This window comes from Salmo trutta, chromosome 3, assembly GCF_901001165.1.
Source record: "Salmo trutta chromosome 3, fSalTru1.1, whole genome shotgun sequence".
In the NCBI taxonomy this organism is placed as follows: Eukaryota; Metazoa; Chordata; class Actinopteri; order Salmoniformes; family Salmonidae; genus Salmo; species Salmo trutta.
This window is the reverse complement of record NC_042959.1, coordinates 47494795-47566883: the sequence shown is the minus strand read 5'-3', so window position 1 is coordinate 47566883 and position 72089 is coordinate 47494795. Positions and strand designations below refer to the sequence as shown.

Here is a 72089-nt window from a genome sequence, read left to right as displayed (position 1 = left end):
TTGGACTCCATGATTTGTTTCTTAAACTGCTAGAGAATATTGTGCTATAAAAAAGGGTTCAATGATTCATTTCATATATGGCCCTCAAAATGGTTCTATATAGAACTGCAAAGTACCCTTATTTTTAGCAGTGAAGGCAAGGTAATCGAATAACGCACTGAGATTTTGTATTCCACAATTTGTTTCCAAAAGACTGAACATTTTAGAGAGAATAAGATAACACAACAGCAGAGTCCCCGAAACGAAGGTAAGATGGAGAAGCATGCACCTCTATGTTTATCAAAGCAACACTTAAATCACATGACTGTGCTGAACCAAAATCTGGAGCATCCAAATTTAGCAATGCGACGTTTGGGGTTAATCAAGCACGGTGCAATACAGACAGTCAAACGTCTGTTCGAGAAGAGAGAGAGAGAGAGCAGAGTGGCTTCCTTGGAAAATATATTTTCTCTTCAAATAAAAGGAGGGGGGGCGGTGAAATTACTTTGCGATCTCTGTCTGGAGAAGAAACAATAATTCAGTTTTAGTCGGAGCTAACAATAATGATAAATAAAACCAATAAAGAAGTTACTTTGCAACGGGCTTACTGTGACACAACATCTCACACAGGATGCGATACATTAGAAGCCATTATTTCTTGTATCCCTCATATCCACTTTGCAGAGTATTCAGAGGACATACAGATAAATCTGAACATAATTGCATTTTGTGGAAATGCTCTGCTATGCAGACAGGCAATATTTGTTAGAGTTGTCTGTTTGCGAGACAGCGTGCCACAACGACAGTGCCACTCTTCATTATCATGCAGTCAAGTACACAGTGGCTGAGTAATGAAAGGGCCTATGGCGGCTTGTTTCAGAAGTGTCTAGTCAAGATATGAAAGATGTTTGTCTGCTGCCTGAAAGATGTTTGTCTGCTGCCTGGAAAGGAACTCAAGTATTACGGCTCACCTCAAATCTGTCGGTCACATCAAATAATAACTCAAAGTGAGTCACAGTTTTGAATGTTATTACCGACATTGATATATTGATACACCATGCCCCCATCTCTGTTTTACATTTTAGTCATCTAGCAGACACTTTTATCCAGAGCGATTTACAGGTGCAATTAGGATTAAGTGCCTTGCTCAAGGGCATACGTGTAACATCGCACCTACAAGGTACTTTTCAAGATGTGTTTCCAAGAACACTTTGTGGATGTTTGGTTACCCCTTGAACCATTTTGTGCCCTTTTACAACAAGAATAAAGAAACATTAAGAAAAGTAAACAGAGAAAGATTTCACTCTTAAACGCAACAGGATCGTCTGGGATAATCCAATCGTATTCATCACTGATGTGTCTTAACTTTTACTCTGGCTTGCAGGACTGAAACAATAGGTATGGACAGAAAGATCACATCAAATCAAACTTTGTCACGTGCGCCGAATACAACAGGTGTAGACCTTACAGTGAAATGCTTACTTACAGGCTCTAACCAATAGTGCAAAAAAGGTATTAGGTGAACAATAGGCAGGTAAAGAAGTAAAACAACAGTAAAAAGACAGGCTATATACAGTAGTGAGGCTTTAAAAGTAGCGAGGCTACATACAGACATCGGTTAGTCAGGCTGATTGAGGTAGTATGTACATGTAGATATGGTTAAAGTGACTATGCATATATGATGAACAGAGAGTAGCAGTAGCATAAAAGAAGGAGAGAAAGAAAGAGGGAATTTGGACTAGGAGAAGAGAAAGGACTAGGTGGCAGCTACCTCGGGGAACAGGGGCATTGTGAATGATTGATGAGAGAGACAGGGCTGTTGGTGAGTTTAGCAGTGTAGAAAAACACTGCTAAATAGAATCCCCCGTAGGATCACATTTCTGTCCTTTCAATGTCCAGTTGGTTTGTATGACTTTTTTGTACTATACATCCAACGGTTTATAATGAGCAATGCTACTGGAGAATCAATCAATCAAGAGATGCACACACATACTACCTGCAAATGTTTTAAAATGTACAGTGCCTTCAGAAAGTATTCAGACCCCTTTACTTTTAAACATTTTGTTACATTACAGCCTTATTTTAAAATGTATTAAATTGTTTTTTATTCCCTTCATCAATCTACACACATTAACCCATAATGACAAAGCAAAAACTGTTTTTTTATTGTTGCTCATTTATAAAAAATATAAAAAATTGATACCACATTTACATAAGTGTTCAGACCCTTTACTCAGTAATTTGTTGAAGCATCTTTGGCAGTGATTACAGCATCGAGTCTTCTTGGGTATGACGCTACAAGCTTGGCACACCTATATTTAGGGAGTTTCTCCCATTCTTCTCTGCTGCACAGCTATTTACAGGTCTCTCTAGAGATGTTAGATCGGGTTCAAGACCGGGCTCTGGATGGGCCACTCAAGGACATTCAGAGACTTGTCCAGAAGCCACTCCAGCGCTGTCTTGGCTGTGTGCTTAGGGTCGTGAGGTGAACCTTCGCCTCAGTCTGAGGTCCTGAGCATTCTGGAGCAGGTTTTCATCAAGGATCTCTCTGTACTTTGCTCCGTTCATCTTTCCGTCGATTAGACTCCCAGTCCCTGCCGCTGAAAAACACTCCAAGTTGGCTGTCATGTGCCTTTTACTGAGGAGTGGCTTCTGTCTGGCCACTCTACCATAAAGGCCTGATTGGTGGAGTGCTGCAGAGATGGTTGTCCTTCTGGAAGTTTATCCCATCTCCACAGAGGAACTCTAGAGCTAAGTCAGAGTGACCATCGGGTCCTTGGTCAGCTCTTTGACCAAGGCCCTTCTCCCTTGATTGCTCAGTTTGGCTGGACGGCCAGCTCTAGGAAGAGTCTTGGTGGAGCCAAACTTCTTCCATTTAAGAATGATGGACGCCACTGTGTTCTTGGGGACCTTCAACGCTGCAGACATTTTTTGGTACCCTTCCCTAGATCTGTGCCTCGACACAATCCTGTCTCAGAGCTCTACAGACAATTCATTCGACCTCATGGCTTGGTTTTTGCTCTGACATGCAGTCAACTGTGGGACCTTACTTATATAGACAGGTGTGTGCCTTTCCAAATCATGTCCAATCAATTGAATTTACCACAGGTGGACTCCAATCAAGTTGTAGAAACAGGGTTTGATTACTTATGTAAATAGGGTATTTCTGTTTTTTATTTTTTATACATTTGGTAAAACATCAAAATAACTTTTATCACTTTGTCATTATGGGGTAGTGTGTAGATTGCTGAGGATTTATCCTTTTTTATCCATTTTAGAATAAGTCAAGCGGTCTGAATACTATCCGAAGGCACTTCATGACAATTGTAAAGTCTTTTGTCTGTAATGTTTTTTTCGTTGTGTGTTGGACCCCAGTAAGACTACTTGTCACCATTGGCGTCGGCTAATGGGGATCATAATAAATCGAATCGAATCAAATCAATCATCTTTATTGTCCCAATTAGGACATTTGTAATCTTTGAGTCAAAGGGTTTTCTGTCATCCCTCCCGCATTCTGTCCCAAATATTTTGTATCTGTTTATCTCACAATGTCCTACTGCCATTTCTCAACCACCAACTACTCTCCTTCCGACCCTCATTGTTTTGCTCTCCAACTCTCTTCCTTGCTCATACTCTGTTTACCACTCTCTCTCTCTCTCTCTCTCTCTCGGTGGATAGTGGCAGCCTGTTTCCCCTGGACACAGAGTGACCCCTGCTGGTGGAGGGATAGACTAGCAGAGAGAGAGAGAGAGAGAGAGGGAGAGAGATGGGGAGTAGAATAAAACAAGAAATACACAACTAAGAGAGAGAGAGTAAGAAAGAAAAAGAGAGAGAGTGAGTACATCTTCTGTTGTGTGTGTAATCAACTAATAAATCAGGCTGGCATCAGCTCCACTGTGCCAGACACACTGTCCTCCTCTTTCTCAGTGGACAATTTGAGGACCACATTTGGGAGTCAGTGCTGGTCAGCCAACCAGGGTGGTCCGTACACTCCACACAGCTTTGGTCTCTATGTCATGAGAGGCCCTGCTGAATGAGGTAATAATAAAATAGCACTTCATTCTATTTAAAACTGGTCTCAGAGCATTTCGTATTATTCTGTATGTAAATCCGAGACACTCTATTTGGTATGATATGTTACGTTTCGTCTGGTATGTGATAATTTGTGGATGTCCATCATTCATTTTGCATGATGTTACGAATTACAATTCGTATGATATGTTACGACTTGCAATTCGTACAAAATGTTACAAACTGCAATTCGTAAATATGTAACAAATTTGCTAAACTTATGTGTTAGGATTTCCAATTTGTTGTTGCTAACGTTAGCTAGACAGGCTAATGTTAGCTGGTCTAGGGGTCAGGGTTAAGGTTAGGAGTTAGGTTAAAGGGTAACGGGTTAGCTAAAAGGGTTAAAAGGTTAGGGTTAGCTAACATGCTAAGTAGTTGCAAAGTAGCTAAAAAGTAGTATGTCATTGAAAAGTTGCTAATTTGTCCGTGATTAGATTCAAACACGCAACCTTTGGGTTGCTAGACGTTCGCATTATACGCGCACCCTGACCAAACAACCACCCTCCTTTTGTTTTTGCCTTAAGTAACATTCTGTCTTATGTAACCATACCAAACATACCATACTAATTTGACATTTACTATTTACATTTACTATGTTATGTATAGTATATAAGACCAGGCTGTGTATTTAGCTTAGTATGCAAGATGTGAGAGCCCTTCAGTTGCAGACCATCACAGAGGTGCACAAAGCAGCCAGGAATTAGCAGCCAGGAGTAAACTTCAGTCTGACATGGCTTTCAGACAAAATGTTTGGTCTAGTAGAGCACAAAGAGAGTCTTGATGATCCATACGAACTTGCACACAGGTACACTATGGACACTGTGAATTAAATGCTCACTCCATTTAGTGCTTGCTTGCCATTGCATCATCAGCATACTACTTTCTGTACTTTTCCACCCTTCGAATGTTAGGGTACATCTAGCTTCAGAAGATCCACAGGAGCCAAAATGATTGGTATAATTTATAACTCAATGGAAAAAGTGAGTAACATACGCAAAGTATGAGAGTGGCATGTTTTTGATTTTTTTTGCTTTTAATTGGAATAATTCTAAAATGATTTCCTCAATTTTGTTAGGACCCAAAATGAACTAACACATATATGTTTTATGTGTGAAATTGCTATGAACAGTGATATAGGCAGGTGGCAATGAATCACCTGGAGTTTAGTGTGATGAAGGACATTCAGGGTTATTCTGCATTCAATCTCTCTCGTTTTCTCTCTAGATCTCTCTCTTTCCCTCTCTCCTTCCGCCCTCCTCTCTTTTTCTCCTTCCTTCCTTCCTCCCTCTCTCTCTCCATTCGCTCTCTTACTCTCTCTCCCTCCATCTCCCTGACCCTCTGTCAGTTTGAGGAAATACACTTAAAAGCACTTATTTATTCAGAGAAACATGATTTCCAACGACTGAAAGGGAAACTCAATCTTGCAATCAAATAACATGTCTATGCACAGTCAAGCCATAGCCTTTTTTCCATAAATAACAGATGTGTTCTATAAACATATTTTGCTATCAAAGAACGGTAGTTTCCACACACACTCAATTACCTCATGTGATTTACTCAAAATCTAATTTTGATGAGACTGACCCCGTGTCCCCAGATCCGGAGAAGAGAGAATTATGAAAGTCGGCCATACAATTTTGGTTTAGGAAGATCCAGTGAATAAGAGACGATGTCCGCACACTGTGGAAATGTAACTAGCAAAATAAAAAAAATCCCCATCAAAATCTGTCAGTTTAAGGTAGAGATATTTTTTTGCATGGGTTGCGTCTCAATCCACCAGCACATCCGCATCTGCGGTGGAAGGTGGCCGAGCTACAATGTTGTTTGTCAGACCATGACACATCCCCAAATCAGTCTTCTCACAAAAACGTCTGTAGCACCTGAACGGTTTGGCCTACAAGCCTCACATAACTCTCACGAACGCGTACATGTCGGTTGTCACAAGACTCGTCTGAAGGTAGCCCAGCACCAGCTAAAAATAGGTACGGAAGTAGATTTGTAAGTAGTTCAGTGGACAATTTTTTGTTATTTTATATGGGTAAAAAAATAACTCCTGATCTTTCTTATATCTCTCAGATATAGGACAGACAATTTAAAACCAATTTCTTGTTGATTTATATTTTGACTATCTGTTTTTCCATGTATGAATCTGTTATTCAATGCATTTCTATGGGCTAATTCAATGTTTCATCAAATATGACCATCTTCAAAGAATTCCATATGTTAGCTTAGTAGACCCCCCCCCCCCCCCAACCATGCAGGACTCGTCTGTATGAAAGAAAATGGAAGTTGACCAGCTTTGTTTACTTTGTGGAGGTCACACACAAATGACCCCTGGGAGAGACAATTAAACTGGAACCCGCCATTTTAGGCTCAATGTGATGAGGCTCTCAGCACAATTATCCAATTCAGACAAAAAACACTAAAGAGCTCAAAGCAGGGGGAGATGCTGCTGTAATACTATTGTTAAACCCGTAGCCTAATGAAAATTGCGATATATAGCAAAGCAAGCAGACAATGTATGGATATTCAAATGCAGCTCCCCCTTGGCTGTTGTTCATGGCAGGCTTATTAGGAGCAAAGTAGTACCTATAGGAGTGCACGGCTCAAATTCACTCAGCTGGCATTTCATTTCTACCTTATTGTTAATAAGTACTTGAGATATTTCCAGTGCTGTCACTGGGGAGTTAAAAGGGAAAAGCGTTCGTTGCCCATTTTTCAAAACATATTTGTTGAGCACATATTCATTGCCATCAAGTCCTCCATTGGTATTAATATATTCCATCATTTCCAGTGGATACAAGGGGATGCTGGCTCCTGCCTATGTGGTGGGTGCTCTGCTCTGTTTGGCTCCCGGCTCCTGCAAGGTTTGAACTGGGTCAGGGTAAAGACCCTCCGGGCCATTTTTTTTTTTTAAGATACGACAGAACTTTGATACACTAGGAAAGTACATTTGTACTACCTACAACTTACTAACCATGCTGTACCTGTTCACCATGTGATGACTTTCAAAAACTTGTTGAATACGAAAACGAATGCACTTGTCCTGAAAAGGTTGTGGCAGAACCTTTCGAAAACGGACCAAATAGACACTAGAGGAATCTTGTCTATAACCCTCAAGACACAGCATAGGAACCAGAAATTGGTGATTGGGATTATTGTATCGACGTTTAGATTACAGTTGGCATCTTCTACTTCGAGGTTATCACACCGTTCTCCAGGGGAAGGCATCCCACTGGGCAAAAATTGGTTGAATCAACGTTGTTTCCTGGTCATTTCTAAAAAATGTGATGACATTGAATCAATGTGGAAAACTGATTGGATTTGAAAAAAAGGAATGAGTCGCTAGGTTTCCATCCAATTGGCAACAGATTTTAATGCAAATATTTTAAAAAATTGCACAAAGAAAATATGCTCATTTTCCCACCAGTGGTGTTTCCACCAAACGGACTTGTTGCAGAAGAAAATTAGTGCGTGATGACATAGTGCACACAAAATGTTGCTTAAGTTTTCATGTACCGAATAAAAATCTAAAGTTCAATGTGTTTCCATCACATTTTCAATTCTACCAATGGTTTTGTCACAAAACTGTTGCGTTAAATATCAAATGTGCCTATGGCACCTGCGCAACAGCCAACAGCTTGCAGATAGAGCGTGTAGGCTAGTCTACATGATCATATTATTATGGATAAGTAAGTATATTTGTATTTGTCAAATTATCTGTCTGCATTTATAAAGTTGTACCGAAACTTCCTGTTTCCATCACAGCTGTCATTTAATTCACGTTAGTTGACAACTCAACCAAATGTAAATCAAAAACTAGACTTTAAGTGAGGTCTGTGTCCTGTGGGATGGCTTCAAAAAAGACCTGGGCCAATATTCTCAAAGCATCTCAGAGTACGAGTTCTAATCTAGGATCAGTATTTGCTTTAAAATCTTAATTAATAATATTATGAACAGGGGAACCTGATCCTAGATCAGCACTTCTACACCAATATGCTTTATGAATACAGGCCCTGGCCCCTCAATAGGATCCACCACAACAATCACAAGATCGTAATGTTTCCTCACCTCACCTTTTGCTCAGGGAAAAAAAACACACGCACAATGTAATTGCAAAACAAAATTATGCGGGCCATGGGGAAATATGAATGATGATATGTGCGCTGTAGTCATTTCACGCCTCACAGAGCCCCACCTTTAACAACAGAGGTGCATGTCTTGACTGCCATTACGGGCGTGGGTATTCAAATAAAGGAATAATGGAAGCATTCTCTCTTTTTAATTGGACATTGTTAGACTGACATATCAATCCGGGTGCCGAAATGCCCTTTTCCGTGTATATTGTAATTGAAATGTATTTTTATTTCCCTCACGGTCTTCTCCTGTACAGGAGATTAAGAATGCTTATGCCTTGCAAATCTGGCTGGTTCAAGTCTTATTGTTGAGGCTGTGGTGCTTGATTCTGTATCAAGTTGTTGTATATGTTGATGATGAAGTTGATGGGAAGTTGATAGGACACAACCATTGGAAAGTTTGGGATCATTCACAGCCTCTGTCAAATTACACAAGCTTTAAAATGGGCAGTATTTCATGATGGCATGTACCATGTGTAATCTCTTTGATTTGATTACATTTGATTCAACGTCTTTGTGTTCAGACTTTAACTAGCATTATTTAACAGGAATCCAGTGATTATAACCAAATGTGAATATATCCAAATAAGGGCCACTTACAGTTATTGTACAATAAGGGGGGGGGGGCTGTATCCTGTACACAGATTAATATTAGTCCTGGACTGAAAAATGATTTCAATCTATTTTGATGGAGATTTTAGGCTTAAGCTGTGTCTGGGAAACCATCACACCTCAAACAAAGTCAAAATACCCCTGGGAGCTTAATACTCTACAATGTTTTACTCGTTCAGTACAGTAGGGCCGGTTTTCCATACACAGATTAACTCCGTGAGACCCAACGTTGTAAAAATGCGTCTCCTAAATTGCATCCTACACAGAACCTATACTCAAAAATCATGTCAAACACAACATAATGCATCACCTTAGACCCAGATGTATCTCTTGGTATTAGTATTTGTTCTGTGTTGTCTGATGGTATGATTATTGTGGCATCAGTAGCCTCTGAAACATTAGAAACCTGTCCACACATGTAAGACCACACTGATCCACTACAAAAGCACATGTCGTAGGCTATCCATTCAAGTAAATTATTCCAAATATTTTTTTCTGTCTTCTCTAAGATGTAGTGATTATGTAGACAAATACATTGAGAAACAAACATTCAAAACACAGGTTTTGTAATTGTTGCAAAAACGCAACTTTGGGCTTGAAGGGAGGCCAAACTGAGACATTGAGACATATAAATATTGTTTTATGTGTGGTTTATGAGGTCAGAATACTGCCATTGAAAACCATTCATGTTATGTTAAAGAAGTAAGATAGGAAGTTATCTCTCTAAATTAAACCAGAAAGGACAACCAAATATTACAAAGAGTAAGTTAGACATTCTCCATACATAGAATACACAGAAAATTGTTGATCCTTTCAAAGATACACTACCGTTCAAAAGTTTGGGGTCACTTAGAAATGTCCTTGTTTTTAAAAGAAAAGCACCTTTCTTGTCCATTAAAATAACATCAGATTGATCAGAAATACAGTGTAGACATTGCTAATGTTGTAAATGACTATTGTTGCTGGAAACGGCAGATTTTTTTATAGAATATCTACATAGGCGTACAGAGGCCCATTATCAGCAACCATCACTCCTGTGTTCCAATGGCACGTTGTGTTAGCTAATCCAAGTTTATAATTTGAAAAGGCTAATTGATCATTAGAAAACCCTTTTGCAATTGTTAGCACAGTTGAAAACTGTTGTTCTGATTAAAGAAGCAATACAACTATCCTTCTTTAGACTAGTTTAGCATCTGGAGCATCAGCATTTGTGGGTTCAATTACAGGCTCAAAATGGCCAGAAACAAATAACTTTCTTCTGAAACTCATCAGTCAATTCTTGTTCTGAGAAATGAAGGCTATTCCATGCGAGAAATTGCCAAGAAACTGAAGATCTCGTACAACGCTGTGTTCTACTGCCTTCATAGAACAGCACAAACTGTCTCTAACAAGAATAGAAAGAGGAGTGGGAGGCCCCGGTGCACAACTGAGCAAGAGGACAAGTACATTAGTGTCTAGTTTGAGAAACCGACTCCTCACAAGTCCTCAACTGGCAGCTTCATTAAATAGTACCCGCAAAACGCCAGTCTCAATGTCAACAGTGAAGAGGCGACTCCGGGATGCTGGCCTTTAAGGAAGTGTTCCTCTGTCCAGTGTCTGTGTTCTTTTGCCCATCTTAATCTTTTATTTTTATTGGCCAATCTGAGATATGTTTTTTTCTTTGCAACTCTTCCTAGAAGGCCAGCATCCCGGAGTCGCCTATTCACCGTCGCCTTGTGAATGTTGACCTGTTTAAAGGTCTTACTCACATCGGCTACGAAGAGCCTGATCACACAGTCGTCCGGAAAAAGCTGGTGCTCTTCTGCATGTTTCAGTGTTACTTGCCTCGAAGCGAGCATAGAAGTAATTTAGCTCATCTGGTAGGCTTGTGTCACTGGGCAGCTTGCGGCTGTGCTTCCCTTTGTAGTCTGTAATAGTTTGCAAGCCCTGCCACATCTAACGAGCATCGGAGGCAGTGTAGTATGATTCAATCTTAGTCCTGTATTGATGCTTTTCCTATTTGATGGTTTGTCAGGAGGGCATAGCGGGATTTCTTATAAGTCCTGCTCCTTGAAAGCAGCAGCTCTAGCCTTTAGCTCAGTGCGGATGTTGCCTGTAATTCATGGCTTCTGGTTGGGATATGTACGTACAGTCACTGTCGCGACGACGTCATTGATGCACTTACTGATGAAGCCAGTGACTGATGTGGTGTACTCCTCAATGCCATAGGAAGAATCCCGGAACATATTCCATGTGTTAGCAAAACAGTCCTGTAGCTAAGCATCTGCTTCATCTGACCACTTTTTTATTGACCGAGTTGCTGGTGCTTCCTGTTTTAGTTTTTGCTTGTAAGCAGGAAGGAGGAGGATAGAATTATTGTGAGATTTGCCAAATGGAGGGCGAGAGGAGATTTTTGTATGCGTCTCTGTGTATGGAGTAAAGGTGGTATCGAGTTTTTCCCCTCTGGTTGCACATTTAACATGCTGGTAGAAATGAGGTAAAATGGATTTAAGTTTCCCTGCATTAAAGTCCCCGGCCACTAGGAGCGCCGCCTCTGGATGAGATTCTTCCTGTTTGCTTATGGCCGTGTACAGCTCATTGAGTGTGGTCTTAGTTCCAGCATCAGTTTGTGGTGGTAAATAGACAGCTACGAAGAACATAGATGAAAGCTCTCTTGGTAAATCGTGTGGTCTACAGCTTATCATGCGATACTCTACCTCAGGTGAGCAAAACCTTGAGACATCCTTAGATTTTGTGCACCAGCTGTTGTTTACAAATATACAAGATGCGGCTGTTCTATCTTGATGAAGTTATTCATGTTGTCGTTCAGCCACGACTCGTGAAACATAAGATATTAGAGTCTATTTTATTATCCAGTGATTGTACATTGGCTAATAGGATTGATGGTAAAGGCAGATTACCCACTCGCCGTCGGATCCTGACAAGGCACCCAGACCTATGTCCCCGATATCTCTGTCTCGTTCTCCTGCAAATGACGGGGATGAGGGCCTTGTTGGGTGTCGGGAGTTATTCCTTTGCATCCGACTCGTTAAAGAAAAAATACTTCTTCTAGTACGGGGTGAGTAATCGATGTCCTGATATCTAGATGCTCTTTTCTGTCATAAGAGACGGTGGCAGAAACGTTATGTACAAAATAATTTACAAATAATTCATGGCTGGTTCCACCCCTCCCATGCAGATCGGGGGGCACCATAAGCCACTTTGGGTTCATCTCCTGTTTATCTGCCTCTGGTGTTGTTTCCCAGATGGAAGAATGATTAGACACAATAAGGGTGTCACACCCTGATCTGTTTCACCTGTCTTTGTGCTTGTCTCCATCCCCCATCAGGTGTCTCCCATCTCCCCTCAATATCCTGGGATCTCTGTTTGTCTGTTGCCAGTTCGTTTTGTTCGTCAAGCCTACCAGCGTTTTCCCGATGCTCCTGTCTTTTCTATTGTTCCTGATTTCTAATTTTCCCGGTTTTGACCATTCTGCCTGCCCTAACCCTGAGCTTGCTTGCTGTCCTGTATCTCGCCCCACCACACTGGATTATTGACCTCTGCCTGCCCTGACCCTGAGACTGCCTGCCGTTCAGTACCTTTTGGACTCTGATCTGGATTACTGACATCTGCCTGCCCTTGACCTGTCGTTTTGCCTGCCCCCTGTTCTAGTAATAAACGTGTGTTACTTCGACACTGTCTGCATCTGGGTCTTCCCTAAAATGTGATAAAGGGTTTTGTTCTATTCCTCCAGGCTCTCTCTATCTCGATTACACCCACCACATCTTATCTATGGAATGCCAGCTGTTGGTTTTTAGGCTCCTCTCAGTTCACACAGACATAGATGAGAAAGTATTCATCAAAGCTATTCAATGCATTAACAGTATTATAACATAATCTTGTAATTTTGCTCTCACACATGTAAATTCTTGCAACATTTCCAGAAAATTATTCTACAAATGCATTCTTTTAAGTCTAGTCCTGGGCTAAAAAGCCCTATACATTTCAATTGTGAATTATTTTTGTCCAGGACTAGGCTGATTCTGTATCAGGCAAACCGGACAAATAGCTTTTATAGGGTGAACACCATGGACTACTCCAAGTATTTATCATTCAAAATGTTACCAAAATATATTCATGGCCAACAACTGACAAGTGAAGTGGAGCTGTGCAAATAAAACCTGGCAGATGCTGATTGAATGGCTGCTTGTTTGGGTCTTATTTTGAGTAAGTGCATGTAGCACCTCTGTCGTCACGGTTTGTTGTTTGTTTCTTTTGGTTGTTTGTAAAGTTTTCAGTAAATAAATATGTGGAACTCAGAGCACGCTGCGCCTTTGTCCGTGACAGGTTGTTGTGATAAGAACGAATTACAATTTTGCACATCACCCATTGGGAAAACTAAAACCCGAAATAGGGTTTAAAGCTCATTGTGGAAAGATTACCAACCACAAAAGAGAAATATCACTCCTTTAGTGGATTCTTAATGGAGTATCTCCTACTATCAATAAATGATTAAGTGCCCATCAAAACAGTACAATATGACCTCAAAGCACACACAATAAAATGGTGATAGCATTGTATGGAATGGATCAGCTATCAATCTTTTTTTGGGGCGGTCTTAATAGTGCTATGAGCGAAGTGAGTTGTCAATGCCAAAGATGTTCATTAATCATACGAAGGTCCCAAAATGGCCCCTGTTTCAAACTAGGGCCTTCCTTGCTTTTCCCGCTAACGTCTGCCATTAATTTCGCCTTGCCGGATGATATAAGAGCTATTTTATGATCCCCTCCCCTGGTTTCGTATCGTATCCTAGGCTTTAAGTTCATCACTCATTTCTATTATCATTCCGCCCCCTGGTTCTTCTTCCTTGACCTGCTAAATGTCACACTGTCTTCACCGGGAAACCAAGGTGGACAACTCAGACTGAACTCCCTATGTTGGCATTTCAATCAAATATCCCTGAAATGTCCCAGAAATCAAGCTCCTTGGTTGCTGCCCTATGTGCCAATCGGCACAATGGGGAGGAATAAGTGAGTGATCCCTGATCTATCTCAAGACCATTAGACTGTTAAACAGCCATCACTAACATAGACTGGCTGCTGCCAACATACTTACTCAAATCTCTAGCCACATTAAAAATTGGATGTAATAAATGTATCACTAGTCACTTTAAACAACACTACTTTATATAATGTTTACATTTCCTACATTACTCATCTCATATGTATGTACTGTACTCTATACCATCTACTGCATCTTGCCTATGCCGTTCGGAGTATTTATATGTACATATTCTTATTCATTCCTTTACACTTGTGTGTATAGGGTAGCTCTTGTGAAATTGGTAGATTACTTGTTAGATATTACTGCATGGTCGGAACTAGAAGCACAAGCATTTCGGTACACTCGCATTAACATCTGCTAACCATGTGTATGTGACCAATAGAATTTGATTTGATTTGGGTAGAGTTAAAAGCCGCTCTCATCAAGCTCATATAAAAATATAACCCAAAAACAACCTGGCTGTAGGCTACTATTGGTATCTGCCCTGGCTCTAGATGACCCTGGTTATCAGCCCAGCCAGTGAAGGAAGGAGAGACAGACAGACAGACAGACAGACAGACAGACAGACAGACAGACAGACAGACAGACAGACAGACAGACAGACAGACAGACAGACAGACAGACAGACAGACAGACAGACAGACAGACAGACAGACAGACAGACAGACAGACAGACAGGCAGGCAGACAGGCAGACAGGGGTGATAGAGTCAAGGGTGACAGGTAGAGGTGTGATGCTTCCGAGACGGACTAGGCTTTGCCAGTGGAGGGCAGGACAAAGCAAGGCTCAGGCATAGACTGGCCCTGCCAGTTGGCAGCTGCGCTCCTGAGAAATCCCTCCTGCTGGGTGCGAATCAGAATTCTAACAGCTAATGGCAACAGTCACCCCATGGTGGCAACCTTGACAGCAAACCGATGCCCACACCATACAGAGTGGCGCATACAAGGTTGTCAATATCCCACCATGACCCTGTGGGTATAATCCTCCAAAATACATTGGGTGAATAATAAATGTGGTTGCCTCCAACAAGAACAATATTTTGTGACAATGTGTTGTCACAAGATATTCTGACTGTAATAAACTATTGTATTGCATCCCATGGCATGACAGTAATACGATGCATAATCAACTTTCATATCATATTTTGTAAATAATGTTTAGATGCATGTTTGGCATGCATGTTCGAGTTTGAATTACACTAGTGCACAAATCAGTGTACTCACTGTGCTGTATTTTGATCCATGTTTCTGCATACAAATATAGTACACGAGTATAGTACAAGAGTGTAGTACGAGACCTACTGTACACATCCATTATTGAGAAACAATTTGGTTTTCTCCCCAGGATCCCAGCAGAGTGAATTAATCATCACAGTCTACCCAGTGTGGAGAGAGAGAACAACAGCTTGGCAGAAGGAAAAAAAACTCAACTTTAAACAGTACAGACTGGAGGAGGGGCAGTGATCACTACAAGTTCTGGATTCTGACATCAATAGTAATGAATACCTTGGAGTGTTGCCTCCTGACTACCTGAGTTGGTATCACACAGGGCGGTATACGTGTGTGTTATGTAGAATAACAGGAAATATTAAATTAACTCTGCATCAGGCAGACAGGAGCCATTAATCAGGGTGCTGGTGTTGTTGCTCATGAGTGAGGCTACACACTGAGGCTGCACCTGCTGTGGCTGGAATAGCATTTGAATCTGACACACCTTGAACAAAACGTATATAAGTAATGATATATTGCTGGCTGATACAAATCCCTTTAAGTTATGTGTTAGAATGAGCAAGGTTGTTTGTATGTTCTTTCAAAGAAAGTAGTATTGTACGTACGGTAATGTGAAGGCTTGATGTCTTACCTTGTCTATAGACTGCTTACAGGGTAAGGAAATCAATGCGTAATTTTGAAATTTGGGTTAAGTATTCCTTTAAGTTCATGTGTCAAAGCAACACCAATCCAGAACTCAATGCTTGAGAAATGTCAATGCTCTGTAGTACAATTTGCTTTTCATTACTATGTGCAGTGTCAACCCATTATAAAACCTCCGTCCGTATCCAAACTCACACAATGTGAGAGAGTACTAGGTTTTGTGATTTACGTAGGGAAAGCACTAGGGTGTTGAGAGCATGAAATTAACAAGATTCATGTAAGGGATATGTTCATTTGAAGGCTCAGTCAGAGAGTGTTTGAGTCATCCGGTGGCACAAAGGGCGGAGTCGCCATGGCTGATTTACTTTACATTCAAACCCTGGCTTAATTGGAAACAGTGAATCACCCTGAGACATGTGGCACAAGATGGATGACTCGAGGTAAAGGACTCCCTTTTCTTCTCTTTGGGTCTTTTTAAGAAATCATATGAAACTAATTTTTTTGGTGACAGACGACTGGCTCTGGCCATCATTGAAATTAGAAGAGACAGCCAGTAGCGGAAAACTACAAAGACCGTTTTATCAGCCCGGATACCCAAGACCAGATCCAACGTTTCTCACTGAACAATGAGGCTTGGCAAATACTTGATCAACTGTCTCAGGTTCAACCAACCTTGCCAAACTAAGCCTGCTGTGTTAAAAAGATACGACTTAAGGAGGACAAATGTCTCTCCTTCAAAGCTATTTGGGAAGGAGGCATTTGATGTTGAAACTATGCAATCTGCTGTATAACCATTTTTACACTACTGATCTGAGCCAAGTCAAGCTGAGTTGTACTGGGCTGGCCTGGATACACATCCACCATAGTTGCTAGAACCGTGCTGGAAAGGACAACGTGAAAGGGAATTACAGCGCCAGCACAGTACTGTTTGGGCCAGCACGATAGCGGGCAACAGGCATTAGTCTACTGACCTTACAGTATATAGCCTAACCAGAATCTAGCACTTGGCTATGTAATGAAGGCATTCTAGACATGTTTGTACTTTGAGGTTTGTATAGTACTCTTAGCGCTGACTTTCAACAGTGGGGGGGGGGGGAGAGAGAGAATTTCATATGCCACTTCCAAATATACATTAGCCTTAGGATAACTGTCAATCTAAAGCCAATGGTAGATGTGTGGGAGAGTGTTTGCTCCACCTTCAGATCAAAAACACCCCACTATTGTTTATATATTATATCCATCACCTGGTCTTTTGTGTTTCTGGAGAGGTGTAGGCCTTTACATTTATGTTTTGCCATAGGTGGAAAAACTGTTTCGTATCCAAAGTTCAAGTTTTCTGCTTCAACAAATAAGAGGTATTATTGAAGGAACAGCATAAAACACAGTGTAACAACAAAATTTCCAACAGCACAATTTTCAGTATAGGTTCCTTTGATCTTTGACAATCAAAGTTGATAGTTATACAGCTGCAAGTACTTCCAAATAAATACTACAATAGAGGTTTTGTTGAGAGATTCTTATGTGAGGTAAACATAGACAGGACTACTTAGCAATTACGCATCCTTCAAATGACTTGTGTGTTCAGAAAGAGCAATGAAACAATAACAGAGAGAGGGCAGAAGAGGAATTGAGTGAGAGAGAAAAATAGAACATTACAAACAATTACCCAATTAAGTTAATTTTTAATGGACAGTTTACAACAACTGCATCAGTGAGAAATGAATCGGCAATCAATGAATGCACTGTAGCAGGTGAGGATATTGAACATGGCCATGAAAAACGGTCAATTATGTTGGCCTTTGTGTTGGCTAGGAACTGAACAAATTGAATCAGACAGACAAAGAAAAGATGCCACTGCAGAGCTACAGTATAGTAGTAGTAGGGGCCTGGACAAGTAGGGGCCTGAACTTCCGGCGCCAACAGGGATGGCCGCCTCGCTTCGCGTTCCTAGGAAACTATGCAGTATTTTGTTTTTTTATGTGTTATTTCTTACATTGTTACCCCAGGAAATCTTAGGTTGTATTACATACAGTCGGGAGGAACTATTCGATATAAGAGCGACGTCATCTCACCAACATTACGACCAGGAATACGACTTTCCCGAAGCGGATCCTCTGTTTGGTCCAACACCCAGGATAATGGATCGGATCCCAGCCGGCGACCCAAAACAACGGCGTCGCAGAAGGGGCAGACGGCGCGGTCTTCTGGTCAGGCTCCGTAGATGGGCACATTGCGCACAGCTCCTGAGCATACCAATGTCCAGTCTCTTGACAACAAGGTAGACGATATCCGAGCAAGGGTTGCCTTCCAGAGAGATACGTCATCAGAGTCGGTACAGCCACCTGGCTTCTTCACGCATCGCGCTGACAGAAACAAACATCTCTCTGGTAAGAAGAAGGGCGGGGGTGTATGCCTTATGATTAACGAGACGTGGTGTGATCATAACAACATACAGGAACTCAAGTCCTTTTGTTCACCTGACCTAGAAATCCTTACAATCAAATGCCGACCGCATTATCTACCGAGAATTCTCTTCGATCATAATCACAGTTGTGTATATCCCCCCCAAGCAGACACATCGACAGCCCTGAAAGAACTTCATTTGACTCTATGTAAACTGGAAACCGCATATCCTGAGGCTGCATTTATTGTAGCTGGGGATTTTAACAAGGCTAATCTGAAAACAGGGCTCCCTAAATTTTATCAGCATATCGAATGCGCAACCCGGGCTGGCAAAACCCTGGATCATTGTTATTCTAACTTCCGCGACGGATATAAAGCCCTCCCCCGCCCTCCTTTCGGGAAATCTGACCACGACTCCATTTTGTTGCTCCCAGCCTATTGACAGAAACTAAAACAGGAAGCGCCCATGCTCAGGTCTGATCAACGCTGGTCCGACCAATCGGATTCCATGCTTCAAGATTGCTTCGATCACGTAGACTGGGATATGTTCCGCATTGCGTCAGACAATAACATTGATGAATACGCTGATTCGGTGAACGAGTTTATTAGCAAGTGCATCGGTGATGTTGTACCCACAGCGTCTATAAAACATTCCCCAACCAGAAACCGTGGATTGATGGCAGCATTCGCGCAAAACTGAAAGCACGAACCACTGCTTTTAATCAGGGTAAGGTGACTGGAAACATGACCGAATACAAACAGTGTAGCTATTCCCTCCGCAAGGCAATCAAACAAGCTAAGCATCAGTATAGAGACAAAGTAGAGTCGCAATTCAACGGCTCAGACACGAGAGGTATGTGGCAGGGTCTACAGTCAATCACGGACTACAAAAAGAAAACCACAACTTCTTTGCTCGCTTTGAGGACAATACAGTGCCGCTACCAAAACCTGCGGGCTCTCCTTCACTGCAGCCAACGTAATTAAAAAATTTAAACGTGTTAACCCTCGCAAGGCTGCCGGCCTAGACAGCATCCCCAGCCGCATCCTCAGAGGAATGCGCAGACCAGCTGGCTGGTGTGTTTACGGACATATTCAAGCAATCCTTATCCCAGTCTGCTGTTCCCACATGTTTCAAGAAAGTGAAGGTAACTGAGCTAAATGACTATCGCCCCGTAGCACTCACTTCCGTCATCATGAAGTGCATTGAGAGACTAGTCAAGGACCATATCACCTCCACCCTACCTGACACCCTAGACCCACTCCAATTTGCTTACCACCCCAATAGGTCAACAGATGACGGAAGCGCAATCACACTGCACACTGCCCTAACCCATCTGGACAAGAGGAATACCTATGTAAGAATGCTGTCCATCGACTACAGCTCAGCATTTAACACCATAGTACCTTCCAAACTCGTCATTAAGCTTGAGACCCTGGGTCTCGACCCTGCCCTGTGCAACCGGGTCCTGGACTTCCTGACGGGCCGCCCACAGGTGGTGAGGGTAGGTAACAACATCTCCACCCCGCTGATCCTCAACACTGGGGCCCCACAAGGGTGCGTTCTCAGCCCTCTCCTGTACTCCCTGTTCACCCATGACTGCGTGGCTTTGCACGCCTCCAACTCAATCATCAAGTTTGCAGACGACACTACAGTGGTAGGCTTGATTACCAACAATGACGAGACAGCCTACAGGGAGGAGGTGAGAGCCCTCGGAGTATGGTGTCAGGAAAATAACCTCACACTCAATGTCAACAAAACAAAGGAGATGATCGTGGACTTCAGGAAACAGCAGAGGGAGCAGCCCCCTATCCACATTGACGGGACAGTAGTGGAGAAGGTGGAAAGTTTTAAGTTCCTCGGCGTACACATCACGGACGAACTGAAATGGTCCACCCACACAGACAGTGTGGTGAAGAAGGCGCAGCAGCGCCTCTTCAACCTCAGGAGGCTGAAGAAATTAGTCTTGTCACCAAAAACACTTACAAACTTTTACAGATGCACAATAGAGAGCATCCTGTCGGGCTGTATCACCACCTGGTATGGCAACTGCTCCGCCCACAACCGTAAGGCTCTCCAGAGGGTAGTGAGGTCTGCACAACGCATCACCGGGGGCAAACTACCTGCCCTCCAGGACACCTACACCACCCGATGTCACAGGAAGGCCAAAAAGATCATCAAGGACAACAACCACCCGAGCCCCTGCCTGTTCACCCCGCTATCATCCAGAAGGCGAGGTCAGTACAGGTGCATCAAAGCGGGGACCGAGAGACTTAAAAACAGCTTCTATCTCAAGGCCATCAGACTGTTAAACAGCCATCACTAACAATGAGCGGCTGCTTCCAACATACTGACTCAAATCTCTAGCCACTTTAATAATGAAAACATTGATGTAATAAATGTATCACTAGCCACTTTAAACAATTACACTTTATATAATGTTTACATACCCTACATTAGTCATCTCATATGTATATACTGTACTCTATACCATCTACTGCATCTTGCATCGCTCATTCATATATTTTTATGTACATATTCTTATTCATTCCTTTACACTTGTGTGTATAAGGTTGTTGTTGTGAAATTGTTAGGTTAGATTACTTGTTAGATATTACTGCATGGTCGGAACTAGAAGCACAAGCATTTCGCTACACTCGCATTAACATCTGCTGACCATGTGTACGTGACAAATAAAATTTGATTTGATTTAATAAGATAGGGGGTGGAAGCAACTGCTGCTCTTGTTGTAAGTGAAAATTGAATCAGCCTACCATAACTACTGGTTACAGCATTGAACAACGTGACTATTTCTGTAGTGTTATGAAAACAGTTAGCCAAACTACTAACTCTACTGATAAGCTTACACTCGCCATGTCTGGGTCCAAAGCACTTGAGTCCATCAGTCAACATCAGTCCATCCTGTCTCCATATACAGAAACACACCAAACGAGCGACTCTCACCACCACATGACATCTGAAAGTCCCAAACCAAAATCAGCTCCAAACAAGAAAAACCTCAGATTAACATTGGACACAGCCATCAGTTCAACGTCTAGTTTTAATTTACATTTGATAGAGTTGTCAATCAACGTGAATATGACATAAAATCCAATCAGTTTTCCATATTGATTCCATGTTATCGCTTTTATTTTTTGATGTTCAAATGATGTGGAAACAACGTTGATTCATGGGATTCCATGGTTGCTGTGGTGCCTAGTGGCAGCGTTGGTAGTTTACTCTATAATTATTTATTTTATTATTTATTTTAAGTTTCGCTAGGGCAGAAATGGTGTCCGGTTTGGTACTAATGTAGACCTGGGTATCGTCAGCAGCAGTGGAAATTGATGTTATAATCTCAGAGGATTTGGCCAAGAGGGAGCATGTCAATGAAAAATAGGATAGGCCCCAGCACTGACCCTGTGGGACATCGCATGTGATTGCAGACTCCTCTGATCTGGACCCTCCAATAGGGATGTATTGCTTTCTATTGGAGAAGTAGGAAGAAAACCAGTTCAAAGCTGTTCAACAGTTCAGACAGAAGTGTGCTCACTGAGACGCCGCAGCAGGATGATGTGGTCTACTGTGTCAAAAGCAGCACTGAGATCTAAGAGGAGGATGCTTGGAGATCCAGAGTCAGCAGCCATTGGTAGGTTGTTGGTAACTTTAACCAGAGCTTTTTCGTTTGATTGCAAGGTCCAGAAGCCAGACTGGAAAACCTTATACAACTGATTAGATGATAGATGCGATTAAAGCTGGTTTGCAACCACTTTCTTTGGTACTTTTGATAGGAAGGGGAGATTGGAGATGGGCCTGTAGTTGGATAGGATGTCCTGGTCAAGGTTGGGTTTCTTCTGTAAGGGGGTGACTGCAGTTGTTTTGAAGATCGATGCTACCTCTTCAGGTCAGCAGGGACTTGTTGATCAGGCTGGTGACAAATATAAGTCTACATAAATCTCTCAAGCTTACGGCCATGAGTCTTCATTCTGCGGAGTTCATCAGTGAACCAATGAGACAAGTGTTGGAATGTTACTTTAGGTGTTTTTTCGGGGACAAGGATGTTCAGAGTATTACTCAGAACGCTGTTATACAGATTGATCATGTCATCGTGGGCTGTATGTGTTCCTGAAAGAGGGATGGGTTAAGTTTCCTCAGGTTGCGCAATTTAATGGTCCTCTTTGGCCAGTGGAGAGGAGTTGGAGCAGTCAGAGACTGTGTCAGAGACTTGTGGTCAGAGACGCCTAGCTCGATGACATCCAAGTCAGAGACATTGCCAGTGATAATGAAGTCCATGTGTGTTAACGGTTATGGGTGGGAACATTAGGTTATCAGTTCAGACAACTCAGAGGTAAAAGAGGTGCTTGTCTTGGGGGGGAGGTAAACAAGAATAACAGTGAGAGGATTTGGTTGTTTACATTTTAAAAAAGCAAGGCACTCAAGCAACAGTCAGTGGGTTTTATACAAAGCAGTCTCTGCATAAAACTGCAAGGCCTCCACCATGGCAGTGGCTGCGCACATTTTCAATGTATTTGTATCCAGGCGGAGCTGCTTCATTAAGATGGTAAAAGTCGCTTCAGCACTTGGCAGTCCCATTCTGTAAGCTTGTGTGGCCTACCACTTCACGGCTGAGCCGTTGTTGCTCCTAGACGCTTCCACTTCACAATAACAGCACTTATAGTTGAGCGGGGCACCCCTAGCAGGGCAGGAATTTGACGAACTGACTTTTTGGAAAGGTTGCATCCTATGACGGTGCCACGTTGAAAATCACTGAGCTCTTCAGTAAGGCCACTCTTCAGTAAGGCCATTTGTCTATGGAGATTGCATAGCTGTGTGCTCCATTTTATACGTCTGTCAGCAACAGGTGGCTGAAATAGCCGAATCCACTAATTTATAGGGGTGTCCACATACTTTTAAGTGCCATTATTAAATAGTGACATAGTCTGAATAAAAGAGTTCTGAATTAGAAAAAAATACATTCATAAATTCATTTATGTGTCACACATTCTACATTCCAAAAGACCACTGGCTAATACAAATGCATAGAACAATGTCAAATAGCAAAGAATACAACATTGAATCAACGTTGTTTCCACATCATTTCAATTACATGACATTGAACCAACGTGGAATAGACCTTCAATTGATGTATTGTCCCAGTGGGACACTTGTTGGCCATTTTACCTGTATGAGATAAATACATGCAGCAGTGAGTTTATGCAAAGCAATGACATGAACCAATGAATGGCAACTGGCGAGCCTCTTTGCTTGTACGCTGCACAAATGAGAGGAGTCCAGCTGCGACGTCATCTCTTGAAGCAGTCATCCCTCAGGGTCTCTGTGCTGCCACCTATCGATTTGTCATCTCAGTGACACATCTCTCAGGAAAAGTGGGGTTTTTAAAAGGATTGGAGTGGGGGTTTCGAAAGGTGCCACTTTAGACGTCATTTGGGTTATCGGATGTTACATTTTTTTTTTTTATGTATCACTCACTGTGAACTGTATCTTTGAACATTACCTACCGGTAGCCATGTATGTAACGTTAAGGTTTTCGTAAATGTTAGCTAACATTAGCTACCTTAACTTGTAAAAAAATTCATTCATTTGACAATGTATTTTATATTCTTGAATATTTGAAATTATAATAATAATTGAAATATCAAGTCATGGAGGTTCTAGTAGTTATGGAGTTCCAACGTTTCCTTATATGGTTCCTCCTCACCAATAGTTCGCTAGTATCACAACAATATTAGGACTTTTTTATGAACTGTACATTAACTTTAACATGTTATAGACATGTTTTAAACATTAGCTAATACACCGGAGCATTCACAAATACATACCTGCCCTCTTTAAGCCTCAAAGCAGTGAAGGAGTAGAGAGAGCGCACTGTTTCCACTAGTTACCACAGCCATAAAGTCAAAATTGTCTATATCATAAATATTTATGAAAACAGAAATGTGCTTTTTGGTCAAATTTAAAGTTAGGGTTAGCATTGTGGTTAAAGTTAGGGTTCAGAGTGCATGCTTGTCTGACCTTACTCCAGACCAATGCAATCCATCAGATTCTCATCAATGCTGTGAATTTCCAGCATTCAAGTGCTGTGAATTTCATGTCTGCCTTTTGCAATTGAGAATCACTCTGTAATGGATTGCTTTGGTCTGGAGTAATATTGGCCTCCTGTGTGGCGCAGGGGTCTAAGGCACTATATTGCAGTGCTAGAGGTGTCACTACAGACTCTGGTTTGTTCCCAGTCTGTGTCACAACCGGCCGTGATCGGGAGTCCTATAGGGCGGCGCACAATTATAAATAAGAATTTGTTCTTAACTGACTTGCCTAGTTAAATAAAGGTTAAATACATTTAAAAATTAAAAATATCAGACCAGCATGCACTCTTTCTCCTGCTCTGCTTTGATGCTTACAGAAGGGAGGTGTGTATTTACAAGTGCTCTGGTGTATTATAGGGTGTCAATCAAAAACACATATTAAAATCAATGGGTAAAATACTAAGTTAATTCTGTAGATAATCCTCCCAGAAAACGAATGGTCCAAACCTTATGTCTCTATCATAATCCGTTCAAAATAGTTTTTACCCTTGTAGGAAGGCCAAAAATAGGGTAACTAAATCAATAGAGACACACAGTGGAGGTATCGTAACACACAATAAACCTAGTTGTCAAACAATAGTTATTCAACCACTCATTTTTCACAAAGGGTATTTTAGATACACTTAACCAACAATGCAGTTAAGAAAATCCCCCCAAAAAAGTATGAGATAAGAATAACAAATAATTACAGAGCAGCAGTAAATAACAATATATAGGGGGTACCAGTACAGAGTCAATTGAGGTAATTGAAGTAATTATGTACATGTAGGTAGAGTTATTAATGTGCTATGCATAAATAATAACAGAGAGTAGCAGCAGCATGGGGGGTGGCAATGCAAATAGTCTGGGTAGCCATTTGATTAGCTGTTCAGGAGTCTTATGGCTTGGGGGTAGAAGCTGTTTAGAAACCTCTTGGACCTAGACTTGGAGCTGCGTACCGCTTGCTGTGCGGTAGCAAAGAGAACAGTCTATGACTAGGGTGGCTGGAGTCTTTGACAATTTTTAGGGCCTTCCCATAACACTGCCTGGTATAGATGTCCTGGATGGCAGGAAGCTGGGACCCAGGGATGTACTGGGCTGTACACACAACCCCCTGTAGTGCCTTGCGGTCGGAGGCCGAGCAGTTGCCATACTAGGCAGCAATGCAACCCGTCAGGATGCTCTCGATGGTGCTGCTGTAAAAACCTTTTGAGGATCTGAAGACCCATACCAAATCTTTTTAGTCTCCTGAGGAGGAATAGGTTTTGTCGTGCCATCTTCACAACTGTCTTGGTGTGCTTGGACCATGTTAGTTTGTTGGTGATGTGGATGCCAAGGAACTTGAAGCTCTCAACCTGCTCGACTACAGCCCCGTTGATGAGAATGGGGGCGTGCTCGGTCCTCCTTTTCCTGTAGTCCACAATCATTTCCTTTGTCTTGATCACTTTGAGGGAGAGGTTGTTGTCCTTGCGCCACACGGTCAGGTCTCATTGTTATCGGTGATCAGGCCTACCACTGTTGTGTCATCAGCAAACTTAATGATGGTGTTGGAGTCGGGCCTGGCCAAGCAGTCATGAGTGAACAGGGAGTACAGGACGGGACTGAGCACGCACCCCTGAGGGGCCCCGGAGTTGAGGATCAGCGTGGCGGATGTGTTGTTACCTACCCTTACCACCTGGGGGTGGCCCGTCAGGAAATCCAGGATCCAGTTGCATAGGGCACTATGGTGTTGAACGCTGAGCTGTAGTCAATGAATAGCATTCTCACATAGGTGTTCATTTTGTCCAGGTGGGAAAGGGCAGTGTGGAGATTGCATCATCTGTAGATCTGTTGGTGCAGTATGCAAATTGGAGTGGGTCTAGGGTTTCTGGGATAATGGTGTTGATGACCAGGGATAATGGTGAGCCATGACCAGCCTTTCAAAGCATTTCATGGCTACAGACGTGAGTGCACGGGTCGGTAGTCATTTAGGCAGGTTACCTTAGTGTTCTTGGGCACAGGGACTATGGTGGTCTGCTTGAAACATGTTGGTATTACAGACTCAGACAGGGAGAGGTTGGAAATGTCAGTGAAGACACTTGCCAGTTGGTCAGCGCATGCTCGCAGTACACGTCCTGGTAATCCGTCTGGCCCAGCAGTCTTGTGAATGTTGACCTGTTTAAAGGGCTTACTCACATCGGCTGCCGAGAGCGTGATCACACAGTCGTCCGGAACATCTGATGCTCTCATGCATGTTTCAATGTTACTTGCCTTGAAGCGAGCATAGAAGTTATTTAGCTCGTCTGGTAGGCTCGTGTCACTGGGCAGCTCTCGGCTGTGCTTCCCTTTGTAGTCTGTAATAGTTTGCAAGCCCTGCCACATCCGACGAGCGTTGGAGCCGGTGGAGAACAATTCTATCTTAGTCCTGTATTGACGCTTTGCCTGTTTGAATGTACATTGGAGGGCATAGCGGGATTTCTTATAAGCTTCCGTGTTAGAGTCCCGCTCCTTAAAAGCGGCAGATCTACCCTTTAGCTCAGTGCAAATGTTGCCTGTGATTGATGGCTTCTGGTTGGGGTATGTACGTACAGTCACTGTCGGGACGACGTCCTCGATGCACTTATTGATAAAGCCAGTGACTGATGTGGTGTACTCCTCAATGCCATCAAAAGAATCCCAGTGACATATTCCAGTCTGTGCCAGCAAAACAGTCCTGTAGTTTAGCATCTGCTTCATCTGACCACTTTTTTATAGTCACTGGTGCTTCCTGCATTCATTTTTGCTTGTAAGCAGGAATCAGGAGGATAGAGTTATGGTCAGATTTGCCAAATGGAGGGCGATGGAGAGCTTTGTACACTTCTCTGTGTGTGGAGTAAAGGTGGTCTAGAATTTTTTTCACTCTGGTTGCACATTTAACATGCTGATAGAAATTAGGTAAAACTGATGTAAGTTCCCCTGCATTACGTTTCCCCAGCAACCAGTGGCGGGGCAATATGAGTCATGGCTTGAAGGGGCCAATCACTGCTTGTTGTGGCCAAGACGGGACTTGGGTGGTTTCAAAGTTGAAAATTAGTCAGTGGTTCTGGAGACAGTTTATAGCATATTCTAAACTGGGTAGTTTGAGCTCTGAATGCTGATTGGTTAACAGCTGTGGTACATTTAAGCAAAAAGACCCAAGGAGGTGTGGTATATGGCCAATATACCATGGCTAAGGGCTGTTCTTTTGCACGACGCAACGTGGAGTATGACAAAACATGTATTTGTACTACTCTAATTACGCTGGTAACCAGTTTATAATAGCAATAAGGCACCTTGGGGGTTTGTGGTATATGGCCAATATATTGATCATATACCACACCCCCTCAGGCCTTATTGCTTAATTATACAATGGGTGGGTCTAATCCTGAATGCTGATTGGTTGAAACCGCATTCCAGCCGGTGTCTATTCCACAAGTTACCACCGGCTAAATCGATGACATTAAAATTCTCTATTTACTCTGTTCCATCTGAATGTGCAGTCCACTGTCTAATCAGCCCAGACTGGCACTTTATAAACTTGATCTCCACTATAAAAAGCATCTGGACATTATCTCACATTTCTTTTAGACTAACATTTAATTTTCAACAGCAGAGATTTGTATAAACCTTGCTGTCTGTCTCTCTGACATTCGCAACATTGTTTCAATATTCAAATTCGATCTCCAGTTGTCCCATAGTAATGAACCTGTCGGGAGTCATGAGACAGACAGGCAGGCAGATTTTCTCAGCCAGTCAAAATCATGAATCCCCATCATTTTATGGATATATACAAATAACTATCAATAGAAAACAGGCAAAATGAACCAAAAAAGTGCACCATCAACACATAGATGTAAAATAAGTAGAAATAAGTCATAATTGAACATTTAGTAATCTGGTGGTATAATCTCACGTGACAAATGTTTCATGGACATATTGTGACCTATGCCTAATGATTCAAGTGTCTCTACTCCAGCTGTCCCATAGTAATGAATGTGTCGGGAGGAGACAGACAGGTTTTCTCATCCAGTCGAAATCATGAAGCATCATCATTTTATGGATATACATGTATACAAAATACTATCAATAGGAAACAGGCTAAATGAAACGAAGTGCAGCTAGTTTGCAGTCTTTCCAGCTTCAGTTTGAAGTGATTGTGTTAGCTGTCTTGTCGGATAGCTCCTCTGAACAAGTGTCCTGACGAGAGAGCACATTTTCTACACCAAATGAAATCACGCATCATTACTTCATTGTTATGGATGTATCCAAATAAATGTCACTAGAAAACAGCTTAAACAAATGTAAATGCAGCTACTTTGCTCTTATTCTGGCTGCACTATTTCACATGACTTTACTGCCAGACCCTCTACTACGTCATCCACAAGTGTTGCCGCCACCAGTGCATCAAGACCCTCAACGTCATCTACAAGCGCGACCATCGCCTCCAACGGTGCAGCGAGACCCTCTACAACGTCTACATCATCCACCAGTATGACCACCACCGGTGCAGCCATGGAACGATGATGAAATGGAGGAAGCACCTCTGGATCTCAGACCAGCTGAGATTATTATGAACCTCACGGAAGTGACCACTGAGGACCTCGTTGAACAGGATGTGGCCGTGGAGACGAACAAGGAGAGAAACAGAGAGAGAAACGAAGAGGAACAACTTCATACCAGGCGTCATTGGTGGTACCAGCACCCAGCACCCAGATCCACTCAACTCATTTCAGCAGAGGCTCCTCCAAGCCGTTGAGAGGGATGCAGCCCAACCTGATGCTCACAGGAAGGAGGATGAAGAGACCCTCTTTGCCATGAGCCTGGTGCCAACACTGAAGAGGCTGCCTCAGCAAAGAAAAGCAGCAGTCAAGGCTAAAATGTATCATCTGCTTTTCGAAGCCGAGTTCAAAGGTAAGTTTTTTTCTCCACATCAAAGGTAGTGTCATAAGTGTTGCAACAGTGAAGCAAAGTAGGTCATTTTTACAGTATACTCATGTAGGCTAATTGGTATTTCAGATCAAAGTATTAATATGAGGCAAACGTATAGCTGTTGTTTCTGGGTTAGAAAATATCCTAAAAAAGTTTGCTGTCTAAATATTTGCCTGTCATATTCATCTTTTGATCTGCAATACAAATTCCATGAGCAAACAGCAAGTATTACCAACTTTACCACACTGTTCCTATATTTATGCCACTAACTACACTATACAAGCAGTATTTAGTTAACATAAATCTCACATTTTATGGTGTTATATTATGTTAAGCTTGTATGTGTTGTTTTTCTCTTCCCTTCCAGAGATGGAGTCGATTTAGCCGACCAGCTAACAGGAAGGACAGGAAGAGGAGAGGAGTCATCTGGTTGTTGTTTTGACCTCCCTCATTGTACCTTTCCTTTCACACATGGAAGTTCCCTTTAAATTCAGTCAATTCATAAAGTCATTTGTTACTAAATTCTTAGGATAGCATTCATTATTAGTGTTACATAGATTTCTGAATTGACAGAATTGAAACTCACACACCGGAGAATTCACAGATGCTCTTGGTGGTCTCTTACAAGACTAAAGGTGAATACATGTATTTCATTTAAAACCACTTGAAAACCAGGGTGTTGAAATTTTTGTGAAGTTATGTTCCATCGACTGGTCCATGACAACCAGGGGCTATTTGTTTGTTTAGCTGTGTTATGGCTACAGATTATTTTCGTTTTTTCAGAGACAGAAACACACATACACTTCTCCTCCACTCCTCTCTGTACCTCAGATCTCCAGTGCCCTGCCCTCCCTCTTTATGGCCATGTCTGAAGTTCCCCTACTACGTCTAGGCTTTGAGTGGTCCCTGTATCTGTCTGCAGTTGTGCCAAAAATACATGCTCTTGTTGTTCTCTTACAGATTACAAGCTACACATTCATTTTTTTATTTTTACACGCACACACACCTCTTTCAAAAGTTTAATTATTTTAACATTTTTACAACACACATACCTGTCATGTTCTTTCCTGTACTTGGATACTTATTAAATTATAATGTTTTCATGGTCAGTCGTTTTATTTGTTTATTAATATCTCCTTTAGACTTAATCTGCTTATTTCTTCCCTACAGCTTTGCAGATCTAAGACAAGATGAAAGTAAAAACAATCTCTTCCTAATTAGTTTTTTTTCCACCTGTATTTTGTCAGGCCAGTGAACATGGTGGTAAACTGTACTATTTGTATGGACCCTAGGTTACCCTTTCCCTTTGTTATCATACTAACTGTATGTTGTATAACCTTAATTAGTGCTCCCGCTCACCTGATGTACCATGCCAGGTGTGTATAATACTGAGGTTAATGAGAGAGGGAAGGGGTTTTAAGGTGTGGTCTTTACTCCCAAATGTCACTTAAATATAACTTCCAAATGAAGAGAGACAATGATACATAAAGTAATCTGAGGAAAAAAATGCAATTTTATGGACAACGGTGGATGGTTCTTAAAATAAGCTTTGTGTTAGGGGGCTCTTAAAAGAGCTGTTTCACTCCACGGCATGCTGCCATGGGACTTTACCTGCTGGCGATGAGAAGTAGGTGGTCAGCTTCTCCCTCACCTGGAGTGCCTGTCTGGGGGCGTTGTTGGCACCTGCCGTGGTGACATCAGGTAGGTGACCATTTGGCGTGCCCATCTCCATCTGGAGCGGCTCCTGGAATGACCTCCGCAGGTAGTTGTGTAGAACACATGTGGCCTTCACGCAGGCATCGACATTTGAGGGGCTGAGACCAAGCACTCTCCGATACATTCTCCACCGGGCTGCCAGAATCCCAAAGGCGCATTCAACAACTAACCTTGCCCTGGACAGTCGTTTGTTAAAGATCCTTACAGGCTTTGGCAATGGCAGCTGGCGTCCAGCGTAGGGCCTCATGAGGTTGGGTCTCAAAGGGAAGGCCTCGTCGCCGACAAAGACGTGGGGAACAGGTCCCAGGTCTTCAGCCCCTGGGAGTGATGCAGGTGGTGGAATCTCCAGGGTGCCATCCTGAAATGCTGGGCCGAAAGCAGTCACGGAGGGTCCCGCCATCACTTCCCTTGCCGTAAGCACCAACATCGACAACACGGAAACAGTAGATGGCATCTACTACAGCCAAGAGTACAACTGAATATGTACACTTGTAGTTGTAGAATTGCGAACCCGAGCACGGTGGAGCCTGGATTACTACAGGTTTCCCATCAATGGAGCCAAGACAGTTTGGGAAATTCCACCTCTCCAGGAACTCGGCAGCAATGGTCCTCCAGTCTTCCTCCTTGGGGACAGGCATGGATTCACCAACCAGACAGTCCCAAATGGCTTGTGCCACAGAGGGGACAATACCTGCCACCGTGTACCGGCCAACTCGGAAGCTGAATCCGATGGTCCTTTAGGAGTCCCCTGTCGCCAAGAATCTGAAATATAAATCAAAAGAATTATCAATATTGTGTGTAACTTGAATTCCACCCACATATTATATCTACTCATATAGCTACCTCATTACTGTTTATTATGCTCTACTAATTATATTGTAATACTCATCAACCATCATTAACAATGCCTTGAAACAGTACAATTTAGTCTATAACTATATCAATAAACTGTTGCCCAGGCCAACTCTACTCTTAGAAAGAATGGTACTATCTACTTAAAAGGGTTCGCCGACTGTCCCCATAGGAGAACCCTTTTTGGTTCCAGGTAGAACCCTTTTTGGTTCCAGGTATAACCTTTTCCCCAAAGGGTTATACCTGGAACCAAAAAGGGTTATCCTATGGTGAAAGCAGAAGGACACTTTTGGAACCTTTTTCTCTAAGACTATGTGAGTCCAATAAGAATGTAATGAATGACTGTAACTGTCTTGAACAACAATGGGTCCTGGAGAAGACTAGCCTACCTTCATCGGAGCAGAAGGCACCTCAACTTTATTTCATTTGGTAACATTGCATCATTAAAAAAGGATTATAAAAACCAACTTTGGGAAAACTTATAGTCCTAATGAACATTCTGTAAAAGTACATCTGATGTCAAATAGGGACTATTAACTAGAGAGCCCTTTAGCTAGCTAGGTTGCACATAAAAACAATGTATCAAATATCAATCAATTATGGTATCAAAGGCTTTAAAAATGTACTAGAATGTAGCTTACCGGAGACAAATCGCCAGGCGTTCAACTGGGCTGATGGACTCCCGGTAGGTGGTATCAATCCGGGCGATCCTGGCTCCAACCATCTGGAGCAAGTGATCGAACTGGCTTCGGTCCAGACGAAAGTAACTTCGGAATTCCTCTCCAAACAGCTCTTGAATGAGACGGTGGAACTCCCCTGCCTGCTTTCGGGACTTTAACCATCTCTGCACCCACACAGACCTGCGCTTTCGGCGGTGCTGGTCCCGGTCCAACAGCGCGATCAAGACCACCTTCCTCAACGTTGGTCTCATTGTTGAAAGAGCCTACTCTGCTATATTGACTATTTATTATTGCATTTCGCTCCAAAACTGCATTTTGGAGGGAAATTATATTATAGGCTTTCACAATTAATTTGTGGATGTCATGAATAAATAATATACATGGCAAATAAATTAATAAAAAATGTAAAGAAATTCTACAGTCAAACTGTTTTTATTACGTTATCCCAATGTGTGCAACTCGATATGTGTGCAACAAAAATTCAACATTTTTTTTTGCTACTTTCTGTCAAGTCTACGCATACAATTTGATGCATACGTTCGATAAATCCAACGTATGCACCACACAGAACGAATTGCAGCTGCCTCTGCAACGCAACGCTACTAGGAAAACGCAGCGTTCCTTTGGAAATGAATGTACTTCTGGTGTATCAAAACGCAAATACACAGTCGGTGTGTTTGATGCGTTAGTTGGCTAGCTAGCAAGCAAGGGATAATAACGTTGCCGGCCAGTTTGGCAATGGAACATTTAGAATAAACGACTGGGTCGCGTCCATAAATACAGAACAAAAAGACTGAACGACTGTGTCGCGTCTATGGCAACCGAACCGATAGAATGAACGACCAGCCGGCTTTGGTAGCAACCCTAGACTTGTGTCGGGAAGATATCTTGTGGAAGGAGGAAATAGTATGAATGAATCAAGATAACGTTTCTAATGAAAATATGTCAATCATTATTTGAATATGTTGGTAATCCGTTGTTTAAACGTGATAATGCCCTCAAAGACAGTGTTTGGAGGATATATTGGCACGGTTTCCTGTCTCGGGCCTAACAACACCCATGCCAATATATTCTCCAAACACCGGCTTCTGCATTATCACTTAAGTATAGTATAGTAAGAACTCTCGTTCTTCATTCATAAAACCAGGGTTGTAGTACAACCCATTCGTTTCCCAAAAGCATCTCAAGGTTCAATTCATCTTTAGAGAACCTTCGTAAGAGCATTGTTAATCTCCAAGCTGTTTCCCAAAACTATAGTTATTAACTTGTTATGGATAGGGGGCAGTATTTTCACAGCCGGATAAAAAACGTACCCGATTTAATCTGATTATTACTCCTGCCCAGAAACTAAAATATGCATATAATTATTAGCTTTGGATAGAAAACACTCCAAAGTTTCTAAAACTGTTTGAATGGTGTCTGTGAGTATAACAGAACTCATTTGGCAGGCCAAAACCTGAGAAGATTCCTAACAGGAAGCGCCCTCTCTGACTATTTCTTGGCCTTCTTGATCATCTCTATCCAAAACAGGGGATCTCTGGCATAACGTGACATTTTCTAACGCTCCCATAGGCTCTCAGAAGGCACCAGAACGTTGCAGGCCATGGCTGAAAAACAGTAGCGCATTTGGATAGTGGTCAATCTGAGAACAATGAGACTGGAGGCGCGTGCACGAGCCGACGCCATGTTTTTATTTTTTCGTCTTTGAACGAAAACAGGGTTTCCCGGTCGGAATATTATCGCTTTTTTACGAGAAAAATCGCATAAAATTGATTTTAAACAGCGTTTGACATGCTTCGAAGTACGGTAATGGAATATTTTGATTTTTTTTGTCACGAAACGCGCCGGGCGCGTCACCCTTCTTTACCCTTCGGATAGTGTCTTGAACGCACGAACAAAACGCCGCTATTTGGATATAACTATGGATTATTTTGAACCAAACCAACATTTGTTATTGAAGTAGAAGTCCTGGGAGTGCATTCTGACGAAGAACAGCAAAGGTAATCCAATTTTTCTTATAGTAAATCTGAGTTTGGTGAGTAGCAAACTTGGTGGGTGTCAAAATAGCTAGCCATGATGGCGAGCTATCTACTCAGAATATTGCAAAATGTGCTTTCACTGAAAAGCTATTTTAAAATCGGACACCGCGATTGCATAAAGGAGTTCTGTATCTATAATTCTTAAAATAATTGTTATGTTTTTTGTGAACGTTTATCGTGAGTAATTTAGTAAATTCACCGGAAGTGTTCGGGGGGAATGCTAGTTCTGAACGTCACATGCTAATGTAAAAAGCTGTTTTTTGATATAAATATGAACTTGATTGAACAAAACATGCATGTATTGTATAACATAATGTCCTAGGAGTGTCATCTGATGAAGATCATCAAAGGTTAGTGCTGCATTTAGCTGTGGTTTTGTTTTTTGTGACATTATATGCTAGCTTGAAAAATGGGTGTCTGATTATTTCTGGCTGGGTACTCTGCTGACATAATCTAATGTTTTGCTTTCGCTGTAAAGCCTTTTTGAAATCGGACAGTGTGGTTAGATAAAGGAGAGTCTTGTCTTGAAAATGCTGTAAAATAGTCATATGTTTGAAAAATGGAAGTTTTCGGATTTTCGAGGACTTTGCATTTCGCGCCACGCCCATCATTGGATATTGAAGCAGGTGTTCCGCTAGCGGAACGTCTAGATGTAAGAGGTTTTAACGTTGCACTTAAAACACTCATAATCTAATGCCTTCCACAGGCCACTTGTAGAACAGATAAGTACGTTGTTAGATGCTTTTTTGCCCTCCCGTGTCCCTTTATACACAGAAGATTGCCGCTTATCACCGAATCAAAGAATGGTTTATTAACCGTCTCTCTGGGTCATTACTAGTTACCACAGCCACAAAATCAGAAGGCCCGCCTACTCGACCAATCATATGAAGCATAATGCCAACCGGCTTTTGGGGGCGGGCGAGACACATGCATTTATTTTAGGGAGTGATTAATTCATTATTTGGTTACTTATTAGCTATATAAAACCAACCGTTCTAAATTCAATGTGGTAATCGGATGTCTTATTCAAACACGGCTTGCTGGATTATCATGATTTTTACACATTTCGCAGACAGTCTTGCTCAAGGGCACATTCACAGATGTTTCACCGAGTCGGCTCGGGGTTTGGAACCAGCACCCTTTCAGTTACACACTCTTAAAACAGGATGAAAGAAACCGCACACCGCTCTTGATAGTATCACTGGTATTTAATAAGCTTACGTATCGGCCCAACGGCCTTCGTCAGAGCTTTTGTGAATTTTCGAAAACAGCACCTCTATGTAGACCTAGCCCCACCCACATCCGTTCCACATATGGAAAGGAGTTGGAGGCTAAGGAAAAATAAAAAAGTGCTACCAAACATAACAATATGCATTTCACAAATATTACAAGTGTATAGACAAGACGCACCAAACACGTCCATAAAATCACAACGAGGACATAGCAAGTTTTCATTAATCATTGGGTACATCATACGAAAAAAAACCAACTAAGTAATCTTAAATAGGAACATATTTTAAATTCACAACATAACATACATAGGCATTTCATCATTAAGTCCTTTAGGAAATAATGTCTGGAGGGTGAAAATCCAAAAACATTCTCTTTTGCTCAGAGTATTATTAATATCACCTCCCTTGTCTGATATCTTGACTTTCTCTATGCCACAAAATCTAAAGGTAGAAATATCATGCTTTAGGTCATTAAAATGTACTGCGACTGGATAATCCCTGTCGTTTCTCCTGATTGAACTTTTGTGTTCACTAATTCTCTGTTTGAGAGAGCGGGAGGTTTTACCGACATAGCACAGCCCACATGGACATTTAATAATGTAAATAACATGGGTGGTGGTACACGTAATGATATCATTTATTTGAAACCGTTTACCTGTGTGGGGGTGGCAGAAATTTTCACACTTCATCATATTGTTGCACTGTGCGCATCCTCTGCATTTATAGCTACCATTTGGTAGAGGGCGTAAAAGAGCCTAGCTGATTTTCTTTCGTGGCTGGCAGTTGGCATGAACCAGTTTATCGCGTAAATTGCGACCTCTCCTATATACAATGAGTGGTGGATTCTTAAATTCAGCCGGCAAAGCTGGGTCCGATGATAAAATATGCCAGTGTTTCTTAACCACACCTCCCACTTTTCGCGAATTCAAAGTATATGTGGTTGTGAACATAACGGAGTGTTCTTTTGCTTTAGCGGGTCTTTTTTGTAACAATTCATCTCGTGTTTTACCCAATGCTAAATGAAGAGCTTCATCCACACATTGTGGCGAATAGCCTCTTCTTAGAAACCTAATGCGCATCTCCGCTGCTTTTTCTAGATAATCATCATTGGAGTAGCATATACGGCGCAGTCTGAAAAACTGGCTTCTAGGAAGTCCTCTTTTTAATGGCTCAGGATGGAAGCTGTCCCCCTGTAATAGAGTATTTATGTCTGTTTCTTTTCGATACAGAGTTGTAGTGAACACAAAAGTTCAATCAGGAGAAACGACAGGGATTATCCAGTCGCAGTACATTTTAATGACCTAAAGCATGATATTTCTACCTTTAGATTTTGTGGCATAGAGAAAGTCAAGATATCAGACAGGGGAGGTGATATTAATAATACTCTGAGCAAAAGAGAATGTTTTTGGATTTTCACCCTCCAGACATTATTTCCTAAAGGACTTAATGATGAAATGCCTATGTATGTTATGTTGTGAATTTAAAATATGTTCCTATTTAAGATTACTTAGTTGTTTTTTTTTCGTATGATGTACCCAATGGTTCATGAAAACTTGCTATGTCCTCGTTGTGATTTTATGGACGTGTTTGGTGCGTCTTGTCTATACACTTGTAATATTTGTGAAATGCATATTGTTATGTTTGGTAGCACTTTTTTATTTTTTATTTTTCCTTAGCCTCCAACTCCTTTCCATATGTGGAACGGATGTGGGTGGGGCTAGGTCTACATAGAGGTGCTGTTTTCGAAAATTCACAAAAGCTCTGACGAAGGCCGTTGGGCCGATACGTAAGCTTATTAAATACCAGTGATACTATCAAGAGCAGTGTGCGGTTTCTTTCATCCTGTTTTAATTGCTTTAATTGTTGCCATGCACCTGCAACAAGACTGCTCAGATGTGAGAGTGCCTTTTGAATCTTGAGTTACACTCTTAACCACTAGAAAGCCTGCAGCCCAATATCTCAAATCAAAGTTTATTTCTCACGTGCGCCGAATACAACAGGTGTAGACCTTACAGTGAAATGCTTACTTACAAGCTCTAACCAATAGTGCAAAAAAGGTATAGGTGAACAATAGGTCAGTAAAGAAATAAAACAACAGTAGCGAGGCTATAAACAGACAGTCAGGCTGATTGAGGTAGTATGTGCATGTAGATATGGTTAAAGTGACAATGCATATATTTTACATTTTAGTCATTTAGCAGACATTCGTATCCAGAGCGACTTACAGTAGTGAATGCATACATTTCTTCTTTTTTTGTACTGGCCCCCCTTGGGAATCGAACCACAACCCTGGCGTTGCACACACCATGCTGGCGTTGCAAACACAATGCTCTACCAACTGAGCCACAGGGAAGGCTATATATGGTGAACAGAGTAGCAGGGGTGTAAAAGAGGGGTTGGCGGGTGGTGGGTGCCGGGACACAATGCAGACAGCCCGGTTAGCCAATGTGCGGGAGCACTGGTTGGTCGGGCCAATTGAGGTAGTATGTACATGAATGTATAGTTAAAGTGACTGCATATATGATAAACAGAGAGTAGCAGCAGCGTAAAAGAGGGGTGGGGGGGCACACAATGCAAATAATCCGGGTAGCCATTTGATTACCTGTTCAGGAGTCTTATGGCTTAGGGTTAAAAACTGTTGAGACGCCTTTTTGTCCTGACTTGGCACTCCGGTACCGCTTGCCATGCGGTAGTAGAGAGAACAGTCAATGACTGGGGTGGCTGGGGTCGTTGTTTTTTAAATGGCATGTAGACAAACAAATTGACACATCTTGATTTTAGATTTTTTTTTAAGTAATCCACAAGTAAAATGTACATAGTTTCTCAGAAATAATCAAAACAGAACATTTTTGTAATTGGCAGATTTTTGGTCAATATAAGATGAAAACTTCAACCCTTTTACTTTATTTGGCACCTAGTCACTTACTATAGTCATTTATTTATTTAACTTTGCATAGCCTTGCAGTCCACCTTTTGCTATTTTGTACCATTTTCCATCTCTTTACAAAGGCATTGTCTTCAAGCTACGGAAGATGGCAAAACATTTAATAATTATTATTATTTGGACTTACATGATACTTCTCTAGACACCCAAAACTCTTTACAGTGTAAGGGGAAACTCCTCACCCTAACCCCACTTGCATACTTTTTATTTATTTTATTGGCCCATCCGCCCCCTCTTCGGAGGACAAAAGTAACTTATTCTTTTTTTTACCGTTTTTTTGTTACATATATATATTATCGGAGACCTGGCAGTGTGATGCCAGGACAACAACCTCTCCTTCAGCGTCAATAAGATAAAGGAGCTGATAGTGGACTACAGGAAACAAAGGGCCTAGGGACTGTAGTGGAGTGGGTCGAGAGCTTCAAGTTCCTCGATGTCCACATCACAAAGGATCCATAATGATTCAAACACACCAACAGAGTCGTGAAGAGGGCATGACAACGCCTCTTCACCCTCAGGAGGCTAAAAAGATTTGGCATGTGCCCTCAGGCCCTACATCTGCACCATCGTGAGCATCTTGTCTGTTGCATCACCACTTGGTATGGCAACTACTTGGCATTCAACCATAAGGCTGAAGGGTAGTGCGTACGGCCGAGCTCCCTGCCACCCAGGATCTCTATACCAGGCGCTGTCAGAGGAAGGTTCAAAACCATCCAAGCCACAGACTGTTCTCTCTGCTACTGCACGGCAAGCGGTACCAATGCACCAAGTCTGGAACCAACAGGACCCTGAACAGCTTCTACCCCCAAGTCATAAGACTTCTAAACAAGACTGCTAAATAGCTAATCAAATGACTACCTGGACTACTCACGTTTACCCTTTTTTTGCACTAACTCTCTTGCACTGACTATCCACATACACTTGACTCTACCCACACACTCACAAATACTTTCACTGACAACCCAACACACGCATACACACACTACAAACGCCCCCACGCACATAACATGCACACACATGCATACTGATGCCGCACACACTCACACACACCAAATACGCTGCTGCTAGTCACGTTACCCCTACCTATATGTACAATAGATACAGTGCATTCGGAAAGTATTCAGACCCCTTGACTTTTTCCACATTTTGCTACGTTGCAGCCTTACTCTAAAATTGATTAAATAGTTTTTTTCCCTCATCAATCTACACACAATAGCCTATAATGACAAAGCAAAAACAGGTTTCTAGAAATGTTTGCAAAAAAAATGTCAAATAAATAGAACATTTACATAAACATTCAGACCCTTTACTCAGTACTTTGTTGAAGCACCTTTGGCAGTGATTACAGCCTCGGGTCTTCTTGGGTATGACGCTACAAGCTTTGCACACCTGTATTTGGGGAGTTTCTCCCATTCTTCTCTGCAGATTCTCAAGCTCTTTCAGGTTGGATGGGGAGCGTCGCTGCACAGCTTTTTTCAGGTCTCTCCAGAGATGTTCGATCGGGTTCAAATCTGGGCTATGGCTGGGCAACTCAAGGACATTCAGAGACTTGTGCCGAAGCCACTCCTGCGTTGTCTTGGCTGTGTCCTGTTGGAAGGTGAACCTTCGCCTCAGTCTGAAGTCCTGAGCGTTCCGGAGTAGGTTTTCATCAAGGATCTCTCTGTACTTTGCTCCGTTCATCTTTCCCTCGATCCTGACTAGTCTCCCAGTCCCTGCCGCTAAAAACCATCCCCACAGCATGATGCTGCCACCACCATGTCTCACCGTAGGGATGGTGCCATGTTTCCTCCAGACATGACGCTTGACATTCAGGCTAAAGAGATCAATCTTGGTTTCATTAGACCAGAGAATCTTGTTTCTCATGGTCTGGGGGTCCTTTAGGTGCCTTTTGGCAAACTCCAAATGGGTTGTCACGGGCCTTTTACTGAGGAGTGGCTTCCGTCTGGCCACTCTGCCATAAAGGCCTGATTGGTGGAGTGCTGCAGAGATGGTTGTCTTTCTGGAAGGTTCTCCCATCTCCACAGAGGAACTCTGGAGTTCTGTCAGAGTGACCATCGGGTTCTTGGTCACCTCCCTGACCAAGGCCCTTCTCCTCTGATGTCTCAGTTTGGCCGGGCGGCCAGCTCTAGGAAGATTCTTGGTGGTGCCGAACTTCTTCCATTTAAGAATGATGGAGGCCACTGTGTTCTTGGGGACCTTCAATGCTGCAGAAATGTTTTGGTACCCTTCCCCAGATCTGTGCCTCATCACAATCCTGTCTCGGAGCTCTACGGACAATTCCTTTGACCTCATGGCTTGCTTTTTGCTCTGACATGCACTGTCAACTGTGGGACCTTATATAGACAAGTATGTGCCTTTCCAAATCATGTCCAATCAATTTAATTTACCACAAGTTGGCTCCAATCAAGTTGTAGAGACATCTCAAGGATGATCAGGAAACAGGATGCACCTGAGTTCAATTTCGTGTCTCATAGCAAAGGGGCTGAATACTTATGTAAATAAGGTATTTCAGATTTGTATTTTTAAATATGGGGTATTATGGGGTATCGTGTGTAGATTGATGAAGAAAAAAAGTTATTTCATGCGTTTTAGAATAAGTCTGTAATGTAACAAAATGTGGAAAAAGGGAAGGCGTTTGAATACTTTTTGAACCCACTGTATACTGAAACTATGGTGAAACTATAAAGAAATGACCAGTAAGTTACATAATAGTTACGTAAGTACAGTGCCGAAATAACTTGGTGATGCACGGAAAGTAATAAGAAACAACAGCGAAACAAGACGGCAACAACAAGGTAACTACCCAGCTATAACCAAAGACACAAAAGGTACGTTTTGAGGTTGGACCACATACAGTACATGTATGATGTCATTTCTCAAACGATTCTGTTAAATAAACAGTCTTTCTACGAAAGTTCCAAGTACATTCTTAATAAGTATAAACAGTGCCGCTGAGAAGAGGGAAAATGGCCTTAAATACTTACTATATAACTTTTGATAATTTGCCTATATTATTGATAGTTCTTCAGTAAATAATAATTGTTTCTACATAACAACCAGAGAAATGTATATACAGTTGAAGTCAGAAGTTTACATACACCTTAGCCAAATACATTTAACTCAGTTTTCACAATTCCTGACATTTAATCCTAGTAAAAATTCCCTGTTTTAGGTTAGTTAGGATCTCCACTTTATTTTAAGAATGTGAAATGTTAGAATAATAGTAGAGAGAAGGACTTATTTCAGCTTTTATTTCTTTCATCACATTCCCAGTGGGTCAGAAGTTTACATACACTCAATTAGTATTTGGTAGCATTGCCTTTAAATTGCACCAGTCCCTCCTGCAGCAAAGCACCCCCACAACATGATGCTGCCACCCCCGTGCTTCACGGTTGGGATGGTGTTCTTCGGCTTGCAAGCCTCCCCTTTTTTCCTCCAAACATAACGATGGTCATTATGGCCAAACAGTTCTATTTTTGTTTCATCAGACCAGAGGACATTTCTCCAAAAAGTACGATTTTTGTCACCATGTGCAGTTGCAAACAGTAGTCTGGCTTTTTTATGGCAGTTTTGGAGCAGTGGCTTCTTCCTTGCTGAGTGGCCTTTCAGGTAATGTCGATATAGGACTCGTTGTACTGTGGATATACACTGCTCAAAAAAATAAAGGGAACACTTAAACAACACAATGTAACTCCAAGTCAATCACACTTCTGTGAAATCAAACTGTCCACTTAGGAAGCAACACTGATTGACAATAAATTTCACATGCTGTTGTGCAAATGGAATAGACAACAGGTGGAAATTATAAGCAATTAGCAAGACACCCCCAATAAAGGAGTGGTTCTGCAGGTGGGGACCACAGACCACTTCTCAGTTCCTATGCTTCCTGGCTGATGTTTTGGTCACTTTTGAATGCTGGCAGTGCTTTCACTCTAGTGGTAGCATGAGACGGAGTCTACAACCCACACAAGTGGCTCAGGTAGTGCAGCTCATCCAGGATGGCACATCAATGCGAGCTGTGGCAAGAAGGTTTGCTGTGTCTGTCAGCGTAGTGTCCAGAGCATGGAGGCGCTACCAGGAGACAGGCCAGTACATCAGGAGACGTGGAGGAGGCCGTAGGAGGGCAACAACCCAGCAGCAGGACCGCTACCTCCGCCTTTGTGCAAGGAGGAGCACTGCCAGAGCCCTGCAAAATGACCTCCAGCAGGCCACAAATGTGCATGTGTCTGCTCAAACGGTCACAAACAGACTCCATGAGGGTGGTATGAGGTGGGGGTTGTGCTTACAGCCCAACACCGTGCAGGACGTTTGGCATTTGCCAGAGAACACCAAGATTGGCAAATTCGCCACTGGCGCCCTGTGCTCTTCACAGATGAAAGCAGGTTCACACTGAGCACGTGACAGACGTGACAGAGTCTGGAGATGCCGTGGAGAACGTTCTGCTGCCTGCAACATCCTCCAGCATGACCGGTTTGGCGGTGGGTCAGTCATGGTGTGGAGTGGCATTTCTTTGGGGGGCCGCACAGCCCTCCATGTGCTTGCCAGAGGTAGCCTGACTGCCATTATGTACCGAGATGAGATCCTCAGACCCCTTGTGAGACCATATGCTGGTGCGGTTGGCCCTGGGTTCCTCCTAATGCAAGACAATGCTAGACCTCATGTGGCTGGAGTGTGTCAGCAGTTCCTCCAAGAGGAAGGCATTGATGCTATGGACTGGCCCGCCCGTTCCCCAGACCTGAATCCAATTGAGTACATCTGGGACATCATGTCTCGCTCCATCCACCAACGCCACGTTGCACCACAGACTGTCCAGGAGTTGGCGGATGCTTTAGTCCAGGTCTGGGAGGAGATCCCTCAGGAGACCATCCGCCACCTCATCAGGAGCATGCCCAGGCGTTGTAGGGAGGTCATACAGGCACGTGGAGGCCACACACACTACTGAGCCTCATTTTGACTTGTTTTAAGGACATTACATCAAAGTTGGATCAGCCTGTAGTGTGGTTTTCCACTTTAATTTTGAGTGTGACTCCAAATCCAGACCTCCATGGGTTGATAAATTGGATTTCCATTGACTAATTTTGTGTGATTTTGTTGTCAGCACATTCAACTATGTAAAGAAAAAAGTATTTAATGAGATTATTTCTTTCATTCAGATCTAGGATGTGTTGTTTAAGTGTTCCCTTTATTTTTTTGAGCAGTATAGATAATTTTGTACCTGTTTCCTCCAGCATCTTCACAAGGTCCTTTGCTGTTGTTCTGGGATTGATTTGCACTTTTCGCACCAAGGTACATTCATCTCTAGGAGACAGAACGCGTCTCCTTCCTGAGCGGTATGACGGCTGCGTGGTCCCATGGTGTTTATACTTGCCTACTATAGTTTGTACAGATGAACGTGGTACCTTCAGGCGTTTGGAAATTGCTCCCAAGAATAAACCAGACTTGTGGAGGTCTACAATTTTTTTCTGAGGTCTTGGCTGATTTCTTTTGATTTTCCCATGATGTCAAGCAAAGAGGCACTGAGTTTATGGTAGGCCTTGAAATACATCCACAGGTACACCTCCAATTGACTCAAATTATGTAATTTAGCCTATATGAAGCTTCTAAAGCCATGACATCATTTTCTGGAATTTTCCAAGCTGTTTAAAGGCACAGTCAACTTAGTGTATGTAAACTTCTGACCCACTGGAATTGTGATACAGTGAATTATAAGTGAAATAACCTGTCTGTAAACAATTGTTGGAAAACGTACTTGTGTCATGCACAAAGTAGATGTCCTGACCGACTTGCCAAAACTATAGTTTGTTAACAAGACATTTGTGGAGTGGTGGAAAAACAAGTTTTAATGACTCCAACCTAAGTGTATGTAAACTTCCGACTTCAACTGTAACTTTACATCAGTATTTAGCAACTAAATAGTAACTATTAACAGGTTATTACCTCGTTTTTACCTGGTCGTTGCAGTCTTATTTCGCTGTTGTTTCATATTACTTTCCAGATGTTACCCTGTTGTTTTAGCACTCAATACTAAAGTGCTACCACCCTGGTACCTACCAAACAAATTGATTAACCTGAAATGCAGACAAACTGGCCACATCCACACACTTGCCTAACCTCTCCTTACCCTTGAAGTAACAAGTCACACACATACAATACACATTTGTTTTTGACTCAAGCCAGCCTTAATGCTACTCCCTTAGCCTTACACATATTCATAGGCGGCGTGTGCAATAAGCTAAGCTTCCCTTAAAGTAAATTGAATGGAACTTGCCAAAATGATATACTCCTGTCTAAAACAAAAAAATGTAATCCTTCAAAACACTACACCAGAGAGCATGATTTAGCCACAGAGGATTATCAACTTGTTTAAAAATGAATTGCGGTGGATTGTTTTAAATTACCAGCACATACTCCCAGGAAGCTCGTAATTTAGGAAGCTTGCAGCAAATATCAGAGCTGATTGTTGACATATCCCCGGTGAGTGCGCATATTCACTGTCTTTATCATTGGGTGAGTCCGTGGCAAGTTATTTTGGGACAATAATTTCCTCATCCAGGCTAGATAGACTACATAGCCTACAATGTCTCCCCTTTTCATAGGCCTCAATTAGATGGTTGCATTCAAGACAAGATAGTTTTTATTGATCTCAGTTTGTCATTTTCAGCAAATCAGCCTACCCTGTCATTTTGTGGTATTAAAGATTATGCTAACGTCTCCAGTCATGGCAAGTAAAGTGTTGTAGAATTGCACGAAATGTGTTTATAAAACTCTACATTTTTATTGCGTCCTGCTAAAGAATGTTCCTCTAGCTGGGGCTGAGCTCTGGATGTGAGCAAAGAAAGGAGAAGAAAAGCAGGTCTTTTTTGTGAACAGTGAGTTATATTTTTTGCCTATTTTATATTAGTCTGATCCATGCAATGCTTCATCATAAAAGGTGCATATTTTTGTGAAAAAAATAGCTTCCCCCAAACTTGAAACCCACATGCAGCCTATTGACATACTCAAAACACACACAAACGATAGCTTTGGCTTGATATTTCCTTGCAAGGTAGGCCTACGAGTGCATCAACCCAGCATGAGACAATGTAAAGGGTGACATCTAGTGGGAAATACTGTTCTGTATTATAGAGTATATCAATTAAGGTGAACTGGAGCCTACATTTCACGAGGGCAGATACTTATCACTGTATAAAAACATTTACACTGTAGGTTAAGCCTATATCATCACTATAGCCTATTGTTAATGTCTACAAGCTTCTAAAGTTTTCATGGAGAGCAATTCCAGTAAGACAATGAAATAGTCCTACAGGCATAGCTGCAGGAAGATATTTTGGGGGGGGGGGGGGGGTCCACAGGACTAGTAAAGACCCATTTTTTTTTCAATTATTAGATTTTTTTATTCTGCACCCTCAGCACCCCTACTTCCTACTGCTATACCTATAGGTATAACATGTCCATAATTTTGGTGAATTTATTTAGAATTTATCAGACTTTACAGTAAAAGCATAAGGGCAGGGTTAGTTTCAGTTTCAGAAATTCAATAATTGAATTTTACTTCTCGGCTAGGACTGAGAAAATGTAGCTCTACAGTAGCGTAGGCTGCAATTTGGGAAGACTTTAAGAAGGTGGGGCCTTGGCCACACAGGGATAAAGGAAGGACACTTTTGAGCAAGAGAGAGGGAGGTGCTGCGGTTGCGAAGTCATAACCATAGCGTACATCAGAAATGCAAAATGTATGGTCGAGGTGAAAATGGAGCACCACGAAGAGGAACACTACTTGAAAGTTAAGGTAAATTCTAAACGCCATTGTCAACGTTGTGTATTTGTACAAAGCTAATGATTTACTATATTAGTTTCACTCAAACGTCATATGACTCTGATTTACGTGTCACCTGTACTTGTATTCCACTGTCGTGAGAAAATCACGGCGCCAGGCTCTCCTGTACAAACGAATACACTAATCCGTTGTCTGCCTCTGCATTGTCGGCCTTTGTAATGTAACGTAGTTTTTGTATATGCTATTTTATTATTTACATGGGTAAATACTTTTATATTGGTTTGGGATTAATCTTGTTATTTTCTTTCATGATTCGTCCAGGGTGCTTCAGGCTATGGTAATGTTGAATAACATTTGGAAAGTTTACAATAGGTTTACCAGTTTAATTGTGTCGTTTCTGTGATACATTGCAATAAACTAAAAACGGTTTGCAATTGCTGTAGACCTATGACACTTTAGCCTAATGTGAATACAAAGATATTAGGCCTGCAGTGTAATACAAATGTAATGCAGTACAGTCAATATGTCAAGTTGTCAACTGAATTATTTGCATATTACTCTAACATAATACAGTATGTCAGCCAAACTACACTGAACAAAAATATAAAGTGTTGGTTCCATGAGCTGAAATTTAAGATCCCAGAAATGTTTCATATGCTCTAAAAGCTTATTTCTCTCAAATGTTGTGGACACATTTGTTTACTTCCCTGTTAGTGGGCTGCAGGTAGCCTAGCGGTTAAGAGTTGCTGGTTCAAATCCCTGTGCCTACTAGGTGAAAAGATTGTCGTTGTGCCTTGAGCAGGGCGCTTAACCATAATATTGTATGTAAAAATGTGAGTGAGCATTTCTCCTTTGCCAAGATAATCCATCCACCTGACAAGTGTGGCATATCAAGAAGCTGATTAAGCAGCATGAACATTACACAGGTGCACTTTGTGCTGGGGACAATAAAAGGACACTCTAAAATGTGCAACTCAATGCCACAGATGTCTCAAGTTTTGAGGCAGTGTGCAATATGGCATGCTGACAGCAGGAATGTCCATCAGAGCTGAATTGAATGTTCATTTCCCTACAACAATGTCGTTTTACAGAATTTGGCAGTACTTCCAACCGGCCTCACAACCGCAGACCACGTGTGACCACACCAGCCAATGACCTCCACATCTGGTTTCTTCACCTGCAGGATCGTCTGAGACCAGCCAGCTGATGAAACTGGGTTTGCACAACCATAGAATTTCTGCACAAACTGTCAGAAATCGTCTCAGGGAAGCTCATCTGCATGCTCGTCATCCTCAACAGGGTCTTGACCTGACTGCAGTTCGGCATCGTAACCGACTTCAGTGGGCAAATTCTCACCTTCGATTGCCGCTGGCACGCTGGAGAAGTGTGCTCTTCACGGATGGATCCCAGTTTCAACTGTACCGGGTAGATGGCAGACCTGTGGGCGAGCACTTTGCTGATGTCAACGTTTTGAACAGAGTGCCCCATGGTGCCGGTGGGGTTATGGTATGGGCAGGCATAAGCTACAGACAACAAATACAATTGCATTTTATCGATGGCAATTTGAATGCACTGATATACAGTGATGAGATCCTGATGCCCGTCGTGCTATTCATACGCCGCCATCACCTCATGTTTCAGCATGATAATGCACTACCCCATGTTGCAAGGATCTGTACACAATTCCCGGAAGCTGAAATTGTCCCAGTTCTTCCATGGCCTGCATACTCACCAGACATGTCGCCCATTGAACATGTTTGGAACGCTCTGGATCAACGTGTACAACAGCGTGCTCCAGTTCCCGCCAATATCCAGCAACTTCGCACAGCCATTGAAGAGGAGTGGGACAACATTCACAGGCCACAATCAACTCCCCGATCAACTCTATGCGAAGGAGATCTGTCGCGCAGCATGAGGTGGTGGTCACACCAGATACTGACTGGTTTTCGGCTGAACATGTCTACCTTTCTTTGGGAGGGGGAGGGGGGGTTGTGACCAGCAGATGCATATCTGTATTCCCAGTCTTGTGAAATCCATAGATTAGGGCCTAATTAATTTATTTCAATTGACTGATTTCCTTATGTGAAATGTAACTCGGTAAGATATTAGAAATTGTCGCATTTTATACAGTGCCGTGAAAAAGTATTTGCCCCCTTTCTGATTTTCTCTATTTTTGATGCTAATGCAAAACCTAATATTAGATAAAGGGAACCTGAGTTTACAAATAACAAAACATATGGATACTTTTTTTTTTTAAATAACAAAGTTATGCAACACCCAATTCTGTTGTGTGAATAAGTAACTACCCCCTAACATTTAATAACTGGTTGTGCCACCTTTAGCTCCAATGACTGCAACCAAATGCTTCCTGTAGTTGTTGATCAGTCTCTCACATCGCTGTGGAGGAATTTTGGCCCACTCTTGCCTGCAGAACTGTTTTAACTCCGCGACATTTGAGGGTTTTCAAGCATGAACTGCTCATTTCAAGTCCAGCCACAACATCGCAATTGGGATTAGGTCTGGACTTTGACTAGGCCATTTCAAAACTTTAAATTTGTTGCTTTTTAACCATTTTCATGTAGACCTGATTGTGTATTTTGGATCATTGTCTTGCTGCGCTTCAACTTCAGCTCACAGACGGATGACCTGACATTCTCTTGTAGAATTCTCTGATACCGAGCAGAATTCATTTTTTCTTCTATTAAGGCAAGTCGTCCAGGTCCTTGGGCAGCAAAGCATCCCCAAACCATCACACTACCACCACCATGCTTGACCGTTGGTATGAGGTTCTTACTGTGGAATGCAGTGTTTGGTTTTCGCCAGGCATAATGGGAGAACTGCTATCTATAAAGTTGCCTCAGGTTTGCCGAAAAGCACCTGGATGATCATCAAAAAGAATGTTCTTTGGACTTTTTTTGTTCAGTATATTTGCATAACATTGTCTTAAATTTAACTAAAGTCTCTCTCTGTTCAATCCAGGCAACCGTATCAACATGAAAAATAGGTCATAACCCTCACAAGCTGTACAGGAAAGCCCAGACTGACAGTAGTAGAGGATGGACCAGGCCTTTCCCAGTCTCCAGACCCCAGCCACTGAGCTTCAACTCAGGGTGGACTTCTTCAGAAAGTTGGGCTACTCCCCCTTGGAGGTTCGGGCCGCCCTGCTGAAGCTAGGCCTGAGTACAGACACCAACTCTGTACTGGGGGAGCTGGTCCGCAGCGGAGCCAGCACTGGTACTTCTAACTCCACCATTCCTGAGAGTGGTGAAGATGCTACTGGCCCCAAAAGCAACACAGGCTCCAGCATGGCCTCCTTTAGGACCCATGGCTCCCAAGGAGACAGACCAGTCTCATTACTGGAAGACAGGAGGGACACAGACAGTGGACTGAAACCTATCGTCATTGACGGCAGCAATGTGGCCATGAGGTGAGCGAGTCAAGAAGAGAGGAAGGGATTATTCTTGTTATGTTTGTAAGAGCTAGCATTCAATTGAAGTGTTTCAATGAGTTCAGCTGTGTGCATGCGCGCCTGTATGTCATGTACATGACAGTTCTGCCCTGTAAGGGTTAAGGTGTTATTGTGGTTGAGAAATGAGATGAAGCGGATGTACTGTATTATGTTCTCCTCATGTGGTTGGTTGTACATCACAATGATAATGACAGCCAGCTGTGCAAAAAATACCTGTAAACTACAGGTGTACAACTACTCATTATCAGCTGTTGAACTATGACCCTGCAACACAAGAACCACGAGCTCTTCTCATACACCTTAATAATTTTGTCAGCTGGGTTTGAAGAGGTAGTTATCCATGCCTGTGCATGCCTTTGCTAAGGTTAGTGCTGCACTATATGCAAATCTCCTACGCAAGTCTCTGCCTCGCACTGGCTCCCAGTGATAGCTATGTGATAGCTATGTGTCAAGGTGTTAATATTGTCAGGATAGAGTTCATATTGAACAGGCCAGATGACATTGTCACTCAGTCTTATTATGTCTTCTTAGTTCAAGTGTTTGCAATTACAACCATTTTTAACAGTTGTCTCCTTATTACATGGATGGAGCCAAGCGAACATTTTAGAACTTCCATTATTACAGTTTGATTACCTAGCTATTTGAGTATACAGTGTATGTTTGGACTCGATTCAATTCATAAACCATTAAGGAAACACAATCCACGTGAATGTTCAAAGGAATGTCAGATTCACAAGTGGCAGCAGGTAGCCTAGCAGTTAAAACCATTGGGCCAGTAAACAAAAGATTGCTGGTTCAAATCCCCAAGCCGACTGGGTGAAAAATCTGTTGATGTAGTACCCTTGAGCAAGGCACTTGACCCTAATTTATCTGGATAAGAGCGTCTGCTAAATGACAAAAAAAATCTAGGGTGTCCAATCAAAAATATATTTTTTACGAATGGTAAAATAATGTTAATTGTGTAGACACTCCTCTAAGAAAACCAATGGTTCAAACCCCATGTATCTCTAATAATCCGTTCAGTTTATTACCCTTGTAGGATGGCCAAGATTAGGGTAACTAAATTAATGGAAGCCAGATATCATTTTTTTTATATAATTCTTTTAAAAAGGTGGTTCAAAAATCTGGAAAATAGCATTGCATCAGCTAGGCTGGATGCTGTGCGAGAATTGCTGTGCGAAAACGTTGAACTCATCATCTTTCTTCTTGAATCCGGAGGACATGAAACAGTAGAGGTAAGATATCAATTTTGAGACATGAAATGTTGTATTTTAGTTTACACTTTTCATATTAATGCGAAATTCCTGTTACTTTCGAAAATTTCACAAAGAAAATATTTTTTTTGTGAAATGTCAACAGCACTGAGTGTAGGCCTACTGCAAGCTTTTTATTTTCAAAGCCTTTTACATTTTAATTCCACTCGTGTCATGCTAATTTAGCTTTTTGCGACTCACAGAAACAACTTTGCAGAAGAACACTACATGTAAAATCCCAAAAAGTTGCAGCAAGGAGCATCAACGCTCTGTCAAAAGAGCTCAGTGCTTATTATTGGATATATTAGGATACGAAATCTTACTTTTTGGATATAATGTTAATGATATGTGAGCGAGAAACCCAACTGAATGGTTTAGAACATGAAGAATCATAGGTCTTGGTAAAAATAATTTTATAACATAAGGAAGTGAAATTTCATCACCAAAGCTCGTTTTCACCCACTCACCCTACCATGTAACGTTTTTATGTTTTGCCGAAGTGTTTTGTTTTATCTCTATTTTATATTTATTGTTCAAAGGTCTCTTTGCAAGTGTTATTTAGCACTGATATACACTACCGGGGTCACATAGAAATGTCCTTGTTTTTGAAAGAAAAACACATTTTGTCCATTAAAATAACATCAAATTGATCAGAAATACAGTGTAGACATTGTTAATGTTGTAAATGACTATTGTAGCTGGGAACGGCAATTATTTTTTTTTTTTTTATGGATTACCTACATAGTCGTACAGAGGCCCATTATCGGAAACCATCACTCCTGTGTTCGAATGGCACGTTCCAATGGATCGTCAGCATCCCGGAGTCGCCTCTTCACTGTTGACGTTGAAACTGGTGTTTTGTGGGTACTATTTAATGAAGCTGCCAGTTGAGGACTTCTGAGGCGTCTGTTTCTCAAACTACACACGAATGTACTTGTCCTCTTGCTCAGTTGTGCACCGGGGCCTCCCACTCCTCTTTCTATTCTGGTTAGGGCCAGTTTGCTCTGTTCTGTGAAGGGAGTAGAACACAGCGTTGTACGAGATCTTCAGTTTCTTGGCATTCGCACATGGAATAGCCTTCATTTCTCAGAACAATAACAGACTGACGAGTTTCAGAAGAAAGCTCTTTGTTTCTGGCCATTTTGAGCCTGTAATCGAACCCACAAATGCTGATGCTCCAGATACTCAACTAGTCTAAAGAAGGCCAGTTTTATTGCTTCTTTAATCAGCACAACAGTTTTCAGCTGTGCTAAAATAATCCCAAAATAGTTTTCTAATGATCAATTAGCCTTTTAAAATGACAAACTTGGATTAGCTAACACAACGTGCCATTGGAACACAGGAGTGACGGTTGCTGATAATGGGTCTCTATATGCCTATGTAGATATTCCATTAAAAATCAGCTGTGTCCAGCTACAATAGTCATTTACAACATTAGCAATGTCTACACTGTATTTGAGATCAATTTGATGTTATTTTAATGGACAAAAAAATAGCTTTTCTTTCAAAAACAAGGACATTTCTATGTGACTGTAATGGCCGTCTGAAAGAGTAGACCAAGGCGCAGCGTGGATAGTGCTCATCATGTATTTATTTCTGGTGAACACTTAAACAAAATAGCAAAATACGACAGCCAAACAGTTCTGTCAGGTAATACTCACGAAACAGAAAATAACCACCCACAAAACCCAAAGGAAAACAGGCTACCTAAGTATGGCTCCCAATCAGCGACAACGATGTACAGCTGTCTCTGATTGAGAACCATACCAGGCCAAAACAAAGAAATACAAAAACATAGAAAAAAGGACCTAGAATGTCCACCCTAGTCACACCCTGGCCTAACCAAAATAGAAAATAAAACCCTCTCTATGGCCAGGGCGTGACAGTGACCCCGAACTTTTGAACGGTAATGTACCTAAAATAGGACCTTGATGCACAGTATAGCTGTCATTCTTTCATATGTTATTATCTTATAACAGCTACTTTACTTTAATCATGTCGTGCTACTTTACTCCTCAGAAAGAGTACTGTTTGAGCTGCATGCCTGTGTTCCTGTATTTTTTTAAACTTTGAAAATCTTGTCATTCACTTGCATTGCCACTGAAGCGAATGCATTGTAGACAGAGGATAAATTATTTGGTCAGATTAACTTTTTTAACAATGAAACAATCAGAGATCAACATAACTGCACCTTCACCTCTCTCCTTCCTTTTAAATCTGCCCTCTTCACTAGAAGTGTTTGTTGATTCATAGAAAGTAATGACATATTTATTTATCCCATTTTCCTGCTCTCTTGTATCTCTTCCAGTCATGGTAACAAGGAAGTGTTCTCCTGTAGGGGAATTGAGTTGGCAGTGATCTATTTCCTGGAAAGAGGTCACTCAACCGTCATTGTGTTTGTGCCCTCCTGGCGCAAGGAGCAGCCCAGGCCTGATGTCCCCATCACAGGTGAGATTCACAAATACAGTGCATTCAGAAAGTATTAAGACCCCTTGACTTTTCCATATTTTGTTACATTACAGCCTTATTCTAAAATGGATTAAATAAAAATCCTCATCAATTTACACACAATAACCCATTTTTTTGCAAATGTATTAAAAATTAAAAACAGAAATACCTTATTTACATAAGTATTCAGGCCCTTTGCTATGAGACACGAAATTGAGCTCAGGTGCATCCTGTTTCCATTGATCAACCTTGAGATGTTTCTACAACTTGATTGGAGTCCACTCCACCAATCAGGCCTTTATGCCAGAGTGGCCAGACGGAAGCCACTCCTCAGTTAAAGGCCCATGATAGCCCGCTTAGAGTTTGCCAAAAGGCACCCAAACAAGATTCTCTGGTCTGATGAAACCAAGATTCAACGCTTTGGCCTGAATGCCAAGCATCACGTCTGAAGGAAACCTGGCACCATCCCTACGGTGAGGCGTGGTGGTAGTATCATGCTGTGAGGATGTTTTTCAGCGGTAGGGACTGGGAGACTAGTACAGAGAGATCCTTGATGAAAACCTGCTCCAGAGTGTTCAGGACCTCCGACTGGGGCGACGGTTCACCTTCCAACAGGACAACGACCCTAAGCACACAGCCAAGACAGCGCAGGAGTGGCTTCGGGACACATCTCCCTAATGTCCTTGAGTTATCCAGCCAGAGCCAGGACTTTAACTTGATCAAGCATCTCTGGAGAGAGCTGAAAATAGCTGTGCAGCGACGCTCCCCATCCAACTTGACAAAGCTTGAGAGGATCTGCAAAGAAGAATAGGAGAAACTCCCCAAATACTGGTGGGCCAAGCTTGTAGCGTCATACCCAAGAAGACTCGAGACTGTAATCGCTGCCAAAGGTACTTCAATAAAGTACTGAGTAAAGGGTCTGAATACTTATTTAAAAAGTTATACATTTGCCAAAATTTCTGAACTTGTTTTTTCTTTTTCATTATGTTGTATTGTGTGTAGATTGATGAGAAGATTTTTATTTTTTTTTTCACTTTAGGAAAGGCTGTAATGTAAAAAATGTGGAAAAAGTCAAGGGGCCTGAATACTTTCCGAATGCACTGTAGTTCGAATTAGACTAGTCTCTGTTTCTGAATATTAATACTTTAATACCAGGGGATTTTAAAAACACAAACTATGTTCATATACAACATGAAACAATGCTTTTATGGACAGTTTCCGGGACGGAGATTAATCTCTCTTTTTAGTCCAGGACTAGGTTTGTCTATGGACATTAATTTTGTGAGGTCAGCCATACATAAAAATACTACACACAGAAAATCAACACAATAGAATAAAGTACAATACACTAATCATTGTGACTGTTTCTTTTAAATAATGCAATACATTCCCTTATCTTGTTTATATGTAGGGGTTTTGGTAAGTACACTCACTGCACCTACAGTATGTTTCCAGTCATATGATGTGTCTGTAATATGAGACTGAGGCAAAAGGCATTGGGAAACTCCACCAGAGGGTATTATTGGACAAATGTTGAAATGCTGAAATCAAGAAATACTGCCTGACGTCATACTCTAGGCTTTCTGAAAAAAATTCTAAATAAATGTTCCCAATTTTGATTGCTTCAACCCACATCATGTTGTCGAACACAGCAGTGACTCTTGTCCATGTATGGACCTGAAGGCTATCTGTTGTTAGGAGGTGTTTGTGTTAACCTAGCGTAACCACTAACAAAGCCAGTGTGCAGTAGGGCGGACCACTATTTGAAGCTGACGCATCATCACCTGGTGCCCACTGCTTGCATGGTTCAGTGGCTTTGTCTGAAGTGGAGCAAGCAAGCCAAAAGCTTTATTTTCAGTCCCAGTAACCAGGAAGTAAAAATAACCGCAACAGTCAGTCCTACCTGGGAATTGGGAAATCCCCACCAGGAAGTGCAACTGTTTTTCTCACACACTCAGGTTACTGTCTGAAACTGTGTCTTTTAACTGTTTCTAATCAAGCAGAGCGTTAAGGTTTACATGTCATGTGATTGTTGTTACCTGAACAATCAAAGTGTTTTTGACACTGACATTTGACATTTGTGAGTGCATTTCAGGCTTTAGTTAATAGTAGTCTTTAAAAACCTCAAGAAAATTGTTCAATATGGAGCTCTGTCTCACACTTATTTAAGTCAGGGTCCATATTCAAGTGTATCATTAGAAGCGCTGGTCTAGGAAAAAATACATTACTTTTAGGTCATATTGAATAAGATAACATGGACAGGAGGGAGCAGATCTTCGATCACTACTCCTACTTTGAGACAACATATGAATATGGCCCCAGATCTGTCCAAAGTTGCCTTTCTGAACATTGTTGCCTTTAGCTTGTCCATTTTATTTATTTAAACAATTTCCATTGTCCGTTTTCACACTGTGCACACAGGTGCATTTATTCAACATTCATTTTGGATGTATTTGTCAATGCTTTAATTTAGTCTGCTGGGAGGTTTCCAAGGTATATGACATTGTGGATGTGGGTTGTGAAGTTTGAACAGCTTATGTAATAATTAAACAGTCATGTAATATTTGTTTTAAATGATTGATGGTTTTGTGCTCTGTGTGTTTCGTCTCAGGGATTTTTTTCCCACAGTTGATGGATTTGTGTTTTGCGTGTCCCCTGTTTGATTTGGTACACTATACCATATTTGATTGAAGCAATGTTATGCAACCCTTTATCATAGTGTCACCTGGCTTGTTCATCATGCAAAGGTATAGAATACGTTGTTTTGAAATATTAGTCATGTTAATGTGTACTAAGAAGACAAGGTAAGGCAGTGGAATAATTTGTGTTAAACAGAATTCCAATATAATGAAAGACCAAACATAAAGTGAACCATCTCTACTTATATCGCCAGCAACAGCTGTCCATGTAATCTTATTAATTATTATCTATATGGCAAAACTGATCCTAAATCAGCACTCCTACTCTGAGAAGCTTTATGAATAAAGGCTTTTGACTGGGACATAATAAAACACTTGGTGAAACATCTGCACGTTTATTTCCAGACCAACACATTCTAATGGAGCTAGAGAAGAAGAAGATAGTTGTCTTCACTCCCTCGAGACGTGTCGGTGGTAAACGGGTGGTCTGCTACGACGACCGTTTTATTGTGAAGCTGGCCTACGAGTCGGGCGGCGTGATCGTGTCTAACGACACCTATAGGGACCTCCAGGGAGAGCGTCCGGAGTGGAAGCGCTGTATCGAGGAGAGGCTGCTTATGTACTCTTTCGTCAATGACAAGTGAGTGCTGGATTGATTTATTTTTAAAATGGGGGGGGGGAGACAGTGGCAGGCATGCATTAAGGGGAGATTGATAGAGAGAAGATACAATGGTGAAGAGGCCAGTGGGGCCGGAATTCAATCCCACGCAGGGGAACCATACATGTGGTATGGGGGGTTTCAGCAGGTAACATCTTTCATAAATACTGATTTTGGACAGAAACATGAGAGATGGAGAGATGTATAAAAACAGGTTTTAACGCTTTTTAAAAAAAAAGTAGAAATCATGCATTGATGTCAAGGGTAGATATGTAGAACAATTTGAGTCATGTATACACTGCGTGCACAATTATTAGGCAATGTTAAGGCGGCTCAAGGAAGCAGGAGGGGTGAAGTCAAGCGCAGGAGACACTAGTCCGTGAACACACGTTTAATAGGGATCCACTCTGTCCAAAACTAGGTAGGGCAGGGCGACTAATACAAAAGCCCAAAATACCAGCCCACACACAAAGAAGGGATGCAGCTCTCAATAAACTCTGCAAAACCACAGGCAGAGGGAAACACCTGTTCCTCAGACGAAAATCGCCCTGACGTAAAATAATCACGCACAAACAACAAGCCTACATAGCAAGACTAAATACCCCCCCACTAAACAACTAATACAAAACAGATGCGTGCCTAACCTAGACCTAACCAACAGAAAGTGAAACAGAGGATCGGTGGCAGCTAGGAGGCCGGCGACGACGACCGCAAGGAGGGGCGCCGCCTTTCGTCGATGTCGTGACAGTAAACCCCCCCCCCCCCGGACGCGCGGCTCCCGCAGCGCGCTGACGCCGGCCTCGAGGAGGCCCCGGAGGGCGAGGCGCAGGGGATCCAGATGGAGCCTGTGGAACTCCCGGATTAGCGTTGGGTCCAATATGTCCTCCACCGGTACCCAGCACCTCTCCTCCGGACCGTACCCCTCCCAGTCCACAAGGTACTGCAGGCCCCTCACCCGGCACCTGGAGTCCAAGATGGACCGGACTGTGTACGCCGGGGCCCCCCCGATGTCCGGGGGGGTGGAGGGACCTCCTGCACCTCAGCGTCCTGCAGCGGACCAGCTACCACCGGCCTGAGGAGAGACACATGAAACGAGGGGTTAATACGATAATAAGAAGGAAGTTGTAACCTGTAACACACCTCGTTTATTCTCCTCAGGACTTCGAATGGCCCCACAAACCGCGGACCCAGTTTCCGGCAGGGCAGGCGGAGGGGCAGGTTCCGGGTCGAGAGCCAGACTTTCTCCCCTGGGGTAAACACGGGGGCCTCACTGCGGCGGCGGTCAGCGCTCTCCTTTTGTCGTCCCCTGGCCCGTTCCAGGGATTCCTGAACGGCGTTCCAGGTCTCCCTAGAGCGCTGGACCCAGTCCTCCACCGCAGGGGCCTCCGTCTGGCTCTGATGCCAGGGCACCAGGACCGGCTGGTAACCCAACACACACTGAAAAGGCGACAGGTTGGTAGAGGAGTGGCGAAGAGAGTTCTGAGCCATCTCGGCCCATGGCACGAACCTCGCCCACTCCCCTGGCCGGTCCCGGCAGTAGGACCGAAGAAACCTGCCCACATCCTGATTTATCTTCTCTACCTGCCCATTACTCTCGGGGTGAAAACCTGAGGTCAAACTGACCGAAACCCCCAGTTGCTCCATAAACGCCCGCCACACCCGGTACGTGAACTGGGGGCCTCGATCAGAGACGATGTCCTCAGGCACCCCGTAGTGCCGGAAGACGTGGGTGAATAGAGCTTCCGCGGTCTGCAGGGCCGTAGGAAGACCGGGTAAAGGGAGCAGACGGCAGGACTTAAAGAACTGGTCCACAACAACCAGGATCATGGTGTTCCCCTGAGACGGCGGGAGATCGGTGAGGAAATCCACCGACAGGTGGGACCATGGTCGCTGTGGAACGGGGAGGGGCTGTAATTTCCCTCTAGGCAGGTGCCTAGGAGCCTTACACTGGGCACACACCAAACAGGAGGAGACATAGCGCCTCACGTCCTTCACCAAGGTGGGCCACCAGTATTTCCCACTAAGACCACACACCGTCCGCTCAATCCCTGGGTTACCCGAGGAGGGTAGCGTGTGCACCCACCGGATCAACCGATCGCGGACACCGAGCGGGACGTACTTACGAGCCACGGGAGGAGGAGTAGGTTCCGCCTGTAACGCCCGCTCGATATCCGCATCCACCTCCCAGACCACCGGTGCCACCAGGCAGGAGGCTGGAAGTATGGGAGTGGGATTGGTGGACCGTTCCTCGGTGTCATGGAGACGAGACAGTGCAGCAGACTTAGTGTTCCGGGAACCTGGGATGTACGAGATCGTAAACTGAAATTTCGTAAAGAACATCGCCCACCTGGCTTGACGAGGGTTCAGTCTCCTCGCCGCCCGGATGTACTCCAGATTACGGTGGTCGATCCAGATGAGAAAAGGGTGACGCGCCCCCTCAAGCCAATGTCTCCACACCTTCAGGGCTCTTACCACAGCCAACAACTCCCTGTCCCCCACATCATAGTTACGCTCCGCCGGACTCAGCAGACCCCCCTCCTTCTTCTTCACAAAAAAGAAGCTCGAGGAGATGGGTGATTTGGATGGCCGAATGTATCCCTGTCACAAGGACTCAGTGACGTATGTCTCCATAGCCACTGTCTCCTCCTGAGACAGGGGATACACATGACTCCGGGGTAGTGCAGCTCCCACCTGGAGGCTTATCGCACAGTCTCCTCGTCGATGAGGTGGTAATTGAGTCGCCTTCGTTTTACTGAAGGCGATAGCCAAATCGGCATACTCTGAGGGAATGTGCACGGTAGAGACTTGGTCTGGACTCTCCACTGTAGTCGCACCGACGGAAACCCCTATGCATCTGCCCGAGCACTCCTTCGACCACCCCTTAAGAGCCCTTTGTCTCCACGAAATCTTAGGGTTGTGAGTTGCTAGCCAGGGGATACCTAGTACCACCGGAAACGCCGGGGAATCAATGAGGAAGAGACTGAAACTCTCCTCATGACCCCCCCGCATTACCATGACCAGTGGCACAGTGACCTCCCTGACCAGCCCTGACCCTAGTGGTCGACTGTCTAAGGCTCTCGGGTGAGCTCCTCCAGCACCGGTCCACAGTGTGCCCTCTGCGACCACAGTGGGTGCAGGAGAGTGCTCCCCCTCCAGTCTTCCTGGCTGCAGCCCCCTCTATCTCCATAGGTGTTGGAGCAGGAGGGCTGGGAGGTGGAATGTACAGGGCCCGGTTCGGACACCCGCGGGCGGCCAGCAGATTGTCCAGTCAGATGGACAGGTCAATCAGCTGGTCCAGGGTGATGGTGGTGTCCCGACAGGCTAACTCTCGGTGGACGTCCTCCTTAAGACTACACCGGTAGTGATCTATAAGAGCCCTCTCATTCCACCCCGCTCCAGCGGCCAGGGTCCGAAACTCCAAAGCAAAGTCCTGCGCGCTCCTCGTCTCCTGTCTCAGGTGAAACAGTCGCTCACCTGCCACTTTACCCTCCGGGGGATGATCGAACACTGCCCGGAACCGGCGGGTGAACTCCGGGTAGTTGTCCCTGGCTGAGTCCGGACTGTCCCACACAGTGTTGGCCCATGCCAGGGCTCTACCCGTGAGACACGAAACGAGGATGCTGACACTCTCCTTACCTGAGGGAGGGGGACGGACGGTCGCCAGGTATAACTCCAGCTGGAGTAGGAAACCCTTACACCCAGCGGCCGTCCCATCGTACTCCCTGGGGGGCGCGAGTTTAACCCCGCTGGTACTGGGTGCTGTCGGCGCTGGTTGAGGTGCAGGCTGTTGAGCAGCCGTGTTAGTGGGGGCGGGAGCGCTTCGGTCCCAACTCTCCAGGCGCGCCAACACCTGGTCCATGGCGGTGCCCAGACGGTGGAGGAGGGCGGAGTGTTGGGCAACCCTTTCTTCCATGGACGGGGCTGGCGCTGAAGCTCCTGCGGACTCCATTAATTTGGTGCGTGATTCTGTCAAGGCGGCTCAAGGAAGCAGGAGGGGTGAAGTCAAGCGCAGGAGACGCTAGTCCGTGAACACACGTTTAATAGGTATCCACTCTGTCCAAAAACTAGGTAGGGCAGGGCGAATAATACAAAAGCCCAAAATACCAGCCCACACACAATGTAGGGACGCAGCCCTCAATAAACTCTGCAAAACCACAGGCAGAGGGAAACACCTGTTCCTCAGACGAAAATCGTCCTGACGTAAAATAATCACGCACAAACAACAAGCCTACATAGCAAGACTAAATACCCCCCCACTAAACAACTAATACAAAACAGATGTGTGCCTAACCTAGACCTAACCAACAGAAAGTGAAACAGAGGATCGGTGGCAGCTAGTAGGCCGGCGACGACGACCGCCGAGCGCCACCCGGGCCCGTCGATGTCGTGACAGGCAAATTGTATTCCTCGGGATTCATTTTATTGTTGAACAAACATAATGCTCTCAGTCAATCCAAAATGCTATTGAACCTCAAACCTGAATGTTTAACAAAGGAAAAGTGAGTTTTGTCTTTCTCATGGAAATATATGTGTGCACAATTATTAGTCAACTATTGGTGTGCACAATTATTAGGCAACTAAATTACAAAAATAATTTCTCTCAACTCACTTGTTTATTCTCAATTTTTATAGTAAGTGTAACAGATAAGTAACACAAAATGACAATTTATATAACATTTTTGGCCTTTCAAAAATATTCAGTGACCAATATAGCCACCCTTATTTTCAATAACTGCCATGAGCCTTCCATCCATGGAGTCTGTCAGTTTCTTGATCTGTTCACGATCAGTTTTCGCTGAAGCAGCAACCACAGCCTCCCAAATGCTGTTCAAAAAGGTGTATTGTCTTCCATCACTGTAAGTCTCACGTTTGAGAAGGGCCCACAAGTTCTCAATAGGATTTAAGTTAGGTGAGGAAGGGGGCCAGGTCATTATTCAGGCATCTTTGAGGCCCTTGCTGACTAGCCAAGCAGTGGAGTACTTGGATGCATGTGTTGGAGCATTGTCCTGCATAAAGATCATGGCCTTCTAGAATGCTGAGGACTTCTTCCTGTACCACTGTTTGACGAAAGAATCTTCCAGAAACTGGCAGTAGGTTTGGGAGTTGAGTTTCAGTCCATCTTCAACCCAAAAAGGTCCAACTACCTCATCCTCAATGATAGCAGCCCATAGCAGTACCCCTCCTTCACCTTGCTGGCACCTGACTCAAAGTGGTGCCCTTTGTCCACTACTGATCCAGCCACGGGCCCATCCATTTGGTCCATCAAGAGTCACTTTCATTTAATCTGTCCATAAAAATCTGTCTACAGGTATTTCTTTGCCCAATCTTGACGCTTCAACTTGTGAATCTTATTCAGTGGTGGTCTTGTTTCAGTCTTCTTGACCTTGGCCATGTCTCTGAGCACTTGACTCCTTGTACTTCTGAACACTCCAGGTAGATTGCAGTTCTGGAATACGGTGGCACTGGAGGATAATGGGTTCCTGGTAGTTTGACGTTTAATTCTTCACCAGTCTTTTGCAGTTCATTTGCGCCTTTTCTTCCCCATGCGTTTTTTGCGCCCCAGTTGACTATTCGCAACAAAACGTTTGAATATCCGGTGGTCACACCTCAATAGTTTAGCTATTTAAAGAGTGTCGCATCCGTCTGAAAGGCATTTTACATTTTTGGCTTTTCAGTGTCAGTTAAATTTATTTTTTACCTGCGGTAATGAGGCTGCCTAATAATTATGCACACCTTGATATAAGGTGTTATTCACTTTCGCCACACCCTCCCTCATTACACAAATACATATCACCTGAAAATGATTAAATCCAATAAGCATTCAAGTTTATATGGTTTGGAGTTCGAAAATGTGAAAATAAATAATGATAAGATCAGAATACTCACTTGCCTAATAATTGTGCACGCAGTGTATAGTTCTCTAGTCAGGATTCAGCCCAGAAATAGCGAGCAACTTGGTTCTGAAAAGCAGATTTCACCTTTTAGAGCAGATACTGTAGTAGTGTAATATACTGTAATGTCATGGTCACCAACTGGTTGATCTCCAAGGCATTCCTAGACGATTGCCAAACATTTCTGTAAAAAACTCAACGACAAAGCCTTGCGTTCCTATTTTTATTTTATTAGTCTCGCGCTGTTGGCGGCAGGTGCACCCGATTCAGCTGCCCTGCATGCCAGGTAGGTGAAGTGTTCAATTTTTTTTAAACCATTTCATGTGTCTGAAGGTACAAATTCTGCCTTCCCGGCGGGCCCAGAGAGTAAATCCAGTGCCTACCAATCGGATGGCTCAGATTATCATGTCTGTAGTAACGTAGCAAGCATAAAAGAAAGCTACAGCAAAGTTGATATTTTGATATTTAAGAACTTTTAAAACCATGACTCAACAAATACAGCAAAGAGCTGGTGTTTTTATGAACGTGTTCATGTTTAAGTTCTTACTCAGCACTGTCAACACTTTTTTATTCAACACTTTTATAAGCCATAAAATGCACATTCATCCTACTTCCACTCGCGCTACAACCAGCACTGCAGCTGTAATGTAATGAAGGTGTATCGATAGGCTTGCGTTGTTATTATTAGCGGCTTGGGTCTTTTTTAATATAGAGGAATATTTCACTTTCTCCGTTGAAAGTGTTGTAGAAATATTGGTCCAATAATATTTCTCAGATACCAGAACTTGTGAATTCAATGTAGACTTTATTACAAATAAAAAGCCGAGCTGGTCCATGGATCAACTGTTTTTCCCAGCCTTAGCACACTCCTTTTAAACAGTTTCATCCTTACATTACATACATAGAGAGGAGTGACTAAATGATGAAGTCTTTTTGGCTTTGCGCCACAATTGTTTCCCACCCTAAGTTCTTTCTTTGAGGCAGACTTTTTCCCGCCTCTACAAATCATTTAACACTCTACAAATCACTGAACCGATTTATATTGGTTGCGCAACTGTGACAGTTTGGTTTAAAAGTAATAGGGGCCCCTACCAGGCTGCAGTCACAAGTCGATTATATCAGCACCCTCCAGGCTATAGTCATAAGTACATTCATTATATTGATTCTGACACTTCTTATCCAGACATACATCTAGATTACAATGTGTGTCTATTTATTTTGTATATTGGCTTTTCTTATGCTATACAGGTGTGGTTACAGGTTCCTTTAAAGCTTTTAAAGATTCTGTTTTATTACATTAATATTTCACAATATGCTACTGAAAAATCACCATAAAAGGAGTAACAACATGTATTTGTCCAGAGGCAGAAATAACGTGGTGCGACTAGAGTTTTGCCATCAGCTGGAAGACGTGTCCCTTTTTGGTCAGCGGAGAAAAGGGAAAGCCGTAGGGACGTTAAGAGGCGAACCTTCAGTCTGCTGCTCGCTCCCTCCACTGAGACTGACCATCAGATGCAGGCACCATCAGCCCAGTAAAATAAATGATTATTTAAATGTAGCTCACTCAGCTGTGCCTCACAAGTAATACAACATCTGATCTATTACCGGTGTGATCGTATAGCCTACCTAAAATGTATTAAAATGGTGCGAACAACAATATATTTGCAGGACAATTTCAAGCAAAGCCAATATGCGGTGATTAGGTATTGGGCCTATAGCCTACTGCATAAACCTAATTGTTACAGCACTGTTTTTAATAGGTTAATGTTGCATAGGCTTACATGTTTTTAATGTAGTCTTCTAAAACAAATCTGTGGTAGAGCTCCGCTTGCATTTTGACTCAAAGTGATCTTGGCTCAAAGGTTGGTGACCACTCCTCTATGGTAAGAGGATGATTCATGAGACCTGTGTTAATGTAATTATTTCCGAAAAGCAAACATTCCCTCTGCCTGCACCGTGTTTTATTGTTCTAATCGATTAGATTCGATCCTCTATCACTTCTCTGCCTGTATGGTTTTCTGATCAATATTACCCATTTCCGGCCCAGATTCATGCCCCCAGATGACCCGCTTGGTCGTCATGGTCCCAGTCTGGAGAACTTCCTGAGGAAGAAGCCTCTACTACCAGAACACAAACGCCAACTCTGTCCTTATGGTAATATCTCAACCATAGAGATATATGTTTGAGATACCATAGGGTCCTAATTATATTGTCTGAACACTGACGCTTAGTTTAAAACCTGTCTTGTTGAAGCAGAAGAGAAACACAAAGTACTAATCTAGGATCAGGTCTACATTAGGCATAACTGATTTTATATCAGCAATTCTAATCTGAGACTCTTTGTGAAGAGTCAAGATACTTTCTCCTGTAGAATTGTATTATTTTAGATTTCGGTAGAAATACTGTAACTGTCATGTTTAGTAACTCTCATTTATGTTTTCTATTTCAGGTAAAAAGTGCACGTACGGCGTAAAGTGTAAGTTCTACCACCCTGAGCGCACTCACCAATCCCACTGCTCATTGGCTGATGAGCTCAGGGAGAACGCAAGGCTCTCCTCAGTAAAAGAGGACCGGAATCACATGATGTCACACCTGAGGGGCCCCCAGTCCGATACGAGCCCCTTTCCCTCCTATTCTCTGGAGAATGACCTGGAGCACAGGCTGACGTTGGAGCACCGCGGTTCCCTGAGGGAGGGTCCCAATTGCCAGTTAACTGAGAACATGTTGCTGAACTGGGATGGGCCACACTCCAGTAGGAACCAGCAGGCCCGCAGCCCCATAGGAGTAGGCCAAGGACAAATGGACTGGGCCAATATGCCCAGTATGCTCTCCCCCCCCGCTACTACTGACCTCCCCTATGCCAGCATCTCCCATGAGCGCCTGGACTCTGGTTTTGGCACCTATGAGAGCCAGTACTCAGATGTGTCCCAAGGCCACAGCAAGGCCTTCAGTCCCAGGCAGCAGCCGCAACAGCAGGGCTTCCCCTCTGGTTCCAGACATCCAGGCATGCATCCAGAGAGGCTGGCCCAGGACAGCTTCCAGCCCTGCAGGTGTTGTTTCCATTTGGCTCCCTTCACAGGTCCCCAGCAGCAGCACCACAGCAACCCACACCTCGAGTCCCAATCCCAGCCAAGGTATGACACCTACTCGCCTCCTCTGTTCCCACCCAACATGCACCACTACAGCCTCCCCTGCAACTTCCAGCAAGGTGGGGTGGGGGCACATAATTTCCACCCCCATCAGCACCCCCAGAAGTACTGGTCAGACCCCTTCCATGGCGGGGTCCCCCAGGCTAGGGCGTCGTGTAGCCTCACCCCGAGCCCCCACTTCCATCACCCCCCTACCCCACACGGGGCCCCCCACTCATGCTTCTCTTACAGGAATCAGCAGGAACTTAACTCCTGGGCCCAGTCACCTCCACCTTTTGCCTTTGACACAGACAGAGAGGAGCTCCGTAAGAAACTGCAGGCCATCTTCAACCCCCACCAAGTGGATACGGTCATGGGGATGTTCCCTCACCTGATGGACGCCCAGAAGCTGGCTGCAGAGATCCTCAATTTCAAATCTGAGGGAGGGGCCTTCTGATGCCTCTAAGCATCTTGTCTAAGGGGTTAATTCAGGTTTGAGAAGCTTGCACAACTCTAACTTCCACATAAATCATTAATTGATTTCAATGGGATACTTGTGTGAAAATGTGCCTTGGGTAATTATTCTCTTGTTCTTTTCCTTTGTATTTTACTGTAACTGATTGAAAGGGCAATGTTTTATTGTTGATGTTGTCCTTCCTTAGCAGTCATGTGCTTGCATAGCTTATGTTAAATCCATGACAGGTTGTGTGTGTGCACAGTTTGGGAGAAGTGTGGAGAATTGGGATGAATCCCCTGTCGTGTTTAACTGGATTATTTGAGATTTATATAGTTGTATACATTTATAACAGTGTTGTCAAATCTTGCCTCTTGACTCAGTACCACGGCAAAAGTGAATCTAGAGTGTTTGACTGTTGATGCATATTGTATCATCATTTGGGATATACAGTATGTGATCTCTCGTTTGTCTGAAATTCAGCTCTCATGCAATAAGAAATAATTGTCTCAAATAATGTCCTTGTCTGAAATTGCACATTTTACTATTATGTTTTTTTTTTATATTGTGGTTCTGATGGCCATAATGTATTTCCTGTCTCATAGACCAATATATTCGGTATTCCATCTCTTTCTGCAGTGTACAATGGTATACTTTTTTTCCGTGTATAAAGCTACGCCCAAAGAGCCCCAAACACTATACAGTATCCTTCTAACCAAGAGTATCTGTGGAAGAAGCTGCCAAAGAAACTGAATTAATGTTGGAAATGCTCCTTGTCATTGACCCAAATATTGTAATTCCCCCATAGACCAGAATGTGATGTTCCCAGCAAGATAATGTATACAAATGTATAATGTAATATGTACAGTATGTCCTGTGAGGGTCTCTTGTATCACCAAAGTCTGGGTAAATCCAATAGATATTTTAAAGTAACTGTCCAGTGTTTCCCGATTTCTATGAAATATGACCTATAATTAATTACAATACAGTATGAGTGATTTTAGATTTCCTTCCAAAATGTTTTTAAGTATGTTAAAAAGCAGCTTTTCTGTGCTGGAATGGTGTGGGTGTACCCCAACAACAGAATGGTGTGAGTGTATACCGGTATAAAAAATATTCATGTGAATAGACTGCTGATTGGCCAGCTCAAGCTCTATGTGGAAATAGCAAGCATTTTATAAACTGTCTGTTTGAGTTTAAGGGTTGTTTTTTTTTAAGTGTTTTCTCCAATTATATGCTTTGACCACATATAAGTATAATATGAGTCAACAGCATTTATTTCGGTATGAGTTAACAGAATATTAACTTTTTAAAAGTGAGATTTTCACTGGACAATTACTTCAACAATGTTTATATGATAGTTGTCTGTCTTCACTGTATGCTGATAGACAACACTTTGTAGTTTCTTTTTTATGTGCCTAAACATGTAAAATGTATAATTCAATTATCATGAACATTTGGAGTAGTGTTCTAGGTCTAAACTAATTGTTTAACTTTTTTATTTTAAACCCATTTTGGTAAGTTTATTTAACAGCACGGTAAGTACTAGCTAGGTATTTAAAGTTAGAATGTTGTTATTATGCTATCATATAGTATTACCAGCTTCATATCAGGTTAATGCAGTCATGACCTCATGGTACTTGAAATAATTAGCAGGGAACACTAGGCATTTTATTTCTCAGCCATTTTTATGTATTTTTAGAGTAGGCTACTTTGTTTCTTCGGACTACAAATAGCTACTATACCAAATAGTACAATTTGTTGCCAAGTATTTACCAGTACCTAGTACTTACCCGACTGTAATAAAGGGTTACTCACTCATTTTATATTAATTTATATAGCACTTAAACACTGCCTTTTGAATGTTGGGAAATCATATTACACTAAAATGAAAGGTTTGAAATATACCCGTGTCTGTAATTTCTAATGTCATGTCTCTGTATTTTGTCTCAAGCTACTGTACTTATGATATGGCACTTTCATTGTTTTAGTGCCTCAGAGCGTAGACAGTCATATGCTCCATGATGACCATAGCTCAGTGCTTTCCAACCCTGTTCCTGGAGAGCCACCCTCATGTAGGTTTCAGCGAGATGAAATTCTTGCCACAAAGTCGACAGAAACCACATACCAATTTTGTTAGTGTCAACTTTCCCAGATATTCCATTATCGCTAGACAACACTAGCTAATATCTGTCTAGCAGCTAGCTACGGCATGTTTGCTAGCTAGCTTGCTCTTTGAAGTTGTTTCCATCCAAAATATTAACAAGGCGAGACTATCTTAACTCCTCCTCCACATTTACTGGATTGGTTGAACAGTGCAGAATAGAACCTCTCCCAGCAGTTTATTTTTTTCTCGTCATGACCCAAATGTGAGGTGTCCCGCTCAGACGTGTATTTTACGCCTGCTACGATAGGTTAGCTAAATAAAATGTAAATATGCCATGTAGATATTTTCGACATGTTGTGATGGCATATTAGAAGAACATTCTGTCCCTGTCATTCTGTAAATGGGCCCACAGTGTAACAAAGAATCTTAATTTAATTGAATGTCATACAGTTAACTTAAAGTGTAATTCCACCATTTTTTTTATTAACCTCATGTTCATTATGGTGCTGAACAGGAGGTTAAAATGTGGTGTGAGACCTAGATTCAATCAGATCAAGCATTAACCGACAATAGCCGACATCCGCATAGCTGATATTTTGGCGGTGTCGGAGGTGTAACTGCATTGGAGCTGTCAAATCAGTGAGCAGCTGCTCTTGATCATTGTCAGGAAGCCACACATGTTCCACTTGCGTTAGAAGTTCAGAATGAGAAAGTGTAGGCTAAATAGAAATAATTACGCTCAAATAGAAATCCTCAATATTTAGTTTAATGGTAATCTATCAGCCTAATCGAGGTGTAGATTACATATCACATTCCAGTGTTCAAACTTGTAAACAAGGCTGCATGGGATTTCTCTTAATGCGACTCAGTGCAACCAATGGCAATGTCCGCTTTAGGTATAATGCAAGGAGCCGCTTGTGGATTTTACAGCTCTAACACAGTTCCACCTTTGACACCGCCAAAACAACCGCTATGCAGATCTGATTGAATAGAGCCTTAAGTGTCCTTTGAAGGGGCAATCAGCAGTTGAAACAATAACAAAGTGTGCTCCCAGCCCCTCTTTCGATAAAAAGCTGAGGGATGGGGCTGGAGAAATTTAACCCCACTCAAATTCAGAGAAAGAGCTATGGATGCAAGGACTGACCATCCATGGTTTCAAAATGATAGCTTCAACCATGTTTTGAGGGTATATAGTGTTTGTTTACATTGACTTTGTTTACAAATATTAGAGTAAAATAATATTTCATTTTGGGTTCTGATGGGGTACTACAGTTGAACTCATGAGGCATTAATAAATTATATTATTCAAGAATCAATAGGTGTATATATCATTCATTTATAAATCCAAAAATGGATGTAGCAAGATTAGGCCTTTAAGGCTTAGACTCAAGCCAGATTTGATGAAGCTAGTTATTGAATATGCCAAGCTAACATGTATCATGCTCATGCTCTTCCGCATATCAGCCTCCTCACTCTATCTCATACACACCCCCTATATTCTTTGAAAATCTAGCATAGGTTTTCAAATCTGACCTTTGTGCGACTATGACTCACATTGCAAGCTTTATCAAAACACACAAGCTGAATTCCAGACAGTTTTCTCTGATGTTTTAAGCTGGTGACATACAGCCTCAGATCTTGTGTGTGCAGACCCAACTCCCAAGACCTATGAGTTTCCCTTTGCCCTGTATTTTAAGGAATGTTATTGCAGGTACTTGAAAACCTCCCACTAATATTCCCCTGTCAGATCTGTACAGGTATGTGCCTGTAGTGCATTTTCATGTCATATTCTGAGTTCACTGAGTTAGAGATACTAAGATGGGGGCTGCCTTGCCCTAAGTGACACAAGGCTACTTGCCCTGAGACATGACTGTAGACCTTACTGAAGTCAGCCATGTGTTGGGGCAAGCAGCCATGTCTCAAGGCAATGGGCTGCTTTATTGTCAGACTGTGAAGGCTTTGTTGAAACAAACAGATGTCATATTTCTGACTGTACAGTTGAAGTCGGAAGTTTACATACAGAGTCATTAAAACTTGTTTTTCAACCACTCCACAAATGTCTTGTTAACAAACTATAGTTTTGGCAAGTCGGTTAGGACATCTACTTTGTGCATGACACAACAATTGTTTACAGACAGATTATTTCACTTATAGTCTGACCCACTGGAATTGTGATACAATTTAACTTTACTTTAACTTTACACAAGAATAGTAAACAAACAAGGTCAAATGATATTTGTAGGAGGTTAAGGTTTCAGGTTAGAATTAGTGTTATGGTTAGAGTTGGGATCTTGGGTTAGGGTTACATATCAAGAAATATATTGTGGCAAAAAATAACAGGCAGTAGCATACAAATAGCGAAATAAAACTTGATTAAATGAACATTAAATAACTTGAAAGCCTTTACTGTATTTATCTTTTAATACAGTCATCTCATTTGAAGCATCGTTATATTCTTCGCTTGTTAGTAACGATTGCAAAGAAATTAGAAACTTTTAATTGTAGGAATCACATTCGTTTTGAAGTTATCTGCGGTCACAGAAAGACGGATAAACATCTGGATTTTGTGTTTAGCATAGATCTGTGAATACAGTGACACAGAAGGGCAAAAAAGCCCTTGAAGATGCACTAAGAACAGCTAAGTGCTGTCTGAGGAAATCATTAAATAACAATTGTTTTTAAGAGCAGGTTTAGAAATTATGGTTTTGGGAAACAGCTCGTAGATTTAACGATGCTCCTACGAAGGTTCTAAAGATGAACTTGGCCATAAGATGCTTTTGGGAAACCGGGCCCAGATAAGTACTGATAAGGTACGGTGTGACTCATAAAGCGAGTTCATAAATAGTTGCACAACCTTACAGGAAATGAGGATAACTATTTTTCATAACGATGTTCTGCTTGAGGAAATGGGTAGGATTTATTTCGCAGTGATCGATCATTCATCCAAATACAAAGTCATTTGTACACATTATGCACATTTTGAAAAAATATATATTTTCTACCCTTATTTGACCAGATTCTCGTTTACAGCAACAACCTGTGGAAGAGTTGCAGGGAAGAAGGGTTGAATGAGTTAATTGGAAGCTGGGTATGACTAGATGGAGCATGATGCATAGCATACCACTTAACTTAGTTCTGTGACCATTCTTTATAGTACTGCACCTGTAGTTCCATGTGTAAACACTTCACAGGGACTCTGTTTGGCGATCCCTATTATCAAACATTTGCACAATGCACAAGTACAATAACCAGTAATCCAGTAATTACAACAGCTTGATGAAACTCATCTTGGTCATTCAATAAGTCCTCACATTGACATAAGCATTAAAGTGATAGATAAAGGGATAGTTCACGAAAATAAACGAAAACTTCAACAAAAAAGTTAATTATCCCTTTAAGGAGAGTGCTTGGATTTCTCCAGAATTGATGTATGTTATGACACCTCATGAGTGTGAGATTTTATTTTGGAGTCCTGAATTAGAAATGCGAATCACATGATACTGCAGTTTTGACATGATCATAAATCATGATTTTTAATATATGAGTATAAATCTCTCATTGTACAGCATTCACCGGTCAACTGATATCAATTAACAGCATAATATTAGATAACGGGAACCTGAGTTTACAAATAACAAAAATGTATACTTGTTTTATTTATTTTATTAACAAAGTTATGCAAC

At 42.5% G+C, this 72089-nt stretch overlaps 1 protein-coding gene across 5 annotated transcripts; it reads left to right on the top strand.

Moving 5' to 3' along the window:
- The first annotated feature begins 46103 nt into the window (after window positions 1-46103).
- Window positions 46104-68216, top strand: LOC115176727 (endoribonuclease ZC3H12A-like). Of its 5 annotated transcripts, XM_029736983.1 has the most exons (7): window positions 46498-46579; window positions 46681-46696; window positions 49339-49786; window positions 53390-53529; window positions 56574-56808; window positions 64765-64871; window positions 65167-68216. In XM_029736983.1, exons 3-7 carry the CDS (start codon window positions 49416-49418, stop codon window positions 66300-66302), a joined length of 1989 nt encoding a protein of 662 aa, XP_029592843.1. In that variant the 5' UTR covers window positions 46498-46579; window positions 46681-46696; window positions 49339-49415; the 3' UTR covers window positions 66303-68216. The 5 variants fall into 5 exon arrangements, with proteins under 5 accessions (XP_029592817.1, XP_029592851.1, XP_029592843.1 ...); XM_029736957.1 differs by lacking the exons at window positions 46498-46579; window positions 46681-46696 and adding an exon at window positions 46104-46371; XM_029736991.1 differs by lacking the exon at window positions 46681-46696 and having other exon boundaries at window positions 46490-46579.
- The last annotated feature ends 3873 nt before the right edge of the window (window positions 68217-72089 follow it).

Bases quoted from the DNA above. Each gene is read 5' to 3' on its own strand.
- LOC115176727 (XM_029736957.1), top strand. From the start codon at position 49,416: ATGGACCAGGCCTTTCCCAGTCTCCAGACCCCAGCCACTGAGCTTCAA. The intron at 53,530-56,573 runs GTGAGATTCACA...GTTTATTTCCAG, and splicing joins GCCTGATGTCCCCATCACAG to ACCAACACATTCTAATGGAG. The intron at 56,809-64,764 runs GTGAGTGCTGGA...TTTCCGGCCCAG, and splicing joins TACTCTTTCGTCAATGACAA to ATTCATGCCCCCAGATGACC.